Here is a 72,089-nt window from a genome sequence, read left to right on the forward strand (position 1 = left end):
ACTTGTTGTCAAGATTTAATGGTTTTGCAGGTGAGGATCCGCCTAGGCATCTAAAAGAATTTCAGATTATGTGTTCTACATCATTGAGGCCTCAAGGAATTACTGAAGATCATGTTAATCTTAGAGCATTTCCATTCTCACTACAAGGTGCTGCAAAAGATTGGTTATATTATCTTGAGCCAAATTCTATTACAAGTTGGAATAATATGAAGAAAATCTTCTTAGAAAGATTTTTCCCTACTTCAAGAGCTTCTTCAATCAGAAAAGAAATATGTGGTATTAGATAGGTTGACATGGAATCATTGGCTGAATATTGGGAGAGATTCAAGCAGTTAATGTCGAGTTATCTTCACCACCAGATTTCTGAACAATTACTAATACAATACTTTTATGAAGGATTGTTACCAATGGAAAGAAACATTTTAGATGCTGCTAGTGGTGGAGCACTTGTTGATAAGACTCCAGTTGCTGCCAAATCCTTGATTGAAAAGATGTCACTTAACTCCCAACAGTTCACAACAAGGGATAATTTTGTGGTCCAAGCAAAAGGTGTGAATGAGATTCGGGTTTCTTCTTCCAACAAAGCTCTAGAAACCAGAATTGATGAACTTACCTCTTTAGTGAAACAATTGATGTTACCTCTTCCACCACCGCCATATAACCCTCCACAAGTAACCACATTTTCCCTTTTGAACCTTCACTAGAGGAACTTGTCAAGCAAATGGTTGTAAACAATCTCCAATTTCAGCAGCAAACAGATTATAGTATTCAGACTTTGCAAACACAAATTGGACAACTTGCCACTTCAATGAGTGTCATGCAACAAGCTCAAGGATCAAACCAACTACATGCCCAAACAGTAGTTGATCTAAAAGGCTATAATGTGAGTGCAATTTCATTGAGATCCAAAAAAGTTACAGAACCAACCCCAGAAAAAAATAAAAACATTGTTAGTGTAACACCTGAAAATAAACCTGAACCTTCTATTGTTGTTGAGGTTGAAAAAAAGTATGTATCACCAATACCTTTCCCACAAGGAGTACTGAAAAATAAGAAGATTGACGAGGAAAAGCATTTTGTTTTTCAAATAGAGTTGGTTTCTGAAGTTGTCGATGAAGCTTATTCTGATTTGTTTTCAACTGATTTTCCAACTTTATTTGGTTTTGATGATATTTACTCATGTGACGATTGTACTAACACTAACTTTTGTGTTGTTTGTGCTGAGATTGATGTTGCCTTGCAGAGTGACAGTGTAAATGAATTTGTTTATGTAGCTGAAGCTCTTGACATTCTGGTTGCCCCAAACATACCATCCATTGAACAACCACATTCTATAGAGCCTAAACCACTTCCTAAGAATTCATATTATTCATCAAAGCTTCAACTTAAGCAGAAACATAAGAAGGGAATTGGATGGACCTTGGCTGACACTCGTGAAATTAGCCATTCCACATGTATGCATAGGATCTCACTTAAAGATGAAATAAAAGTAGTGAGGCAGCCCTATAATCCTTTGATTCTTGATATTATGAAAAAAGAGATCATTTTCACGCGCCCATTCAACACTTTTACTTATCAAAGATTCTTCTTTGATCCGGGAATACAAGCGAATGCACTAATCAAAATTTCAAGGTCAATGGACACTACCCAAAGCTACTACATGAGAACCCGACTTTGGAAGAAAAGACTGTAGAAGAACTCTCTTTGGGAAAGGCTGCTTATGCAATCACTTATCCGCCTTGACTCCTCGGGTGTGTTCTTTCCTTTCTCTCACCCTTATTTTATATTTATGCTCTTTCATTGAGGACAATGTATGTTTTAAGTGTGGGGGAGGGAACCATTATTTTTGTTTTGTTTTCTTTGTTTTTTCTCTGTTTTGGTTTTAGTTTGCTTTCTTAAAAAAACTGCATGTTTTTTCCTTTGGTTTTTGAGTTACAATTATGAGTATTTTTCTTAGTTCTCTTGACTAAAGTCTTGTGGTGTGATGTGAAAAATTTATTGTGCATTTTTATTATGATAGATAAGACTAAACTCTAAATTGTACATCATTTATGGTAGATCAATTAACCTTGTGAGATTTTGAGCCTTATATGGATAACATATAAAAATTCATCTCTTTCTTTCTTGTGTGATTCACTCATGTCTGTTAGTCTCTAGAACTTGAATTGACTCTTGTTGATGTTGTTGTTTACTTGTGCACACTGATATGATAAAGGCAATTTTATTTTATTTTGTTTTTTAGTCAGTTAGCCAAAAAGCCAACCCTAAAATAATTGCATCCCTTGTTTGAAACCCCCTTGAGTCTATTATCCTTTTTTTAATTTAAAACTCATTACAAGCCGAGAAGTGAAAAACAATGTTATTACCCTATTCAAAGGGTTGAAAGAGTCTTGTTTGGAGTGTGTGGGGTTGAATAATTATGTTTGTAATATTTCAGAAGTTGGCAGAAAAAGAAAAAAAAAATAGAAAAGAAAAAAAAGGAATGAAAAAATAGAAGGATAAGAGGAAGAAAAAATAGAAGGATAAGAGGAAGAAAAAATAGAAGGATAAGAGGAAGGAAAAAAAGGCATTATGTTTGTAATATTTTAATACATGTCAATACATACTCCTTCAAAAAAAAGAATAAAAAGAGGAAAGAGAAGACAAAACAATTGATATAGAGTTGTTCAAATGAATAAATATTTTGTAAATTCAACTCCCGCAGTTTCTTTCAAGTGTCTTTTATCTCTTTGAATTTTAGCCTAGTACCCCTTAGGATTTATCTAACCATTACCTTGGTCACGTTACAACCAAATAAAAGTAATTTTGATCTTTGTGTGCATGTATTTCAACTGTGGATGTTAGAGTCTTTTCAAGCTTATGATAGTACTAATTTTCATGTTGTGCTTTGAGTGTAAACAGTTAATCTAAACACTTGAGAGTTGAGTGAATAATATCCTGTGAGGATCTTACTGTTGTTGATGTACTTTTTCGTAATCTGTTTTTCTAACTTCTTTGAATGTCACAAAAAGTTGCTTACTAACACCATATTCTTGAAGTTTAGACTTAGAATTATGCTTATATCTTGTATCTTGAAAACTTTTGGAAGTTCATGCTATGTTTTCTTTCCTTTTGTTTTGAAATTCTAATTTTGCTCGGAGTGCAAAACTTCAAGTGTGGGGGAATTTGATCAGTGCATTTTGATGCACATTCTTCTATAATTATACTTAGGAATTTCTATAATTTATTCTATTATTTTTACTATTTTAGTGTGTTTTTATATTTAAGTTTATTTTTGGCTTTATTTTATTTTCGTACTTTATTTTCAGCATAAATAGTTATCTGATACCTTGTCACTATTCAGATCATAACTTGGTTTATAGGACACGGATTGACGCATTCTAATATAAGTTGGAAAGCTAAGAGAAAGAACTACAAGTTTCATGTTGAAGTCAAAAGCATATTCGGAATAAAGAATGGTCGAATAATTCGTTAAAGTCACAGACTTAATTAAAATAGTTAGTTTGGGCCGGTTTTTGTAATTTTCAAGTCGGATCCCATAAGGGCCCGAATTTCCCTTTTATTATATTAGATCTTCCATTACTACATGAATCTAATTCTGAATTTTGATGATACAATATTGCTTAGAAGATTCCATGGAGAGTTAATTCTCAAAGAGCTGATTTGTTGTATTCGAATTCCACTTTGAGGTTTTTATTAATTTCAGTTTAATTTCAATCTCTTTTCAATTCTTCCTATAAACTCGTTTGCTTAATTCGATTACTTTTGTTTGCTTAATTCGATTGTTTATTATAGGATAGAGTTGATTAAATTTGATTATTTGTATGATCCTTAACTATAATCACGTTAGCGTAGCTTTTTCGTTATCGTGTTTGATTAAGTCGTGTTTGCTTAATTCGCGTCTGCTTAAATCTGTTTGCTTAATTCGGAAATTAGGAACATACATCACATAATACCAATTTGCACTTGTCAGTGGGTATTGTAATCGAATGGGATTGAATCCGCTAGGGAATTGAAATTATAAGAATCAATGATAAGTCGGAAATCGATACAATAGATTAACTTATTTAACTATTTTGCCTTTACCTTTAATCATCTTCGATTTAAGTTTTGAACCTTAAAAACCCCTTCTTTATATTCGTTTGGTTATAACATTCAAGAGTCCTTGTGATATGAAGCTTTAATAGCCGAACTTGAGATATTCTTTGAATTAGGGGCAGCTAGAGTTAAAATAATGGGTGACTTGGAGTTAGTTATAAAACAGATCATAAAAGAGTACAAATGTGTTAAAGAGAATCTCATCATGTACTTCATAATGGACATTCAATTATTGAGAAGATTCGAGATAGTTAGTATTCGGCACATACCTAAATTGGAAAATTAAGTGGATAACGACTTGGCTCAAATTGCATCTGGGTATAAAATTTCAAAAGAGAAATTGCAAAAAGTAATCGAAGTTAGAGGAAGAGTTGTGTCGACCAGATTAGCCCCATCAGACTTAGAAACAACAAAGTTGGGATATGCCGACAAAGAGAGCTTAAAAATATTGGCAGTAGATAGCCTAACAAATGAGGATTAGAGAAAACCAATAGTGGAGTATTTACAGAATCCGACGGTGTCTACCGAACGGAAAACCAGGTATCGGGCTTTAAGTTATGTTCTTTTGGATACTGAATTATTCAAAAAGACTCTTGAGAGAGTTTTACTCAAATGTCTTAGTGAATCAGAGGCATATATAGCCCTTTCGACTATCCATAGTGGGGCATGTGGGTCACACCAGGTTGGCCATAAGATGAAATGGTTATTATTTCGCCAAGGGATGTATTGGCCTACCATGTTAAAAGACTGCATTGAATTCGCCAAAGGATGCCAAGAGTGTCAGGTACATGCAGGCATACAACATGTCCCTACAAGCGAACTTCATTATACAGTCAAACCTTGGCCTTTTAGAGGTTGGGATTTAGATTTGGTTGGGGAAATTCGACCACCATCATTTAAAAGTCAGAGGTATATTTTGGTTGGCATTGATTACTTTACAAAATAGATCGAAGTTATACCCTTGCCAAATGTAGACCAAGAGGATATGATTGTATTTGTCTAGAAGCATATTATTTATAGATTTGGAATCCCATAGACCGTCACAACAGATCAAGGATCAGTATTTACTGGTCGAAAAATGCAAGAATTTGCTAAGGAAATGAGTTTCAAATTATTAACTTATACGCCATATTATGCTCAGGCTAATGGTCAGGTCGAAGCAGCGAATAAGGTGGTGATTAGTTTGATTAAGAAACATGTGGGGAAGAGGCCCAGAAATTGGCACAAGACTTTAGATCAGGTTTTATGGGCGTGTCGAACCTCCTCCAAGGAAGCCACTAATTCGACCCAATTTCGACTGACCTTTGGTCATGACGCAGTTTTACCAGTCGAGATTTACCTACAATCAACAAGAATTTAGAGGCATCATGAAATTCTATCAGAGTCATATTGAAACATGATGCTAGATGAGTTAGTTGATCTAGATGAGGAGAGACTCAATGCCTTGGAATTATTGAAAAGGCAGAAGAAGAGAGTAGAGAAATCTTACAATAAGAAGGTTAAAGTTCAGGCGTTTTCACCTAAAGACTTGGTTTGGAAAGTGATCCTTCCAATAGATCGAAAGGATATGGCCTTAGGGAAATGGTCCCCTAAATGGGAAGGTCCTTTTCAAATTTTACAAGTATTCTCTAATGGTGCTTATGAGATCGATGAGCTTAATAAAGATAAAAGAATCTTAAGAGTGAATGGAAAACATTTGAAAAAGTATAAGACAGCGCTCCAAGAGATAAAAATAATAAACTAATAATTGCATGTGAATTGGTCGAAGCCAACATGGTAATAAAAATATTACCAACATGGCTTAAATTCATTACAAAGGCCCAAAGGGCTAATAATCAGTACAATTGAAACCAAAAGTCATAAGGAGATAAACAGAAAAGAGACTAAAGCTAAAAGGGAGATGAGTCTTCATATGGATATATTTTTCCTTGTGAAGCTCCAGACATTTCTCACATAGGTATCTTTTTGACCGAATAGTCACGAGCTCTGCCTCTAGTTTTCGCACCTTTTCGACAAACTCTAGACCAAAATCTAGATCCTTAGCCATGGAAGTGTCATCAAACTTTAAAAGCCCACCTTTGCATTTTTTGGCTTCAGAGATCTTGGCATGTAGTTCCTTTATTTGCGTTTCCCAAGAGGAAATGTCACAGTCATGGCTTTCAATCTCCGCCCTGTTTTTCTCTTTGGTCTGCTCCAGTTCCATTACTTTGTTAGTCGATTCAGTAGCCGCATCCCAAGCAGCTGCTTCAGCACCAGCTTTTTTCTCAATTTCCTTGGTGATTTGGGGTAACAGCTTGTGATCAACAATAACTTGTTCGATCATAGTACCCAACTCCAAGATGACGTTGGTAACCTTGGGAGAAGCTTCCAGTAAATTAAACTGGTTAAGGAAAGTTTTCAAGGATAATGGGGTAGAAGGATCAGCCAACAAGAGTAGGAATAGATCACCTTTAAAGATCTTTTCTTTGATCTTCAAGAGTGCCTCATCCATAGGTTTGCTCGAAGGTTGATCCTCAGGCGCTGTAAAGGTGCTAAGACTTCTTTCAGACGAGCTCTCCCTTCTATTCAGCATAGCCTTCAGATACTCAAGGGGTTGGCTTTGCTTCATGGTTGCTAGTTCTTCTAAAGAGAGACCCTCGGCGGTTCCCGTCAAAGTTTTGATGCCTTTAGGAATAACATCAGTTGTTGGAGTAGCAGTAGTTGGGCCCTGAGGTTGTCCTTCATTTTTCTCGTCTTTATCATCATTATTTCCCTCACCATTGTTATCCTCCTCCTCTAGGTCCTCATCATCACCACCACCAGGTACATCATGGAATAGAGGTTGGTATTCTTCTTCTTCTTCCTTCATCTCCTCATTTTGGTCGTCATTACCTCCTGGGGCAACTTTATCTGTAACTTCGACATTAGGCGAGCCATTTTCAGAGTCATTTCCAGCATGGACTTCGTCATCCACCACCATATCATCTTTGTTCACTTCAACTTGGGTTTCTTTACCTGAGTCATTTTCATGATCAGAACCACTGGTATGGGAGTATTGGGTGGTGATTTTTGGTGGCGAAGTTTCACGCTCCTCAGCAATAAGTTGGTTAATTTTTCTCATTGAGATTTTATCCAAACCCCTTGCAGATGTTGGATGGTAGGTGGGTTTGCCATCACTATTAAGAAGGACTCGTACATAAGGAGATTTGGATGTTGTTTATGTGGCAGCGTCTGCACCACCCTGAAAGCCAAAATCGAGAGATAAATTAGTCAAAGTGATAGAAGACAATAAATCGAAAGAACAAAGTAATGTATGATTTTACCTTGTCCCCTTCGACTCCAGGGCTGGGTTGTCGCTTTCAACCTATGTTGTTGCTATCTTCGATAGCTCTTCAGGAGTAGGCTCCATAATGGTAAGAGCAGCATGTCGTTTTGCAACTCTGGCAATTTTTGCCTGAGGCTGGCTCAAGGCTTCAACAATTTTTGGTTGCTTCTTCCTTTTCCTGAGGGTTAGATCTAGAATAGGAGACAAGTCATCTTCGTCTGACTCTATCACGGCGGCGACTCCAACTTCTTTCATTTTGATTTTTTGAGGAGTAGGGGAGGTTTTCGAGCGACCTGAATAAAAACATCGAAGTGTTAGAAATGTCATTATATATAACAAAAAGTAATGGACAAAGTAAATATGTACCTTTATGGTCATGCTACCTCCCTCATCCTTTGCTTCAACCAACTTCTTAGTCGTTGGTTTTTTGGGTGGAACTCTGGTAGCTAAAAGGAAAAACAGGGTAGTTATTACAAGTCAAGAGTAAATGTCCTATTAGAGAGATGTGATTCGAAAGGCCTCCCACTACACACCTTCATATATATCTGATTCGATGCGAACATCTTTAATCCCTATATGAAGATGCCCTTTGAAACTGTCTAAAGTATGCTTGGTCTCAACCACCCGCTGGGCTTTTTTCTATGATTGTTGTTGAAGGAATTTTATAGAATCCCCACAGATGAACCAGTCTGGGAATGGAGGGGCAAGGGCCACTCTGAAATCAGCGTTTGATAGTCGAGGAAATGTAAGAGCGTACATTTTGAAAGCCATTTAGTATCGTTTCTCAGGAGGAACGTACGAAGGGATTTTTAAGTTCTCCATTTTCTTTGAAAAAAATTCCTTCAACGTGATAGCTGCCTCACGGATGATTCGACTAAGATCATCGAGCCTATAGGCAGTTTCAAAGTAGTTTTGGAATGCCTTAATTTCTTTGATATGTGTATGAGTGCCTTTCTTGATTTTTTCCTGCACGGAGAGGAAAGCTTTGCTAAAGTGCTGAGTGAACGAAGAAGCATCATAAAACACTTCAGCATAATATTGTGACCACCACTTCCCAAATTCTGGAGTGCGAAGGAAGCTCAGCTCGAAGCTAATTGGGGTAAGGTGTGTTCTGCCAATGTATCGAGCTATTTGTTTGAGAGTGGTGGTTTCGTTGTGATTTGCGTTATAGAGAAAGAGGGTGCTTTTTCTGTTGAAAATACATTTTTGGAGAACCTAAATCAACCCAAATTGTCGAGCCACGAGATTGGGATGATAAGAAATCAAGGTGACCTGACTCTTTGACGAATTTAACCTAAGGGTTATTAGTTTTGGAGTTAGAAAGGCTTCCCAAATTAAAAGAGACTCTATTTCTTGGTTTTTGGTGGGAGATGGGAAAGGTCTCACGAACCATTATGGACCATATTTTCTGGTTGCGCATGGGGCCATGTTCAACATGAACTCATGACGTTTTGCAAACATCATGACATAGCTCATAAATGTTGGTCGAAGGGGTTTTCCTTCATCGCTTGGGGTTAGTTAAGCCAAGTGGATTCCTTCGACCCTTATATTTTTTACTTTCTCAGCTTCTTCGTTGATGAGGCTCTTGTTAGGAAGACTTGTCTCGAAGGTGGCGTTTAGCCAGAGTTGCAACAGCCAGAACGAACCAGAAAGGAGAAGATTCACTTTTCCTCCCCGATTTTTAAGTTGAGCAACGCCATCACTCAAAGATTCGTAGACGCTATCCAGAATCATTTCGCTCAGGCAAACGTCGTGACCAGAACGAAGTTGGTTCGCCAGAGTGAGATATTTGTTAGCAACCTGTAGTGACTTCGAACAGAAGACACAGTGGGATAACCATAAAGCCAAGAAAGAAATGTGTTCTATGTCGGAGACGGTGTTAGTATCCTTGCCATTGTAATGTGTTATGTGGGTTGAGTAGGCAACCCTAGAAGTGGAGAAGGCTACGGGGTCATCAGATTTTACATATGGGTCATAGGTATTCCCAGTTGGTTTTATCCTTGTGATAGCGACTATGTCGAAGAGAGTAGGTGTTACCATTCCACAAGGGAGGTAGAAGGTATAGTGAGTATTGTCCCAAAAGTACAAGGAAGAAACTAATAAAGTCGAACTGATTCAGTCTTACCTTCGACAACATAATTAGGTCATAAATTCCCATGTCCTTTGGTTTAGCCATCTTAGATAGTTAGTTGGATCTTTGAATGGGAGGGGGGGTGTCGCTCGGAAGACTCTAAAGCCATTGTTCATAAACCTTAAGTCTATAGTTTCATTTGTTAAAGCTTGGAGTTCCTCAGTAGTGGTAGTCCTTTCAGCCCTAAGCTTTTTTGCTTGGCCTATTGGTTTACATCTATGGTAGGTGGGGAAAAAGTCCCTAAGTTTGCTAGAATCGATGTTCAGGTCAAGTAAAGGTCCAAATAAAGCATGATTTTTTTCAAAGACAATGATTGGAATGAGTACCTGAGATTCATAAATTCTTTGCCACTCTTCAGTTTTTGGTTCAGGGATATATTGTTGGTTACCCATCATCATTGGGCCAGGAAGCGTGGTTGTTTGATGGAAACCTTGACAACCTTGGTTGTTTCTTTGGGAACTTTGCTTGAAGTGGCCATTTTTGTTAAAGGTTTGAAGAAAGAAGAAAAAATATGGGTATTTTTAGGGTGTTTTGAAGAAGATGAAGAGTTGAAGTACTTGAAGATTTCATAAAGCGTAAAAAAAGTGGAATTAGTAAGAAATGTGCTTTTTATAGGCTTTTTGGAAGAGAAAACGGTGCAAATCAGCATTAATGGTTCACAAACGAGTGGGACATGTGTCTCTCCAGGATTACATAGTGGGACGGTGGTAACGAAGGCCTGATCCCACGGCCTCCTAGGGTCTAGGAAACATGATGGTTAAAAAGATTTACGCATGAGTTGAAAAGATATGTTGGAAAAAGGTAATGATGGTTCTGACGTCATAGGCCAGTTGGAAAAAGATGAATAGTTTTTGCAACATTGGAGCATTGGTGGCGTCGAAGCTAATGCAAGAATTATTCAAGGCATCGAACCACAGTCTCAAAACATGCCTTTTTCTTCGAGATGTCTAAAATGACATTTTTGGGGGGCAATTTGTTAGCTCCCAATTTCGACGCCTAATGTGGATTAAGGGAATTAATTAAGGAAATAAATTTTCCTGTGAAGAAATTGAATGTTTCGACAAAACTATACATTTTTAAATTCCAATCGAAGATACCTTGATGTAAGAGTAAAGATACTATGTGGACTTAGAAATATTTCTAGCAGTTTAGAGTTGTTTTCGACAGAAGCGTCACTGGTGATAGTTCGACAAAGGATTTGAATTCAAATGAGGGTGGGAATTCTTTGTTCTTATCTAACTGCTAAGGGTATGCGTGGGGCGTAGTGGGAAGTTACATACATGCAGAGCGCCACTTGTCTCAATCTGGTGAATAGGCTGTTAGAAGCGGTTATTTCGATTGGTATAAATAGGAGGTCTTAGTGTTAGGATCGAGTGTGTGTTCAAGTGTGTACAAATTTATCAACTTACCCAAAGTATTCGTGTGTAGAGAAAGTGTAAATTGAGAAAAATGTATGTTTGATATTGCACCATGTTTTTACTTAAAGCAATTTAATCAATCCTTTATGTTTAGAAATTTATCTTCATCTCCATTTACTTTCCAGCACTTTCCTTGCCTTCTTTGAGTTATTTTTCCTTTACATTCTTTAACAAGTTATTTTAAAGTATGAACGTTGTCAAAGTATTTATCATTCATCAGACTTTACCCTAAAAACAATTAGCACATGTCCTATGATCAATCTGATTGATCCTGTAAATAACCAAACTATTTTAATTTGGAAGATCATCGATTTTTTTACCCAATTTTCACGGTAAACACAAACGCGCATGCAGTAAGGTGGATCGACAATATTTCATTGGAGAAGTGGACTAGGACATACGACAACGGTCAACGATGGGGTCACATGGCAACAATTCATGTGGAATCAATGAACTTTATCTTCAAAGGCATTTGAAACCTACCTATAACTGTTTTAGTGCAAGCAACCTATTTCAGGCTAGGGGCGTTGTTTGAGATCAAACGTTCCAAATTGAGTTCAGTGTTACAATTTGGGAAATTGTTCAGTGATGTTTCAATGAAATTCATTAAAGAGGAAGTTGCCAAAGCTAACACACATGTGGTCATGATGTTTGACTGTACTAAAGGTTGGTACAGTGTTGCTGAGTCAATGAATCACAATGAAAGCATGTCGAGGAGACACTATCAAGTGGAACTAGATAGAGGTTGGTGCTACTACGGAAAGTTCCAAGTCTTTCGTATGTCTTGCTCCCATGTTATAGCGGCATATTCAAAGGTTCGATGGGATCCTTCCAACTTACTATCCGATGTTTACAAAGTCATAAACCTTTGCAATGTTTACAAAATTAGATTTTCAGTGGTAGGAAAAGAGGATTATTGACCTGCATATCAAGGGGCATTCTCTGGCACAATGAAATAATGTGAAGAAAGAAAAAGGGCCGCCCAAACAGCACCTGTATTCGAATCGAAATGGATACGGCGAACAAAATGGTTAGATTATCTAATTCATGTCGCCAGCCCGGTCATAATCATACTAACTGTCTCAGTGTTGGAACAAGCACAACAAGATAATTTTAATTGTAACTCTTTTGCTTTATATTAAAAACAACATTCATTTCATATGATAAGTAGAACAAATACAATAATTAACAACAACACAAGAAACTACAACAAATAAAATACCATCGCAAATAAATACAACACATAAACAACATAACTATGCGATTACAACCATCAAAATAATTTTGTGAGAAGTATACATTATCCTGCGAACGTCTCTGTCAGTTTTAATACTGACCCAGAAACGAACCCCTCCATTTTGGTTGAACGTCGTATCAAGTCATTGAATTCTTCTGATCCTTTCACCGTCTGCAACGTCTTCATCTAACCAATGGTTCAACGTCCTGTTAAGATGTTCGAACGTATCTATATTTCAAAGTCGGGTCTTCATCGGAGATTGCACTGTTGAAAAGATTAAATCGACATTTCTCTTGTGAATATAAGGACACAAGTATGAATATGCAGACATTTTAAAGAAAATTGAAGGAGATTGAAGAAAAATGGAAGGAGAGAGTAGGAAGTTACGTGAAAAATTATGGGAGGGAGGTGATGTATTTATAATAGATGAGTGATGGAGCAGTAGTCACATGCATTGACGCACACATAGAACCACTATGCATGCGCCATTGCATGTGGCGTCTTCACATGCAAGCGCCATTGCATGTGACGCTAATGAATACAACTTTTCAATGGACGCGCTCAGGTCATTGGCGCCTATGTTCAATGAAAAATAGATGCGTCAGTCCAACTAACGCATGCTTCGTGAAAGGAGGTTATTTCAGTAAATGTTTTGAAAAAAATATTATTTTAGAATTTTAATTAAAAAAATGATTATTTTAAATAAAAAAATCTTACAATAGTCTAGTACTTAAAATTAGCATTAATTCAAATGGTGGCCAATAATTCTCTTGAATAATTATAGTTCATAAACCTCCCTATTTTTAATGGATAAAATGATGGCGTGATTAGTGTCGATTTATTATAAAAATACATAATTGCATTTATTTCAATCGAATCAATATTTATTAAATCACTATCTCAGTCATAAATCATCATTAACATTTGTTTCCAAAAATATTTTTGCATTCCTTGAAAAAAATTATGAAAAAAGAAATTAAAAAAGTTTTAAAACTCCTATTCAATTAGTTTTCTCTTACTAAAGAAACATCAGTCCTAAAACATAGGGACAAAGTCTCACGTAATTTCTTGGTTTTGTCAAAGTCCCCAACATAGCAACCTTATTATTATTATTGTCTAATAACAGATTTCCAACTCCTACTATTCTGGATCATCAAGACATTTTAATCTCTAACTTGGGAACATTTTTCAATCTTTTCTTACCATCTTCTCTCCGCATCTCACTCAAACACACCCCAAACAAACACTTTCTGTGTCCCTCTATGCAGAGTCTCACTTTCATCAACATCATCAACAAGTTTTGATACATTTTAATTTGTCTCTGAACACAAACTCTTATGGCACTGTTTAAGACACGAAACAGGAGATCATCATCACCATCGTATGTATCAACCTTGGTAACATTAGGATTTATAGCATTATGTATTTTTGGTGTATGGATGCTAAACTCCAACTCTAGGCTTTCATCTCAACCAGACGAAGAAGAGAGCACTGCCACTACCGCCCGAACAGCCGTTGATACATCCGAAACCAGAAACAATGACTTCTCTACCTCGGATGCCAAAAACACTGAAGAAACGGTAGAAACCAGGACCGTTGTCCCCAAAATTGAAGAGCAAAAGGAGACTCCTACTGCTGTTTATGGAGATAATCCCGGTCATCTACCTGAGGATGCCATTAAATCTGATGATAAAAACATAAACAATGATCAAAACAAACAACAAAGTGCTGTTCGTGACTCTCAGATATCGGAGGAAAGCTCGATAATGCAAAAAGAACAAGTGTCTGTAATACAAGAATCTAATTTACAGAATGATGAGAAAGCTTCTGAAGAAAACAAAAAGGAGGAAGAAGAGAATACCAAGCCTCAAGATGTTACAGAATCTAATGACGCAAATGCTGCTGAAAGTCAAGAACAAAGCACGGGACAACAAAGTTTCGACACACAAGGGTCTAAAAACGATGAGGATGAAGCAAATAAAGAACAATTAAGAGAAGACAAAGGCGAGAGTGAAGAGAAACAGAGCTCTCTAAGCTCTAAGGTAGAATCGGAGAAAAATAATGTGAAGCCAAAAGCAAAGAAAGGAAGAAATTCAAAGAAGACATGGTCAACGCAAGTAGATCAATCCCAAATCGAAAAAAAGAGACAGAAAGGCGATGAATCAGGAGGAAGTGAAGAGAAACAGCAAGACTACAAGTGGAGTCTGTGCAATGTTACCGCAGGTGCTGATTATATCCCTTGTTTGGACAATGAAAAAGCCATTAAAATGTTACATTCTACAAAACACTTTGAACATAGAGAAAGACATTGTCCTGAGGACGCACCTACTTGTCTGGTGCCACTTCCTGAAGGTTATAAAACACCCATCAGATGGCCCAACAGCAGAGATAAGGTAATTTTGATTGAAAGGCACATCTAATCAAGATATCGAGAATTTGATTATGTTATCTTTAAAATTGAATACATTGTTATTTCGAATGAAAATAGATATGGTACCACAATGTACCACATGTGATGCTGGCCGAGGTAAAGGGACATCAAAATTGGGTGAAGATGACAGGTGAATACTTGACATTCCCAGGAGGTGGCACCCAATTCATTCATGGAGCTTTACACTACATTGATTTTCTCCAACAGGTAGTTGCGACTCATATGTTATAAACTAACCGATTTGCTAGTACTTAATAAATAGGATTGATACATAGCTCCGAATATTAATTCCTATTTTGCTAATTATTACTTGATGAATGAAGAATGAATGAACAAAAGATTGCAAATGAGGGATTATATATAGGATGAATAACTCCCAATATCCCTTAACAAACCATAACACAAATAAAATTAACTAAACTAAGTTATCACTAACTAATGAATGACAGGAGAAAAAAGGTTATCAACATAATCGTTATCGAAAACTAGTCATAAATTCTAACCATGCAGGCTGAAGCCGGTATTGCATGGGGAAAGCACAGCAGGGTGATTTTGGATGTTGGCTGCGGGGTTGGAAGTTTTGGCGGTTTCCTATTCGAAAGAGACGTCATTGCAATGTCTTTGGCGCCGAAAGACGAACATGAAGCACAAGTTCAATTTGCACTTGAGAGAGGTATTCCTGCCATATCTGCTGTCATGGGTTCTCAAAGGCTGCCATTCCCTAGCGGAGTTTTTGATCTCATTCACTGTGCGCGATGTCGAGTACCTTGGCATGTAGAAGGTTGGTTTCACTAATGCTTATCTTGAGCTTAGATTTTTCATTTGATCTAGTATGGTTAATGACGAATATGAAACTTTGTTTTTAGGTGGCAAGCTGCTTTTGGAATTGAATCGAGTTTTGCGGCCAGGTGGCTATTTTGCTTGGTCTGCTACTCCTGTATACCAAAAGCTTGAAGAAGATGTTCAGATATGGAAGGGTAGGATTACATATCATATCCTATCTCCATATGTTATTCAGAAGATAATAACTAAGCAATTTTTATGTGTTTTCTTCTAGAAATGACTTCACTAACTAAGGACATGTGTTGGGAGCTTGTGACTATCAACAAGGATGAACTGAACCATGTTGGTGCCGCCATTTACCGCAAACCCACATCCAACGAATGTTACGAGCAAAGAGAGAAAAACGAACCTCCGCTATGCAAGGATGATGATGATCCAAATGCTGCCTGGTAAATCTCTACTATTGCTACATTGACAAAAATATAGTTGATTTGATCAGTAGTACTAACAAAATATATTATTATGTTACAGGTATGTACCTCTGCAGGCATGCATGCATAAGGTGCCCACAAACAAGGCCGAGAGAGGAGCCAGATGGCCTGAAGTTTGGCCACAACGGTTGCAAAAAGCTCCGTATTGGCTAAACAACTCACAGGTGGGGATCTATGGAAAACCAGCTTCTAAAGATTTTGTAGAAGACACGGAACGTTGGAAGAACGTGATGGACGAGTTGACCAACATTGGTGTAACTTGGGCTAACGTGAGAAATGCCATGGACATGAGAGCTGCCTATGGAGGGTATTGATTCAACCTGGAGTAAAACTTCTAAACAGGTTTAATTTGATACTATGTGAAAGTTAGTCTTAACTTATAGTAATTTGGGTGCAGATTTGCGGCAGCACTGAAGGAACTTCCAATTTGGGTGTTCAATATAGTGAACATAGATGCTCCTGACACACTGCCAATAATCTATGAGAGGGGTCTTTTTGGGATATACCATGACTGGTGCGAATCATTCAGCACGTATCCACGATCGTATGATCTACTTCATGCAGATAAACTTTTCTCTAAGATAAAAGAGAGGTATGGGTGGAAGGAAGTACATTTTTCACCACCATTATAGAAAAATTCTGCACCATATTGATTCAGTTCTGTTGTTTTGGCTTTCCAGGTGCAAACTTGCTCCTATTATAGCAGAGGTTGATAGAATAGTGAGACCGGGAGGGATGTTGGTTGTTCGCGATGAACGTAGCATCATCAGCGAAGTGGAGACTTTGTTAAAATCTCTACATTGGGAAATAATCTACTCCAAAGAACAAGAAAGCTTGCTCTCTGCAAAGAAAGGAACATGGCGGCCTATTACCATAGCTTCTTCCTGATAATGGATTCAACATCCCTGCTTTAATTTAAGGTTTCTTCTCAGACAAATCTGAGAAGAGACAGTAACATACATTTGGTTTTCAGTTCAGTTTTATTTTTTTTATTGCATACATATCTCAGTTTTCAGTTTTTTTGTCCAGAGATACAGAGATTTAGATCACACACAATAGAGATGTTGGCATAAGGGAACACCTACATGCAGATTTAGATTTTAGTCATCCATTTAACATCTCTTGTTATTCTGTTATAATATATGTTTATATTAAGCACCAGTAAATTCCTAAGTTATTAGATTGTTCAAAACAGAACTATTATATTTGTTGTTTGTAATACAAGACAATTTGATATTGGTTTCTTTGTAGGCCCACATATTTCCCTTTTTTGATGTCATCAAGCCATAATTTGACATTGATTCAATGAAACACAATCCAAGAGAAATATTGTTGAACTCATCTTCAAGATTCATTATAGAAACTGACATCTTTTTAAAATATTTCCAAGATCAAGACTTAGAACATTGAAATTCGCAATTTTATAATTAATAATCACGTGTATTCATGGTCATACTATCCTATAGAGCAAAATAATACTAACATTAAATCTTGTAGATTTATGCAGAGCCACATCAAGCTGTAACTACATGTTTATCACCTAGTAAATACCAAAAAAAAAACATGAAAAAGTATTCTTCCACTAGAAGCTTGAAACCTTCATTATCCATGAAAATGCGAGTTCTTCGTATACAGATAAACTATAGATGCTAGTGCTCCACTCCGGTATAGAATCAACTTGCTTTGAGAAGTTTCTGCAATTCACCACTCTGGACTGCAGCACTGAGATCTTTTTTGCAAAAAGAACAAAACTTTGTAAGAACAGATGGAGAAACCTTAATCCTACGCAATAGCATATAGATAATACACCACAAACCTTCAATTTAGTCCCTTAAGTATCATTTTCTCTTCTAGTTAGCGTTACATGAAAATAATAAATAGTCCCTAAAGTGCAGTATGAATTTTTCCCCTTAATACCTGCTCTTAAGATGCTAAGGGCTAACATAACAAATTTTCATATACTTTAAAGACTAACCAGATAAATCTCCATGTACTTCATAAACTACTTATTAAATTCGTGTTTCGATACTCTCACACAAAATTTCTCTCCTGATCTCTCCATCATCTATATCTCTTAGTTTTCCTCTCTCTTCCACCCTTATGCATGTTGGAGAGAATCCAATTCAAAATGCATTACTTTCATATATAGTTTAAAGACTAAATATATGTTTGGTTTAGCTTTTTGCCAATTTTAGAGGTGCAAAATTGATTTTGGAATGATTTTGAAATATTTGATTTTTCTAAAGTAGAATTGATTCTGCCTCCATAATTGATTCTACTTGAAGTTAAAATTTATAGGCATCGCAACATAACCCGTACCTGCGGGTATCCACCCAAACCCGTCCCGAAATTAACGAGGAAAATCCGCTTTGACTTGATTTGGGTTCGGATTTGGGTTTTCCCCGATTATAAAATATAGGGGCAGGTCGGATAATGGGGACACTAGTACCCACACCGAACCTACCCCCAAACCCGTCCCGTTTATTTGATTATGTACATTATTATTTAGTTGTTATAATTTAAAATATTAAATAATAGACTAATATTTTGATATTTTAATTTATATTTGTTATTTAAAATATTTGAAATGTATGTAAGAAATTTTTTGATATTGTTTTATTTTATTATTTGTAATGTAATTTGATTTAAAAAATATATATATTTCTATTAAAAAAATTGATTTTATTAAATAGATGATGGTGGGGCGGGGATACCCAAACCCAACCCGTTTGGAACGGATTTGGGTTTTAATTCTCCATCCCGATTGGATTTTTGGACGGGGAACGGGAACTGTTTGGGGATTCGAGTTTGGGTTTGGGGCGTGACCGCCCCGCCCCGTTGTTATGCCTAATATTTACATTGAAATTTAGTGTTCAACTCACTTATATATAAATTTATACAAACATAAATCACTTTACTTTAAGACTCACTTTTATCTAAAATCATTTCAATCAAAATCAATTCTTTTTACCACCGCAGAACTACACACACGCTAAGGCTTTGTTTGGATTGACGGATGAAATGAAATAAAATTTCATTGTTTGAATCAGTTAAAAACCGATAGAGCGGAGCAGAGTGATATCTATTCTATTCCATTTCATCACTTACCACCATTTTCTTACCCTCGGATTAAGGCAGAATAAGAAAATGACTTTGTTCTATCTTAAAATTTCGAAACAAACAAATGGAACCTCTAGTCCGCTCCATTCAACTCCACTTATTTTCATTCCACCCGATTGTTTAAAAATATTCCAAACATAGGCTAAGTAGTAAATAGTGTGATACTTTGTTTAGTCTGAAGCAAAAACTAACCATCTGATCCACCAATATGCTTCCCATAGACAAATACTTGTGGAACAGTCCTTCTACCAATCATATCCAAAAGAACACCCTGAATTTCATACCCATCATCTACACAAGCACATAAACAAACAAAAATCAACACCAACAATTAAACACAAGAAAGAAATAGAACACAGTTGTGATTCATGAATACCTCGCAAATCCAGCTCAACCACAAAAGGCTTCTCATTTAGTTCAGCAAAGATACGTTTAGAGCGCAAACAATACCTAGCAAAATAGCGAAAATCTAACTAAACCCTAATTGTTATTGAAACGACATAATGATTGTAATTGGAGTTATAATATATATACGTACGGGCAATATGATTTGGAGAAGATGGTGATTCTGTTGGAGTAGATTGCGTTTTGAACGAAAGCGGAAACTGAATTAGAGGCTTCGATGTGTACTGGTCCATTACCCTTCCCAAACAAAAATGGTGAAAGGGATAAGAACGTTAGAGTGACGATCAAACTCCATCGAAAACTCTTCATTCTTCTCCGTGTCGTGTTTGTATGTGTTGTTTCCTCGGATAGTAATAACTTCTATGGATATTCCCAATTTGGAAGCTACAATTTGCACGTAGAGATTTCGTACAACTCAACGAACCCCGTATTTTTGTCTAGTGTCTACACGGTTTTTCTTTTCTCTCTAAAATGTGTAAACACAATACGGTGAATCTTGACCGAAAATCAATAATTTCGTTTTTACAATGATTTTAGGTCGGGTGGCAAACACACTAATATATCCGGTAAAAGTTTAGTAAAAAACGGGACAGAGTATGGTGGGTATATTTGAGAATTCGGATCTAAAATCTTAATTTGTCTCACCTTAAATGCGGATGAAACATTGGATCTTTTAAATCTAAAAAAGATAAGATTATGTTAATGTCTATATCTATCGAAATTCACGAAAAAAACAGAATAGGATAGGACATGCACATTAGAGGGTGAGGATTTATACCCTTAATTCATCTTACACTAAAGTACAGGTAAAACGTAAAACGGTTATGTCCAATGAACCGGATCCATTTTGTCATCCTTAATTTCAGGTGGCTTTTACGGCAGGATCCTTTCTTTCCCGACATGGGAAAAGTGACAAAATATCTTGATCTATGCAAAGTGACCTAATAGATAGTTTTTTTTTTAAAATATAAAAAATTAGACAAAATAATATATTTGTTTTTATTGTTTATACACTTCCACTTAATCAAAATGAACCGAATAAAGTTGGTATTGTTCATCAAGTCATTTCAAATTAAGTTGAGTCGTTGTTGTTGCCGTCAGTTCTGGGTCTTCGTCTTGTTGTTTTGAAATCGACGATTTTCATGAGTTATGAGAATCGTCGCCATTATGTTTGATTGGAGTTGAATTGTAAGACAAAAAAAATCCAATTTGTTTGACATCTACATATTTTCCGTTCAATTTATCAATAAGGTAATTAACTTTGGAGTTGATTTTGTTTAGCATATGTAATTGGGTTTTAGTTATTTTCAAAGGTGTTGAATATGTTGAAAGGTTTTAGTTATTTTCAAAGGTGTTGAATATGTTGAAATGTTTTAGTTTTTTTACATGAAGTTATTCCGTTCTATTTCGAATTAGGTATCAAGTTTGATTATGTAAACTGATGTTGGTGTTGTTGAATTTTGTTTGTGTTCGAATTTGTTGAAAGGTTTTGGGTTTTATGCATGACATTGAATTGAGATGCTAAAGCAATTTTGTTTAATATTTGTAGGTAATTGGGGAGTTCCATGGATATTGAAGAGATTCTTGACATTTTCAAAGATTCACAACGCACTGTTAATACTAATGTGGCTTATGAGGTAGGTTTGAAGTAACAGTTCATATGCTATAAATAATGTTTGTAACCTTGACGATGTTGTTTACAATCAATTTGTAGGGAAGTAGTTATAGTAATGACAATGCGGACTCGTCATCGTATGAAGAAGATTTAGGTAGAGATGGGCAATAATGGAAAAGGATGCAAATTTGATGTTGAAAATGAAGTTGATTCGACAACTGATTTAGAGAAAATAAACTTCAAAGAGACATGTTGTGAAGAAATGATGAGGTACCACTTTCCTTTACTAGAGGAAACTTTTATGTTATATAACTAGTATGCATGTTTACATGGATTTGTTGGTAGAATGGGTCATGTTGAGTAGGAATGTGTAGTATTCCAAAAAAAGTTCCTTTGCCATTGACAAGGAATGAAAGATGAAAAAATCATAAATTTCGTATATAGAAAAAGAGAACAAAAACCTATTAGTCAGTATGGTTGTGAAATTAAAATGCAGGTTCGTCTTGATGTTAGTTCATATCGATAGTACATTAAATTATTTGACGATGCCCACAATCATTTGTTTGTTATTAACAAGTATGAGAGGATGCTTCCAGCACATAGGAAGACGAGTGAAGACGACAAATACCAAATGAAAACAATAAGAAAATCGGGTATCCCAACCTCATGTATATATGATTTCTTTGCTACACAGATTGGTGGGTATGAGAATATTGGTTATTCTAAAAGAGACATGTACAACGAGAAATTTAAGGGAATCAGGGTTAAGAGTTTTGACACTAATGATGCACTTGATTTCCTTAATGGAATGTGTGATAACGATTATATGATGTATTTGAGACATATTGTGAATGAGAATTGTATGCTTCAACGTCTATTTTGGTGTGATGGTGTTTGTTGTACATATTATTCATTATTTGGTTATCTGTTGGCGCTTGATGCGACATATAGGAAAATAACTTATAATACGCCCTTAGTGATATTTTCTGGAGTAAAACATCACAATCAAAGTATTATATTTGGTAATGTTATTGAAGTGATAAAACTGAAGAAAATTGTGTGTGGCTTTGAAGAATTTCGTTAAAGCAATGGAAGGGAAATGTCTTGTATTTGTAATAACAGATGGAGATTTAGCGATGAAAATGCAATAAGAATAGTTTTTCCAAATGCTCATCACCGTATTTGTGCCTGACATTTGATTCGAAATGCTTCTAGTAACATTAAAAATCCAAGATTTGTTAAGAAGTTTAAGAATTGCATGTTAGGTGATTTTGAGGTTAAAGAGTTTGATGTGGAATGGAATGCATTGGTAAGTGAGTTTGGTTTGAAAGACAACCCTTGGATGTTGGAAATATATGAAAAGCTAAATATGTGGGCAACTACTCACATGCGTGGTAAATTTTTTGTAGGCTTTAGGACAACTTCGAGATACAAAGGTTTACTTCCAAATTTGGAAAATATGTGTTTGTCTTATCTAATTTGGTGGATTTTTACATCAATTTTACCTCTCTTACCCTAATTAGGATTGACTTATGGAGTTGTTATCTTTAAAACTTCCTCATCAATTGTCATCATCGAAACCAACTAACAATTATTCCTGCAAGAACATAGATCCATATAATCCAATAATGTCTTGTTGAGATCAAAGTTCTCCTTTATATTTTTGAGACCGACCTTCCACTTTTCTGCATTCTTCTACCCTAGGTCATACTCTTTAGACATGTCTTTTCCCAAAAGGGCCCCCCTCAACGTACAAGTTTCATTCTTTGAAAGAGTTGTCTCGAGCCCATTTTTCTAGCCATCTCCAAGTCATTGGACGCAATGAGGTGATAAATATGAATCTGGAGCCGTCAAATCCTTGTCTAAGAAGGATGACACCTCTTGATTTCTAAGAGATTTTGTAAAAGCTTCTCCTTGAGAAGAATCTACCTCACCCTCACCCAAGGAAACTCTCTTCTTTAGGTCTATGGAGACGGCCGTCTCGAAGTTAACATGAGTATTCCCTGAGTTAGCCTTATGTTTCTTGGTCCTAATAAAAGACTTTTTGTTCGCCAATGAAGATCTCATAAAAGAGATATGTGTAACCTAAATGATATTTCTCTCATCCAATGGTTTCCTCTTCCTCAGAATATGAGTCAATAAATTAGAAGAGTCATTTTTTTAGTAGTGGCCCCCACCTCGCCTTTTTTTGCCCCTGCATTTTCCATCAACACTTGGGAGTCATCTTATCTGCATAAAATATCAAGGTTTAAAAGAAGAATAAATAAGCAAGAACTAGAGGTGATACAAAAAAGCATTTATGTAAATAAACACGAATCGTCAACTTATCCTCCTTACACTCCATCAACTCTCTAACACTCATATACATATAAAAGTATTTTCGCTCAACTCCTTGAGTACGCCTCATGTAGGCTTCTCACATTTCATGTAGGGCTCCAACAAAACATCATCTTCCCTCCCAGTGGATGATATAAACAAAACTATGCAAAAATATTTTACCACCACCTCACTGTTAAATAAAGAGTCAATGCCACAACTTTGTTGCATAAGACGACTATGCACGTGTATAAAGTCTCCATAAGTGGTATGTGTCTTGGATAAGAAGAGACCAAGAAAACATCATTATGCATAATGTTTATACTATTAGAGCTATTATAACTACTACCATAACTCCCAAATCTCTCTATTTTGACGAATCTCCAATTCACTCTACCATCTTCCCGCCTCGAACTCCCATAATAAAGGGGTTATTATTGGCCTTCGACCAATTAGGGATACCTTCAACCCCTCTCTCAAAAATAAAATCAAACCTAATTTTTCTTTTACTCGTGCAAGTTTTAGCATTATATCAAAGAACAATGACCACCATGAGGAAGTCTCTGACTATGAGCACATCTCTTTCCTCACTCTTTGGTTATCACATTTTATCTTTTATTTCGGTTCTTTGCAAATAGCCAAGAAGTTTATAGTTTTAGCAATTTAGATTCGTGAGGGGCCAACACATTTGTCTTGGCAAGCTAATCTTAGGTTCCCTTTATGAATCTCTAGGACTGACTGTTTTTGTCTTAAAATCTATAACCCATTATAATGATAAGTTTTTGATCTCTGGCCCTATGTGGCTCTTGCAAATCTGGCTTAATGCCACCCCTGGGCCTTTTCTATAAAGATTACCATCCCATATGAATTAACAAGACATGTCTAAGATAGACGGGTTGAAAGCATCAGGCTCACTCTGCTTACCCTAGAAGATACTAGTTGTTTGATTGAAGAAACCTTCAAAGACTATTTCTTTATGTATGCAGGATGTGCTACAATCATTTCCTCCATGGTCTCATTTATCAGTCAAATTTATGGGTCAAATTTGTTTAAGATAGAATTTCCACCTCTTTCCCCCCGAACACCATTGTGAAGCTCTCGAAATTTGGGGGGTCTTTCCTCGAACCCACTTTTCTGTCAACCAAAATTTCAACGGTGAGAGTTGGCTTGGGACTTGTCGATTATCAATCAAACATAGTAGCTAGACAGATTGGCTTTAGCCAAATTTTACTAAAGTATCTTTATAACCATAAAGACGAAATTTGTCTGGCCAACAATGAACTGTCGGAGGAAAACTATCAATCATGTTTAGAATTTCATGCCAAAGAAGTCATTAATCTAACCCCTTTTAAATTTCAAGCTTCTTTTTATGCACACAAAAATTTGAAGACTGGTGGTCATCTTGCCTTCTTGATGTCTTTGTGGATCACTCGACTTTTCTACAACGTTTAACAGACATTTTCCCTCTCTGCAGAATAAACAGAAGAAAACCGATGTACACGCATAAAAGAAATTCAAGTTTCAAAATCACTTTGAAATAGTGTATAACCTATGTCAACTTAGTCGAACTGTCTATGATTCAACCCTTTCTTTATAACTGATGCGTGTTTTTCGCAAGTATACGAACGCGTCAGAGTAATATAAAAGATTATCGAATCCACAGAGACCAAGTGTCAATATATCGTTATCTGTTGTTATGGTGTTTATCAAAGGCAGTCAAAATAGGTGTTTTTGTAGTGTGCAATGAAAAGTAAAGTATTGAAATAGAATATAATTAATAAAGACGGGGTCGAATGTAATTCACGTAATCAATTGATAATCCAAGTACTTGCTAATAGAACTAATTATAGGCAATGTTTCCTACTTTGAAAAGAACTAATTTAATAGGAACTGTCGCTTTCGCGTATTCAGAACCGAGTTGTACTCCCTAATCAAACCCTCCTATTGTCACTTATAAAAAGGCGCGCATTGCATTAGAGTAGTAAACCTATTTTTAAGAAATATAGTATCTTGACTAAGTTGAAAAGTATTATAACCTGGATTTCTTAACCAAAAGAGGTTCTCACGAACCAGACTCTAAACTTATAAACGCGTCCGAAAATAGTTTTAAAATCTCTTTTCTTCTTGATGTTAAAAACTCCTAATGAACTAAACAAAGCGCTTTCGCTGTTTTTGAAATAGTTAAAAAACAATTAAGTTTAAAAAGACGTTGGACGACTTTCGATCTTACCCAACGGAATTGAAGTGCGAGAAAACTTAATTTGAAAGTTAAAATAGCCCTTAAGTGTTTCTACGAACAATTGTACGGATTATCGGTTCAATTATGATCCTTACATTCTAACCTTATAAATTTAGTTAGACATGGTAAAGTAAAAGTGCATTAAAGTAAATAAAAGTAGTGCGAGTGCGGAAAGTAAACAATTTAAAGCGAGTGCGAGAAAATAAATAAAAGTAAAGCGAGTGCGAGGAAATAAATAATTTAAAGCGAGTGCGGGAAATAAATAAAGTAAAAGCGAGTGCGGGAAATAAATAAAGTAAAAGCGAGTGCGGTAAATAAATAAAGTAAAAGCGAGTGCGGGAAATAAATAAAGTAAAAGCGAGTGCGGGAAATAAAGAAAGTAAATGCGAGTAATAAAAACCTGCTCCAATCGGAGGGCTGAGTAAATTGCAATGCGGAAAAGAAAATGGCGGCAGGATTAACTTCCTTCCAAAGTGCTCCAAACTCGATTACAGACTCTATCACAGACTTGATGACACAATTGTGGTAACACTCCAATGCGAAGCGATTACCACTATAAAATACTGAATATATGCCTAAGTGAAACAAAGTTGCTTCTGAGTTTGCCTCTGCTCTAAGTTTGGATGGTTGTAAAACTGAATTCGCGTTTCTATTTATAAGCAAATAAAAAAAGTGGAATTGACTTGGATGCCCTTCAACTTGAAAATAGAGAAAACCGTTTCCTTCTTGTGGCGCCCGCCACAAGGCTATGGCGCCCGCCACAAGCACAAAGTGGGGCGCCTTAGTGGATGTAGTGGGGAAACGTGGGAGTTGAGGAAGTTGGACTTGGACACGTCATGGCTTGGTCTGTGGCGCCCGCCATGGGGTAGGCCATAAGCACAAAATGCTGAATTTTAGGGTTTTTAGCCCTTTTTCACTCCTTTTCTCGATCGGGGCTCCGATTAAAGTAAAACCTCTAAACAAAGAAAAACATAACAATAACACAACAAAATGATAATAAAACAACTAGAATGCATGCGAAATCGGAGTCAAAAATACGTAAATTTTAGTGTGATCAATAACACAAATTTACTATAAAATAATCCTAAATCTGAAATTTCCACCTTATGTAAAACATATGTATGATTTTGCTTTAAAAATTTATTTTTCTAAGTTTCCACCATTACCAACTTGTGAATTTTGAATGGATTTTCAGACGCCATTTCCAAAATGGTATCCTATTTTATCTTTTAAAGTCTTAGAAAATGAATCTAAAAAGCCTCCTGATAGAGTAGTTTCAACCAAGTATTATACACACAATTATAGAGGGCAAATCAAGGTTTATATTGAACATGTTCGAATCTTATCCACCAGTTCAGTAGGTGAGATATATGACTCTTAGGAACCTCTTAACTTTTCTTTATGTTTCACTTTATTTACTTGTGTTGATCTATAGTAGCTATAACTTTTCCCTTAAAAAGGTCGAAGAAGAAGGACATCGACACAATCAACGCTGGTGAGAAGTCTGATCATCCAAAGGAAACAAAACAAGTAAACTTTCTAGACCTTCAACCTTTCTTTGTACCACATGTTTTTCTGTATCTTTTATTTATCCTTGTTCTTATATTCCAGAGTTGAAAAAGAGGGAGTAGTTCCACCACTACCACCCCTGGTAAAAAGAAATCCAAGAAAGATAAAATGTCTTTCACTCTCGACAATGAAGAAACACGGGTCTTACAGACTCTCTAACCCTCCTCTATTTCCACACATCCATTCTTTCTTATATGAATACTTATCAATGCTTTAGTTTAAACCAAGAGCTAAAGAGGAAAATAAAGAGGTCGAGTCCACCAATGAGAGTGATGAGACTTTGGTTTCTATTTGACCCATACCTTCCAAGTATCAAAATAACTTGGTAGAAAAAAGTTATAGCCTAAGATTTTTAAGATGCTAAGAAGAAAAAGACTTTTGTTGAGGCTTCAGGACTTCGACAGACCAAGCAGAAAAAGAAAGCAAAAGACCAAACTTTTGAGGCCAATACCCCAAAGAAATAAAGAAAAGAGCTTGTTATCAATATTGATGACGGGGGAAATGAAGAAGAAGAGATTCCTCAGCTAACTCGAAAGAGGACATATTGAGTAAAGAAAACTCCTCCTACTAAAAGCTCAAAAAGTGCAAAATCAATCCCTAGCTTCAAGGCAACTGAGGTATTTTGAGTTTCTTTTACATCTCCTTTTCGATCTCCATCTCACAATTTTATAATTTGATTTGGTTTTTCTCTTATTTGTAGGAACATCCTATTTTTATCATTTTCCCCTTAACAAATAATGAAGCTCATATAGACTCACCATTACAACAACCATCAACCTAAAATCTAGTCGAGGAAAACACTGCTAAACGATCCAACGAATATGGCAAAAACCAACATCTTGAACAACCATCTGACGACCCAGATAATCAAAACTCTAAACATCAATCAACAATCATCTATTGACTCAGCCAATTTTCGTTTCACACTAGCTAATTCTTCTAGGATGATCTTCGACTGACCCGTGTAAAACTGCTCATGGATAGGCATGGCAACGGGGCGGGTCAGGGACGGTTTTTACCTCCTCCAAACCCAAACCCGAATCCCTAAACAAATACATTCCCCGCCCCAAACCCAAACGGGGATGGAGAATCAAAATCCAAACCCGTCCCAAACGGGTTCAGGTTGGATTCGGGTATCCCCACCCCGCCACTATTCATTTAGTGAAATCAATTTTTTTAATAGAAATATTTATTTTTTTCCAAAATAAAATTACATTACAAATAATAAAATAAAACAATCTAAAAAAATTCCATACATACATTTCAAATATTTTAAATAATAAATTCAAATTAAAATATCAAAACATTAACCACATATTTAATATTCTAAATTATCAAAAATAAATAATAATGTATATAATGAAATAAACGGGGCGGATTCGGGGTGGGTACTAGTGTCCCCACTACCCGATCTGTCCCCATATTTTATAATCGAGGAAAACTCAAACACAAACCCAAACCCAGTTAAAGTGGGTTTTCCCCGTCAACTTCGGAGTGGGTTCGGGTGGGTACCCACGGATACGGGTTATGTTGCCATGCCTACTCATGGAACACCCTGTCACACCCCCATTTTGACCCTGAATCCCCGATTCAATACATACATAATAGTTTTTGCATCTCTGTATAGCATGACATGCATTTCCTACCGTATAATGACTAGAATATTAGTCGAAATAAATTTTCGGATCTACGGGCAATTCGGTTGAATAATTTGTCAAATGTGTGTCAAATCAGTAGAAAAAATATTTCCAAATCGAGTCTACAAACATCAGTTTTATTAGTCTATGTTTCACGTAGTTTAACCTGGTGTGTTCGATTTTATTTTTCGCCCACTTTTTCGGTCACATTTTGATTCGTCTGAGCATTTTAATCAGGCGCTTTCTATTTCAAAATTTGACAAAAACCTGTATGTTTTCGAGAAGTTTATTTCGCACTGATCATTATGGTGCAATCCTTTTAATTATTTGAGCATTTTTGCGTCCAATTTTTATTCATTTTTGGTCTGTTTACTTCCCTTTTTTAGTCATAATAATATGACCCATTATTTAAAGTTAATCATACTTTTAATTTGAATTTTGATTGTGTCATTCTTTTTTAATTAATTTTTGAAGTTTCACTATTTTAATTTAAGTTTGTAAAAAGAAATCAAAAAAATAGCAAGATATTTTTTCCCCTTCTATCATTGGATGACATGTGGCAAATCACATTTGAATTTTAGTTGGCAAATGTAAAAGAGGAGAGTTTTATTTTATTTGTCGATTTTTGGAATTAGTGGAAAGATCACTTGGTACTCTTTTGGTACGTGATGCATGAGGGATAAGGCTCACCAATTGAAAATGTACACACACACGTTATAGGTTTTTTTTAAAAAAAAATCTTAGATTTCTTTCATTGTTCATGATACCTCAATCAACTTTCAAAACCTCTTATTCACTCCTCACACAAACCACACTCTCTTTCTTTTTCTCTCCTTATCACTTCACTACAACAACCGAAAAAACCCCCATCTTCCTTACCTTCCTCTGCTCACTATCTCGACATCACCTTAAAAACCTCCAAACCCCTCAAACCACAACTCACACACTCCTGCAACCTCACCCTGCTTTTCCTTTTTAACTACCCACGTATCACTGCTCACCACTAAAACCTCTCCAAACCTTCATCACACACAACCTCCTCCTCAAACTCCCTCCACCGCTGCCTCCACCTTCCCCTCACCATATTCACATCAACCATAACCACAACCTCCACCACCATCCAAAAATCACCTTTCCTCCATCTCAACATTCCTTCATTTTCTCCTTTCCATCCAAACTAACCTTCATATACCATTTAACCTCTCCACCAAGCACACCAATAACACCCTCACGACGACATCCCCTCCTTCAACCTCAACCTCTCACGTTCTACCCAGAACTACGTAAGTCTTGAGTTCTCTATTGCACCCGGAGATACGTAGGAGCAGAATTCATAGATCTTATCAGACACATTAATAAAAATATCCAAAAACATTTTCTCTTTTCTTTTGTTCCTATTTTCTTTCCCACTTTAATAACTCGAGAAGTCTAACATTTCTAAGCCAACACTAATGCACACAACTAACCTAATGGTTCCCGTTGAGTACAACAAACACGAGGGGCGCTAATACCTTCCCCTTGCATAATCAACTCTAGAACCCTGATTTAGTTGCGACGACCAATATCATTGTCGTTCTTTCTTGGGTTTTATCGATATTTACCTTTTCCTTTCTAGGAATAAATAAAGTTCGATGGAGACTTTGTTCAGTCCATCCCGCGAGCGTGCGATTGCACTTCACAAAGTCGTGTTCTCATTTTTCAAGGTGCGACACACCCTTTCTAATTGATTCAATTACATATAGAATTTGGAGGTAGGATGGTGAACCACGTGTAAGCATTCTTGGTCAAGGAATTAGGAAAGTATTTCATTTTTAAGTTTTCATTATTGGCCAAATTTCCCGCATCTGCTTGATATCGAGCAATGTGCTAGACAATAGACTCATTAGTATTTATTGCAAACTTAGTGAATTTAGGGATTTTCCAACCCCTTGGTAGTTCAGTTTGTATTACATGCTCAAACAAGGCAAAAACAAAGTTTGGTCTATGAAGACCCACATTAAGGCCAGTTTGGGCTAAGACCCGTTCGACCACATTGTCTATGTTATTCTGTCCCCCTAAAATTATTTTGTTGGACTCTCATAACAACTTGGTCTGCATCTGGATTCCTATTGACCAATACTACCTCTGGACTATTTTGACTTATGCCTGCTTCGACTACCCTGGGTATGGGTTGTTTGACTAGCCGAGGCATAACCTTTTGTTACCCTTGGTTATTAGTATATACCTCACTATTTGCAACTCCTGAGTTTTGAATCGCTCTAAGTGCTTGGACTTGAGGGATTGGTTGAATAGGCGCTTGAGGAGCACCAAATAAATCATCATTTGAACCATTTGATGCGCCAATTGTTGGTAACTGTGGTTTGTGTTTTAGATCAAAGGATTAAACACCATACTGATTTGCTACGTAAGCATGTTAATCATATCACAATTACTTTCATCCATTTGTTACCTCACATACAAGATGGAACTAGTGATATGGATGGCATAACTTGAGGGATATATCCTAACATTTTTTGTGTTTGTGCCATTTGACTAAGATTGCTTATAGTAGATCCTGATGCATATGTAGATGTATTAGTTGTAGGCTCGCCATCATTGCAGTTCACTTGCCATAATAATATTTCCTACTACCAGGGGATAATGTAAAACTTGGGAGAAAAGAAGGCTCAAGGTCTCCTATCTGTTGGTATAAGCCCTAGAGGCCAATATTTTTGGTACTTGTATCGAATTATTTAAAGGCATTTTCTTTATTATGGTTGATTAATAAAGTCCTTGGAATAGATAGTCCGTTTAATGTATTAAGTGTGACTTAATCATGAGAACACATTAAACATAAGGACGTTATTCTTAAAGTATCCGTAGTCGAGCTTTAGTGTGAAGTGGGATAACATTAAAGCATTAAGACTATTATGTTTGTAGACTGATGATCACATCTCATGGATCATGGATAAAGAGTTATCAAGTCTTAAACATATGTATGAATATTAGGAGTAATATTTATACCGGATTGACCCGCTATGAGAATACTATATAGAAAGTTATGCAAAGTGTCATAAGTTATTCTCATGGTGATAATAGTGTATACCACTCTTCGACCTGAAACCACTATAGATCCTAGATGTAGAGTTGAGTGCTTTATTGCTGATCCAACGTTGTCCGTAACTGGATAACCATAAAGACAGTTGATGGGTACTCCACGAAGCATGCTGAGGGACATGAGTGTCCTAGATGGAATTTGCCAATCCTGCGTAACAGGATAAATGTCTATGGGCCCAATATTGAACTGGACAAGGGTGACACGGTCTATACCTTGTGTTCAATATAGACATAAGGGCAAAAGGGTAATTATACACATAATTATTATCACAGAAGGTTTTGTCAGATCACATGACATTTTCGTGACTTGGGTAGCAGTGATGTGTTGCTAGATACCGCTCACTATTTATTATGTTAAATACGTGATTTAATATAATTGCCAACGCCGCGAAAACCTATAGGGTCACACACAAAGGACGGATTGATGAGAGATAGAATAATTAAGGAACATCATAAGGTACGGTGTACTTAAGTAGAATACGAAATATGGTAAGGTACCAAGTACTTAAGTGATTTTGGCATATTATGAGATATGGGCCAAAATGCACTTAAGTGGGCTTTTTGGCTTGAAGCCCACACAAGTGGTTCTATAAATAGAACCCCTTGGGTAGAAGCATTGTAACTCACTGAGACAGAAAACACAACTGAAGAGTTGAAATTTCGTATCTCTCTCTCACTCAAAGCCTTCATTCATAACAGCTAGCACTGCGATTGAAGGAATCCGTTCGTGTGGACTGAGTAGAGACGTTGTCATCGTTCAACGTTCGTGATCGCCCCGTGGATCTGTATCAAAGGTTTTGATCATTATCAGAGATCTGCACCAAAGGTTTGAATCGCCACAAGAGGTAACGATTCTATCACTGATCATGCCCATTCGTAAGGATCACTAAATGGAGAAATTTTTAAATTCCGCTGCGCCTTGGATGGCAATTCTCCTACACTATCATAGTTTGTGTGACCCTGAGAGTAGTTGAAATACTGGTTACTTGTGGAGGGGGAACCGCTAATTACGGTACATCGTCAAAACTGACATTTGATTCACAAAAGGAGCACTTACTCCAACAAACGTTGACGTTCCTACACCACCAATCGTAGATTCGGTTGGTTGTTCTTCAGTATCTGGAGAATCATTATGGGGAATGAAAGTGTTTTTGGGACGTACCATTTTAACAAGAGTTCTACCACTCCTCAGACGCATAAACACTCAGACATTGAAAATATTTCATGTAAGAAGAACAAAATAAACAAGCACAAAATAACTTTTCTATAAAAATTTAAATTTCTTGCATTAAAGGATCCCACTGTGTGTGCCAATTTGTTTACCGATGTTTTTAGTAAATAAAATCACAAATTTTAGTTCACTTAAGGGATTAAACTCACCCTAAGGATAATTTGTGCAAGGTAGTTTGATGAAACTCATTTGTGCTTGGGGTGTTTATGTTTGAATATATGGGAAATTGGATAGAAATTCCAATAAGAACAATGCACAATTGTTCGAAGAGATAAAGTAAACAACAAATAAAATAAAATAAAAATAAAATGTTTTGATAAAAGAATTAGAAAAAGGGATGCAAATTTATACATATTTCCTCACAAACTCTTTTTTCTTTGTGACTTGGATACTCGAGTTCCATAGAGAATAATGATAAAATTTGCGAATCTCTATTATATAACTGAAATCGACTTATATACTACATACATTAATAACCGTCGATAACAGTTACTACCCCATGACTGAACATGTTTCCTATTACGTGGACTTATGTCTTATGCGTTTCCACATGTTTTTGGTCTTTGAATTGCCTCTAAACAGTTGTTCACTATTGAAATTGTATTTACAATCTCTAACTACCTACATCGAAGAGTTTTTCTATCAAATCTTATAGTGTAGTGTCAAAACGTCTTTAGATCACCTAATCTTTGGACTCCTGAATATACCAAGTCCCAAGACCTGATAGGCAAGTCGAATTCACCACCTTTATACCATACTTTCATGTCGAAATACTAATTCATTGCAAACATTTATGAGATTCTGAACATATTTTTAAAAGAGAGTAATTTTAATCTTATGGATATGTTGTCTAAGATTCTTCTAAATCAGACTTAATAAGTTTGAATCCTTTGTCAAAAATCATAAACTAACCTTATACTCGTTTCTAAACTTCAAATAATTTTTATTATACTAAAAATATATTATTAAGAGAAAAGAAAATATAATATAAAATATTTTTATATTATTAATTAATTAAAAACATATATTCTACGTAATCATATATTTAATTTTAAAATATTGATATAAAATGACAAAACGTAATAAATCAATATTTTCTTTTTCATTTCTACATCCATAGAAGCACATAAAATTTTTCCTATTTATTTTCATTTATCATAAGCACAGTCACCGACAAATAAAGCAACTAAAGAAGCATCGTAGACTTCCTCACAGAAAAAGACAAGTAAGAAGAAACAGATACTAACCAGAAAAGAAACTTGATCGAAGGAGTCTCGTATCGTATGAGCTGTGATGTGAGAGCACTGAGCACCATAGACAGACCAAAATCCCAAACCAAACCAACATGGCCGAGGTAGCAGTCTCAACAGTTGTAACAAAACTAACCCAGCTGTTACTCTAACCAGCAACTTCATCACTTTCAACACTCGCCACAGCAACACACCAACTCGAGAAACTCAAAAACGAGTTATCATGGATGCAATCTTTCCTTAAAGACGCCGACTCAAAACAACAATCCAACCAACGTCTTCGCACGCGGGTTTCCGAACCCATTTCCACAACAAAATCTTCACGCCTTTTCATCTCTACAAACTCGGCACAAGAATCGACAGAATCCTTCGCAAATCAAAGATATTTCAGATAGACGTGATACATACGGAGTTGTTATCAAAAGCCTTGACCCTAACCCTAACGCTAATGACCGTGACGGTGATAGCGAGAGATTGAGGCTTTGGAGACAACCGTCGCCTTGTTCAGAAGAAGAGTATGTTGTTGAGGTAAAAGAGGATTTTGGTTCAATTCTTACACAGTTGATTACATTAGAGCCAACACGACATGTTGTTTCTATTGTTGGTATGGGTGGTTTGGGGAAGACTACATTGGCTAAAAAACTGTATAATGATAGTAGAATAGCGAATCATTTTGAATGTAAAGCTTGGGTTTATGTTTCTGAAGAGTATAGGGATAAGAGGAAGGAGGTTTTACAAAGGATTCTTAGAGGTGTTGTTGATCCTCCTGCGGGAGATGAGATTGACAAGTTACTTGAACAAGAGTTGGTGAATAAGCTTCATAATGTGTTGGCGGAGAAAAGGTATTTGATTGTTCTTGATGATGTTTGGGGTATGGAAGTTTGGGATGGTCTTAGATACGCTTTTCCTAAGAGGAAATTAGGGAGTAAGATATTGTTGACAACTAGGAACTGGGAGGTTGCTTTACATGCTGATGCACACGGTCATCCTCATCAGTTAAGGCTGTTGAATCATGAAGAGGGTTTCACGTTGCTTCGTAGTAAAGCTTTTCCTGGAGCGAGTGCGATACCGTCTGAGTTTGAGAATCTTGCTAAGGAAATTGTGGTGAAGTGTGAAGGTTTGCCGCTTGCTGTTGTTGTGGTTGGTGGTTTGTTGTCTAGGAAGTTGAAGTCGAGTGGGGAGTGGGCTAGAGAGTTGCGGAATATTAGAGGGGGTTTGCTTGAAGATCAGGAGAAGATAACAAAATTTTTGGCTTTGAGTTACAATGATTTGCCTTCGCCGTTGAAATCTTGTTTTCTCTATTTGGGTCTTTTCCCAAAGGGTATGAAAATTCAGACGAAAAGATTGATCAGATTATGGATTGCTGAAGGTTTTTTACCACAAGAACGTGGCGAAACTGCAGAAGATGTTGCTCAGAGATACTTGAATGAGTTGATTGGCAGGTGTATGATTCAAGTGGGAACGGTGAGTTCGTTGGGAAGAGTTAAAACGATTCGCATCCATGATCTTCTTAGGGATCTTTCGGTCACCAAAGGAAAAGAGGAGTATTTTGGTGATACGGCAGGCTCATCATCATCATCATCATCATCTCAACTAACTAAATCCCGACGGCATTCTATACATTCTTGCCATGAACAGTATGATTTCTTAAAAAACATTGCAGATTATTCACGTTCTCTGTTGTTCTTCAATAGAGAATATAATGCAGATGTAGACAAGAAAGTATGGATTCATTTGAGTTTTATGCAAGAAAAGAAATTGAATGTCATCTACACTGAATTTAAGCTCCTCAGGGTGTTAGAATTAGACGGTGTTCGGTTAGTTAGCTTGCCAAGTACCATAGGGGACCTGATTCAGTTAAGGTATCTGGGATTGAGAAAGACCAATCTCGAAGGAAAACTTCCACTTTCCATTGGAAACTTGCTAAACCTACAAACACTTGATTTAAGGTATTGTTGTTTTCTTAAGAAAATACCAAATGTAATTTGGAAGTTGGTGAACTTGAGACATTTGCTGTTGGATACACCGTTTGATTCTCCAGATAGCGGACATCTACGGCTGGATACATTAACCAATCTACAAAGCCTACCATACATTGAGGCTGGAAACTGGATAGCAGATGGTGGTTTAGCAAATATGACCAATCTTAGGCAGCTCGGGATAAATGGATTATCAGGACCAGTGGTGAATTCTGTTCTTTCTTCCATACAAGGATTACACAATCTTCATTCGCTGTCACTATCACTTCAATCCGAGGAAGATGAATTTCCGATCTTTATGCATCTGTCTCAATGCACACAACTTCAAAAGCTGTCTTTGAATGGAAAGATCAAGAAGCTACCCGATCCACACGAGTTCCCGCCAAATATGTTGAAACTGACTTTACACAATTCCCACCTACAGAAGGAGTCCATTGCCAAACTTGAGAGATTGCCAAAACTTAAAATGCTCCTTTTGGGTAAAGGAGCATACAATTGGGCTGAATTGAGCTTCGGTGCTGAAGGGTTTTCGCAGTTACATGTTTTGCGGCTCATTCTTTTGAAAGAATTGGAGGAATGGAAAGTTGAGGAAAAAGCAATGCCAATGCTTGAGTACATGGTTATTGATCGGTGTGAGAAGCTGCGAAAGATTCCAGAAGGACTGAAGGACATCACTTCTTTGAAGAAACTAAAGATTACAGGCATGCCGGTAGATTTTGAATATAGGCTTCGAACTATAGATTTGCTTGAGTTAAAAAATACTCCAGTAATCGAATCGACAACAGACATTTTAGCAATTGGTAAGTAAGCTAGTTCATCTTAATACAAAATTTGACATGAGAAAGTGTGTTAAAATACATTGTATGTTGTGGTCTTGTGGAGGCAGTGATTTAAGAAACTTACTTTCATTTTTGCATATCATACTGCAGATTGATTTCCAGCGCAGTGTTGGTGGGTGATAGGAGATTTCATCTGAGGAATGGACGCAATTTCATGTTCTGGTACTCCGTTATACAGCACGCAATCTTCATTTTATTTTGACAATGCAGTGTGTGCTCCAAGTAATTGTCAAAGCACCAACCAAACTTCTCTAAGTCAGTTTTTTGACACCCTTTTCTTCTTTTTTCCCACATTCATCTCACAAGAATCCATTTAACACACAAAAGATAAGAACATCAGAATTAACAGAATTTGTGACAAATAGAGGCATAGTTATATCTCACGACATTGAGGAACTTCAAACCTTAGCCTAGGCAACATTAGCTCAGCTCCACGGATTTCATTTCTATTGTTTGTTATTGTTGCATCCTATTATTGTTATGTAAGCTGTACTTTGATATTTGTATATTGTCTTAGCTTATATTCAAACACATAAAGATTGAACACTGTTCACTTCTATTGTATGTTTTAAAATCCCCTTTCCGAGGTCTGTTCTATTGCATGAAGAATAGTTAAAAGTTTCAGCTCCTTGAGTTGGTTATGTTTTTTATTCCCTTTCTGAGGTCTGTTCTATATCTAGGATTTTTTTTTTTACTTTGATACAAACTAAAAATTCCATATTAGGAATAGCTTATTCTTCGGCATCTCAAATTGTATAATTGTAATGTAGACAGTAAACCATGAAAAAAATGCTTAGCACTGATAGAAATAGAGAATTCAGTTAGAATCAGATCAGAATTTTATATTGTATTGTTTGTTCCTAAAATGAGTACATAGCTCTTTTTATATAGAGATAGGAAAGGAGTAACTCACTGTCAGTTCAGCAGAGTTAATTACAGATTTAGTAATTAGAAAATAATACAAACTAAGTATTTTCTAACTATCTGTAACACCCCCCTTAGAAATGGAGTGTGTCTGAAGCAAGTTATGTTAGGCAGAAACTTCAAAGCAGATAAAAGTTTGGTGAGAGCACCAACCCATTGGTCCTGGACAGGCACATGAGCTACAACCAAGCTCTTGTTTAACACAAGAGATAACATTTGAGCCTAGAAACACATAAGCACCTGATGTTGACCTTATGTCATAAGGATCTGATGCACAATCATCATCACAGAATCCTAGAAGAGATAAAGGTTGATGAAGAGAAGCATCTTGAATGAGTAGACCATAGTGCAAAATACCACTAAGATACCTGAGAATTCTTTTTGCTGCTTTCCAATGTTCCTCCAAAGGATTAGATAAAATTGACACACTTTGTTAATCGAAAAGGAGATTTCAGGTCTGCTTAATGTAGCATATTGCAATGCACCAACAACTGAGCGAAACTGGATGGGATCAAGGACTGCATCAGACCAAACTTTGGAAAGTTTGATGCTAGAGACCATTGGTGTGGGCATCCGTTTGGCATAAGACATGTTAACTTTGGTCAGCAAGTCACACACATACTTGGCTTGGGAGAGGAGTAACGAGCAGTTGAGTAAGTGAGTGACTTCAATCCCCAAGAAATAGTCTAAGTTGCTTAATTGTTTAAGAGCAAATTTGTCATTGAGATTTTTTATTAAAGTATCAATAAAAGATACAAAATTTCCAGTTATGATTATATCATCAACATACACCAAAACCATAATGGAAAGGCTGGTGGTGTGAAGTAGAAATAGACTAGGATCACACTTGCTGGCTTGAAAGCCACACTGCAACAATGACCCTTTGAGTTTGTCAAACCAGGACCACCCTTTGAGTTTGTCAAACCAGGACCTGGGAGTCTACTTAAGACCATATATTGGTTCAACCTGCAAACAAAAGCCTTATCTGAAACCTCAAAGCCAGGAGGCTAGTGCATGCAAACTTCTTCCTCAAGGATGCCATTGAGGAAGACAATGTTGACATCAATCTATTGAATATGCCACCTGTTTGTGACTGCAAGTGTCAAGACTGTTCTGACAACGACCGACTTCACAATAGGGGAAAATGTCTCAGTAAAGTCACCGCCAGTCTACTGATGAAACCCCTTGGCAACAAGTCGTGCATTGTACTTGTTGATGGAACCATCGGGGTTTTCATTCACTCTAAAAATCCACTTGCAACCAATGGGCTTTTTAGTAGCATATGGAGACACCAAAGTACCTGATACTCATCTTTCATAACATGAAACCAATGAGGACCAGCCAAGGCTTGACTTACAGAGGTAGCTTCCATGTGGGTGAGTAGAAGGGTAAGATTGAGTCCTGGTTGAATGATACCATTTTTGGCCCTAGTTTGCATAGAGTGGATATTGAGAGGATTGATGGTAGGCTCGGAGATATGAGTATGAGCAGGAAAGAGACTGTTAGAGGAGGGAGTTTCAGGTGAGGAAGAAGGTGTGATAGTGCTGGCTTAAGCTATATCAAAGAAGGCACAAACATGTGAGATGGATGATATAAGTGAGGTGGGCAAGGATGTGTCATGTGAAGCAAAGTTGTTAGAGAGAAAAGGAAGATAAGAGCCAGGTCTAGAGCTAGACATAGGGGCAACAATTTGACTAGTAGCATTTGGAGAGGGAGCAGGGCTGATATGATGAAGAGGAAGAGGTGAGGAAATGTTTACGGGTGAATTTGGTAAACAAAACAAGTTTAATACTTAAAGGATCAAACCCAAAAGTATCCTAGAACATATTTGTGTGAATTGTAGTTTTTGAACATGTTGTCGAAATCGAAGAGCAGTGTTTGAAAGATAATGATTCGAACTTAAGTGAAATCGAAATGTAAAAGCTTTGCAAATAAAGTGACTAGAATCGAAATGCAAAGATTTAAAGGTAAAATGACAAAATAACTTGAATGCAATAATAACTTGAATGTAAAATGCTGAAATTCATAAATGTGGAACGCATACGTACATATTTTTTCACTTGTTTCTCAATACGCAAATACTTTGAGTTTGCTGGATTTTTAGTACAATTGCGGACCTACGGCATAAGCAAATTGTCAATTTATATACTAGTCTAAAAATAACTATCCACAACAGTCAACTAGACACATCGCGCCACGTTTCGTCTCCATGCAATCGTTATCTTCGACAGACTTTTACGTGTCTCTGAATAATCACCCGGTCTTATCCACGACTGACTCATTCGACTGATCAAAATAACCAACCAAAATATTGGAAATTTTACTAAGTCCAGACTTCATAAACCCCCCTCGATCATTGACTATTGTTCGATTGGGACATGTTAAATCCACCTTCGACAAACCAAAGTCACCAATTCAACCTATGGTCTCCATCGACCACGTTCGACTTCACAATTCACCATGGTATGCCTTTGTGTCTTTACTTACCATTAATATCTATGTCGAAAATCCAAGGTAATAGAAAGATACTGCTGGCACGAACCATGTATTGGAAGTAGGAGGGCTAGACTGAGGTGAGGCAGAGTTGGGAAATAACTCTGAATAATGAAACCTAAATTCATGAAACGAGACATCTTTGGAGATGTAGATGTGTCCTTTAAAAGCAAGACACTTGTACCCTTTATAGTAGTGGAATAACCTAAGAAAATGCACTCTTGTGATGTAAATGCAAGTTTAACCTAAAAAAATGCACTCTTGTGATGTAAATGCAAGTTTATGAGCATTGTAGGGTCAAAGAAAGGGAAAACATGCACAACCAAACACTTTAAGGCACAACCAAACACTTTAAGGCAAGTATAATCAGGATTTTTGTACATAAGAATAAAATAGGAAGATTGATTTTGTAGGGTAAGGCTAGGAAGCCTATTGATATTCCAAAGGATATGGACTAAAAGTTAAAGTAACATTTTATCATAAATTTAAAATTTGATATAATTAATATTTTATTATGTTACCGTATTTATAATTGTAAATTTTTTTTATAAAAATTTAATATATTGTACATATTAAAATGTAATAAAGTTCTTTGAAATATTTGTATCAATTATACATAAATATATAATCATAATTGTATAGTAAAAAATATGCAAAATAATACTACCATTTTAACATATATTTAAAATTTAATATCATTTTATACCAAAATAATATATATTTTTTAAAAAAATAACCAATTATTTTAATTTAATTTCTTAAATAACCACAATTTCAATTTATTTATCAAAATAACCATGTTTCATGCATACGTTTAAAGTAGGGGTGGCAAACGGGCATGTCCGCCCCGTTTCGGCCCGTCCCGCAAAAGTCCACAAAAAAACGGGGCGGGGCGATCATAGTTGAGGATGCGGGCCTAAAACTTAGACCCGCCTCGCAAAAAAGTGAGGGCGGGGCAGGGAAAGTCCGCGGGCACTGCACTCTTTAAGCCTAAAAATGTAAAAATTTATGTAAATACACGTGCCCACAAAAGCCCGCGAAAAAAACGGGGCGGGGCGGGGCGGACACATTTGAGGGTGAGAGCCTAATCCTTGGCCCGCCCCGCACAAAAGTGCGGGCAAAACGGGCATGCCCCGCGGGCCGAGCCCGTTTTGCCACCCCTAGTTTAAAGCATGCATCAGTTGGACTGATGCATGCATTTTGTCATTGAGCAGAGGCGCCATCACCATTGGCGCATGCATGCAGTGAAGCCAATGCAATTGACGCATGCTTACTATAAATCATGTGCATGCGCCATTGCATGTGGCGCAAGCTTTATGTTTTTTTAAAATTTAAAATTTTATACTTATAAATAAATAAAATAAATAGGTAAATGAAAGATAATTATTAATACTATGATATAAAGTTAAAATACATAACAATTGAGAAAAAAATCAATGATCCGCCCGATTGAAACACCCACTGTCCCACATCCTGGTGCGTTAGCCAGTCTTCGAGGTCTCCCACGATTTCCTTGAGGTGTTTGAGGTCTTTGAGTATTGACATGATGCAATGGATCATTGAAAGAATGAGACAAACTTCGCATAAAAGAAGAGGTGTCAGAGTCATTAAAAAGTATCACATGGAATTATCAGCTAATTATAGGATTGATCGAACTAATGCAACGAGGTATAAGATTTATTGTCGAAATGAGCTATGCCAGTTCCAGTTGTTAGCATCTTACCGGAAGAAGAGTAACTTTTGGGAGATAGGTTCTATGGGTCCAATTCACACATGCTTAATCACGAATCCAATGCAAGACCATCACAAACTCAACTCTCAGTTAATATGCGATGAAATTTTATCTTTCATTAGCGACAATCCGTCGTTAGAGGTGAGTACAATAATCTCGCATATTGTTACACAATACAACTATACCCCATCATACAGGAAGGGATGAATAACTAGGACTAAGGCAATTGAAAAATTGTTTGGCAATTAGGAGGAGTCATACAAAAAACTTCCAAAATACTTGATGACACTTAAGTATTATGCTCCAAGGACTATTGTCAGTTTGGAAACGTTGTCAGCGTATACCCCAGACGAGACTTGTGTTACTGATAATGGCATATTCCACCGACTCTTGTGGGCATATCAACCATGCATCAAAGATTTTGCTTTATGTAAACCTATTATACAAATTAATGGTACATGGTTGTATGAGAAATATAAAGGGACACTACTGATGGTAGTGACACAAGATGACAACAACAACATTTTTCTAATCGCTTTTGTACTAGTTGAAGGGGAGACTGCTGGGGGATGAAGTTTTTTCCTAAAAAATCTACGATTGCACGTTGCTCCTCAGACTAACTTTTGTTTGATCTCAGACAGTCACCCTTCAATAGTGAGTGCCTATAAAAATATTGATAATATTAGACATACCCCTACCAATAACCGCTTTAGTGCAAACAACCTATTTTAGGTTATGTGTGCTGTTTGAGATCAGACGTTCCAAATGGAGTTCAATGTTACAATCCGAGTAGTTGTTCAGTGATGCTTCAATGAAATTCATTAAAGAGGAAACTGCCAAAGCTAACATACATGTGGTCATGGTGTTCGACCGTACTAAAGGTTGGTACAGTGTTGCTGAGTCAATGAATCACAATGAAGGCATGTCGAGGGGACACTATCGAGTGAAACTAGATAAAGGTTGGTGCGCATGCGGAAAGTTCCAAGCCTTTCGTATGCCCTGCTCCTATGTCATAGCAGCATAGTTCAAAGGTTCAACATGAACTTTCCAACTTACTATCTGACGTTTACAAAGTCATAAACCTTTGCAATGTTTATAAAATTAGCTTTTCGGTGGTAGCAAAAGAGGATTACTGACATGCATATCAAGGGGACATTCTCTGACACAATGAAATAATGCGAAGAAAGAAAAAGGATCACCCGAACAGCACCCGTATTCGAACCGAAATAGATACGACGAACAAAATGGTTAGATTATATAGTTCATGTCGCCAACCCGTTCATAATCGTACTAACTGTCACAGTGTTGGAACAAGCACAACAAGATAATTTTAATTATAACTCTTTTACTTTATATTAAAAACAACATTCATTTCATATGATAAGCAGAACAAAACAATATTCATTTCATATAATAAGCAGAACAAATACAATAATTAAACACCAACACAAGAAATTACAACAAATAAAATAACACCACAAACAAATACAATACATAAACAACATAACTATGCGATTATAACTATCAAAACAATTTTGTGAGAAGTATACATCATCATGTGAACGTCTTTGTCAATTTTAATATTGACACAAAAATGAACTTCTCCATTTTGGTTAAACGTCGTATCAAGCCATTGAATTCTTTTGATCCTTTCACCATCTGCAATGTCTCTATCTAACCAACGATTCAAGGTCATATTAAGATGTTCAAACATATCTACATTCCAAAGTCGGATCTTCATCGGAGGTTGTACTGCTGAAAAGATTAAATCAACATTTCTCTTGTGAATATAAGGACACAAGTATGAATATGCAGGCATTTTAAAGAAAATTGGAGGAGAGAATAAGAAGTTGTGTGAAAAATTATGGGAGGGTGATACTGTATTTATAGATGACTGATGGAGCAGTAGCCACATGCATTGACGCATACATAAAATGCACTATGCACGCGCCATTGCATGTGGCGCCTACACATGCATACACCATTGCATGTGTCGTCTTCACAAGCATGCGCCATTGCATGTGGCGCCAATGAATACCATTTTCATTAAATGCGCCCATGCAACTGGCGCCTAGGTTAGATATTTTTTGAAAAGTGATTATTTTGATAAATATTTTGAAAAAATGGTTATTTTAAAATTTTAATTGAAAAAAGTGTTTATTTTAAATAAAATTAAAATAACAATAATAATAATATCATTAATTATATTTTAATGTGTGTTAGTATTTGTCATTGTAGTTAATATATTATATTTTAAAAAAAGGAACATCAAGTAAACAATCATATATTTAAAAAACAAATTAACTATTTAATCTTAGTTTATAAATTTTAGTTAAATTTATTAATTTAACTAAATTAATAATTAAATATTAAAATTATAATTTTATATATTATTTTAATATTTTATTATGTCATGAAATTTTTTATTTAAAATATGTAATGTGAACTTTTATAAGAAAAACATAAGCTAAAAGGGGTAGTAAAATATTTACACTTTCAATATTTTTATAAAAATTTTAGAGAGATGAAAAAAAATAATTTAAAAGATAAAAAACATATTAAAAGGAATCAGATGATAGAGTCGTTTCGAGTGTATCTTGACCGTTTGGTAGCAGAGGATATACACTTTAACAACTATCCGATCACCGTGAGACGCGAGCATTTGACGATATAATGTTATAATCGGGATGGTTGACTTGTGGTTTACATCTGACATTTTCTCATCTGTCTGAGCGCGTCATGCGGCAGTTCAGCTACGTGCAAACTATACATGCAGCCGTGGAGATATGGATGTCATGTTTGATTATTATCTTAGTCATCTGGTACCGGATGAGATATGAAGTACCATAGCGGAGAGCGACTGGAGCTATGTAGACAAGTACATCAGGTGGTTCTTTAGGGTGTCACATACATATATGGTGCAGGCTGCTCCAGGAGATCCACCAAGGTCAACTCATCAGGAGATACTAGAGGAGGAGTAAGCTAGGTTAGATCATGGGCATGATGTGTTACCTAGATATCATCGTATTATGGAGATTGCACAGGAATAAATTGACAGAGGTATCTTTCCTGATGGTTCTGAGGTGAGGGATGTGATAAATGTCATTATGACGGAGGCACGAGAGGTAGTGATGTACCAGAGACAGCGTCGAAGAAAGGGGCAAAGGAGGCCGATGAGCCTAGAGAGCTTTAGTCCATCATACAAAATAGTTAATAGTATTTGTAGTTTGAATTTATGTTTGGTTGTTTTTTTATCTTTATATATTTCGACTTCATTGTATATCAGTTGTATGGTTTAATGTTCATCACATAACTGTTGGGATTGATTGAAAATATACATGCTGAAGAAGTCCCACATCGCTTAATTTTATGAATGAAGAGAGAGTCCAAGGCTATATATAGGATACAAGTTCTTTGAAGTCCCACATCGCTTAGTTTTGTGAAGGAAGAGAGAGTCAAAAGCTATATATATGATTCAAGTTCTTCATTTCAAGATGCACCAGTCAAAATCACTGTCTGAGTTAGTTGAGGGTATATTATGTGTTGTAACAATTTTCACATAGTGTTATTCTTTGGTTGTCTATTGACAATGACTGTGGTTTTTTCTTCGGTTTTGAAGTTTTCACGTTATGTTCTTGTGTTGTGATTGTGTTCCTCTTTTTTATCTATGTTATGTTTGTTTTTCCCCAACAATAACAAGGGTCTTAACATTTATAAATCGTCATTTTCATATAAGTAACCGTAAAACTAACTTAACTTGCATTATTTTGACTGGTTACAGAGATGCATCTTTGTAAATCCTAAACGGAGATGCATCTCCAAATCAATAAATGTTTAAAATGAGTCTTTCAGAAGGGGATGTATGAAGTATGTTTTGAAATATTTCGAAGATGTATCTTCGAATCAGTTCTAACGTTTTGACTTAAGACAAGATGCGTTCAAAGATGCATCTTCAAAATTTGAGGGACATTTTGCATTTTCATAGGGTGTTTTTCCACCCCATAGGACGGAATAAGAAATTTCTCTTTTTTCAATCAAATGCAACAATGAAGGAAGTGTTAACTAGTACAAAGCTCGATTGGGGTAGCCAAAGAGCTTACCCAATCATACATGATGAACTACGAGGAAAAATTAACACATGTCGCAAAACTTAACTTAGTTCGGGTTCTTCTCCCATTGGTCGTAAACTTAGATTGGTCTATACACCTATAGGATATCAAAAATAAGTTCTTGAACAGTCAGCTCGAAGAAGATGTATGTATGAGAATTCCTCCTGGCTAGACTCATCGGAAAATTTCGGCAAGGTATGTAATCTTAAGAAGTCACTTTATGGTCTTAAGCAGTCCCCTCAGACTTGGTTTGAAAGACTTACTCGTAGTTAAACTTCATGGATTCACCCAATGTCAAACCGATGATACTATGTTTGTAAAATACTCAAAAGAAGGAAGGATGGTTATCATTGTCTATATAAATGACATTATCATAGCTGGTGATGATCACAATGGGATTGGAGAACTAAAGTAGTTCCTACTAAGGAATTTGAGGTTAAAGATCTTGGTCACTTAAAGTACTTCCTTTGGATGGAAGTGGCGCAATCTAAACATGGAATCTACATATGAGAAAGAAAATATGAATTGGATTTTCTTCAAGAATCATGGATGTTGAGATGTAGACCAACTGACACTCCATGGAATCCAATGTTGAAATTGGATGTGAAGAAGAATGTCCACTAATAAATAAAGATATTGAACATTGATTGGAAAACTTATTTCCCTAACATTGGTTTTTCTATTAGTATGGTAAGCCCTTACATGAATAACTGTTGATGGTATTCTAGAGGTGGTATATGATAAATTATATTGTTGCCGAATTTAAAGTAAGAAAAAATATATTTTTTGAATACTCTTATATTATTGAATCCACCACACACTCACTTTTATACATGCTTAAAGGAAACTGACATAGAAGACAAAAAGTTGGTAATCAAGATGAAGACTCTTTGGTTCTCTCAATCTTAATGATACAACTCTACCAGAAATCTAAATAAAGACAATTATTATAATGTGATGGTTATAATTCTCTCATAATACATACTAAAGATAGTGGTGGTTACAACACATTAATTTTAACACTCCCCCTTGATGTGTTTCTCTTTAACTCTCATTGCTTCTCTAAGTTGCTGAAATTTTCCTCTAGGTAGTGCTTTAGTAAAAATGTCTGCAAGTTGCTCTTGTGAACTGCAGAAAGCTAACTGCACATTTCCTTCTTCAATCACACTTCGAATGAAGTGATACTTTATGTTAATGTGTCTGGTCCGACTATGAAAAACATGATTCTTTGCCATGGAAATAACTGATTTGTTGTCACAATGAAGCTGTAGACTTCCCTCTTGTTTCTCTCTAATATCTTCTAATATTCTTCTCAACCAAAGTGATTGTTGTGTAGTCAAACCAATTGCTAAATACTCAGCTTCAGCTGAAGATTGTGCCACAATATCTTGCTTCTTTAAGCACCAAGAGATCACACCTGAACCAAGGTTGAATACATAACCTGAAGTGCTTTTCATATCATCAAAATTTTTGACCCAATCACTATCACAATAGCCTTTAACTTCAAGTTTAGAATTCTTCTCAAATCTAATTCCATGCTCCATGGTTCCCATGACATACCTTAGAACTCTTTTTGCTGCCCCGAGATGTAAATGACTTGGTTTACTCATGAATCTTGAGAGTAAACTAGCAATAAACATTAAATCGAGCCTTGAAGCTATAAGATAAAACAAACTTCCAACCAAACTTCTATACATGCTGGCATCTACTAATCTTCCACCATCTTCCTTTAATTTTTCATTCACCACTAAAGGAATATCAATAGGTTTGCAGCCATACATGTCAAACTTTTTCAAAATATTTTTGACATATCTCTTTTGACAAATAAAAACTCCATATTCATCTTGGTAAACCTCAATACCAAGAAAATGATGCAACAAGCCAAGATCACTCATCTCATATTTTTTCATCATTTCTATTTTAAAATTTTCAATCATTTTCTTGTTGTTACCCGTATACACCACATCATCAACATAAAGGGAAACAAGAAGGATATCATCTTTACCTTGATGCTTCACATACAAGGTAGGCTCACTTTGACTTCTTTGAAATTCTTGCTGAATGAAGTAGTTATCAATTTCACTATACCACGCTCTAGGGGCTTGTTTCAACCCATAGAGAGCTTTCTTCAACTTGTAAACTTTTTCCTCCTGGCCTTTAGTCACAAATCCTTGAGGTTGCTGCACATACACCTTTTGTTTTAATTCTCCATTCAAGAAAGCTGACTTCACATCAAGTTGGTATAAATTCCAACCTTTTTGAGCTGCTAACGCAATGATTGTTCTCACGGTGTCTAAACGTGCAACCGGAGCAAAAGTCTCACTATAGTCAATTCCAGGCTGTTGTGCATAACCTTTGACTACTAACCTAGCCTTGGCTCTTTGGATTGAACCATCTGTATTATGTTTCAATTTGTACACCCACTTTACTCCAATAGCTTCTTTGTCATTTGGCTTTTCAACTAGCTGCCATGTTTTATTCTTTTTAATTGCATTTATTTCTTTTTGCATCGCACTCCTCCAAACATCTTCTTTGATTGCTTCATCAAAATTTTTTGGTTCCACAACACAATAGTTTCACCTTGCATAAATATCACTCAAGTCCTTCAATTTTATTGGAGTTGAGCTCGGAGATGATGAACTTGAAATAGGTGAACTTGGAGAGGATGAAAAACTTGGTGTACATGGGGTTGGTTGCTCATTTTCAGTTGCTGGATTTTGTTGTAATAAAATTGTAGGGATTGTTTTCTCCTTCATTTTGTCTTCTTCCCAATTCCAAGAAGCCTGCTCATCAAATACAACATCCCGACTAATGATCACCTTGTTTGTCTTTAAATTGTAAAGTCTATAGCCCTTTGACATAGAACTATAGCCAATAAATACACATCTTTCACTTGTTTCTTCCAACTTTGTCCTCTTTTGTTTAGGAATTTGAGCATAGCAAACACACCCAAAAACTTTAAGGTGGTTAACTGAAGGTATTCTTCCACTCCAAGCTTCAAATGGAGTCTTATTCCATACAGCCTTTGTTGGACATCTATTCAGCAAATACACAACAATATTAACAGCCTCAGGCCAAAAGGTTTTAGGCAAACCTTTCTCAAGTAGCATATACTTCGCCATCTCCATCACAGTTTGGTTCTTTCTTTCAGATACACCGTTTTGCTGAGGTGTATAGCCAACAGTGAGCTGTCTTTCAACACCTTCATTTTCACAAAATTTGTGAAATTCATTCGAGGTGCACTCCTTCCCCCTGTCACTTCTCAACATTTTTATAAACCTACCACTTTGTTTCTCAACAAAAGCTTTAAACTTCTTAAAAATTACAAAAACATCAGATTTTTGTCTCATAAAATATACCCATGTCATGCGGGTAAAATCATCAATAAACAAGATAAAATACATGTTTTTTCCATGAGACAAAATATTCATAGGACCACACACATCTATGTGTACAAGTTCCAACCCTTGTTTGGCTCTCCATACTCCTTCCTTTGAAAATGGTTGGCGGTGGTGTTTGCCAAGCATACATCCTTCACACACACCAGATTTTTCTTTAATTATTGGCAACCCATACACCATCTTCTTTTGATAAAGCAACTTGAGACTATTGTAGTTCAAGTGCCCAAGTCTCTTGTGCCATAAACAAGAGTCATTTTCTTCTCTAGCCATCATGCTGAATTTATTTCATAATTAAGAGAAAGTAGAAAGCTTCTATTACTGGTCATTTTAACAACAACAACATTTCTTCTCTTTGAATAAAAAATTATGCACTCACGATTCTCAAAATTTAGAGAATAGCCATGCTCCAAAAGCTGTCCAATGCTTAGCAAGTTCTCATCCAACTCTGGCACATAAAGAGTGTCATGAATGACTTTGCTTCCTTGCTTTGTTGTAACTCCAATGCAGCCTTTTCCTTTTACTTCAACATGTTCTCCATTTTCAAATTTAACTTTTGAGACAAATGAAGAATCAATGTTTATAAAAGCCTCTTTCTTTTCGGTCATATGGTTGCTACAACCGCTATCCAAACACCACACATTTTTATCTTCTTGAGATGCTTTTTGACAAGCAAAGAACAAATTACCTTAATCATTTTCTCCTTCTGCAAATGAAGCATGTTGTTGATTGACAAAACGATAATCCTTTTGAATATGCCTGAATCTCTTGCAATTGTGACATTATGGTTTGCCCTTGTTCCAGCAATCATTCTCGTTGTGAGTGTTACTCTTACAGATTTTGCACCATTTATTTGATGCTCCTTCATGCCATCTTCCGCCATTCGCGCCCCTTCCTCTTCCTCGTGAGTTTCTTCCTCTGCCCATGCCTCTTCCAAATCTGCCACCTCTAGAAGACTCACCTCTATTTTGTATTGGGGACTTATTTTCACCATTGTTGGGCTGAATATTGAGTTTAGATTGAAAGGCACTCTCAACTGATTTTTCAGAGTGTCGTAACAACCTTTGTTCGTAGGACCTCAAAGACCCCATCAACCCTTGAACATACATAGTTGATAGGTCCTTAGTTTTTTCTATAACAACCACCATAGGATCAAATTTTTCTGTCAAACTAATCAGAATTTTATCAACAATTCTGCGATCATCTATTGTATCTCCATGTGACTTCATTTGATTCACCAATTCAGAGAGTCTATTAAAGTATTCATTCAAACTCTCATTCTCTTTCATTCTTTCCTTTTCATAGTCTCTCTTAAGAGATTGAAGCTTCACAGTTCTCACCTTTGAGTCTCCTTCAAACTCTTGTTGTAGAATATTCCATGCTTTCTTTGATGTTTTTGCTCTCATAATCCTTGGGAAAATGGATATGGAGACCGCTCTTTGGATCATCCCGAGAACTCCAACATCTGTGATCTTCTTTTTCTTCTTCAATTCTTCAAGTCGTTGGCTTGATTCTTCATACCTGTTTTGGACGAACTCCAAGACATCCAAAGAGGTGAATAGATTCTCCATTTTAACAGCCCAAAAATCATAATTTTCTCCTTCAAACAAAGGAACTTTAACATTGCTATAAACTGTAGAAGAGTTGCTTGTGGAAGCCATTTTTTTTCTGCTGCAGCTGCAAGGATCTGCAGCTCTGATACCACACTGTTGGTGGTATTCTAGATGTGGTATATGATAAATTATATTGTTGCAGAATTTAGAGTAAGAAAAAATATATTTTTTGAATACTCTTATATTATTGAATCCACCACACACTCACTTTTATATAGACTTAAAGGAAACTGACATAAGAGACAAAAAATTGGTAATCAAAATGAGGACTCTTTGGTTCTCTCAATCTTAATGATACAACTCTACCATAAATCTAAATAAAGACAATTATTATAATGTGATGGTTATAATTCTTTCATAATACATACTAAAGATAGTGGTGGTTACAACCCATTAATTTTAACGATAACCATTGGCAAATGTTGTTGTACATGATTTATCTTGCTGCCTCACATTTTTATACACAATTTTTGCAACCCACCAAACCTTAATTACTTTTACAACCAAAATAAATGTGGAAAATGCATTGTCTTTTACAACATTCTAAATATAAGATGGTGTCAAGTACCATTGGTTTTCCAATATCACTTTAGGAAATTAATTTCATTAAAACTTCAAGACCATCATTTCCAACAACTACAAACTTCAACAAGTTATTCTTATAACATCTTATTACATAGAATTCCTTCAAACACACGCAACAATGCTCCAAAAAGCCCAAAAGTGACTCTGCCAATGGCTTCACAAATAAATAAAAACATGGTTAAAGAAATAAAAGATCAACAAAATGCAAATTAAATTTTCAAATATCCAACGCGACAACGATAGTACTTCATCATGTGTTAATCTTTCTGCAGTGCTTCCTGATTTCACCCCTTGAACCTGTTAAAGGAGTAATGTTTCCCAGCTTAACCATAGACTTAGCAAATTGATCAAAGAAAATATCATTTCTTGCTGCATAAGTCTTCACTAAATTGGCAGATACTTGATTCTTTGTCAACAGAACTTCATCAGAACTTAACAGACCCTTGTTGGCCAATAAGTTCTTGTAGTAGTTGTTGTCAAATTTTACCGGGGTGATAAAGTCTAGGACAAATAGATTTTGGTCTCCACCAGATCTCGGGCACCGAGCGCGCAATTGAGCTGCATAGTTTTGGTCAAGAGTGAAATCTGACTTGCCATTCCCAGTTTGGTTGTAGAGTCTTTGTCTAAAGCTAGTGCATCTTGAATCACCTATAGTGTGACTACCTATAACATAACAAGAAATTGTTTATACAGTTAGACAATTGTGATCGCCGCAACACGAAATAGATTAGTACTAAGATTTTACCAGATAGAGCAACTAGATCAACAATGTTAAGACCCTTAAGCTTGAACTTAGTTAAGATGGTTTGGAATGTATTGTTAGGAGCAGGAATGTTGTTATTTGAGCCACTGATGCTTGCACCAAGAGAATCCCTTCTTCCCAAAGGTACATCCCAGTTTGGTCCACCAGTCTGCAATGATTGAATATTAGATTGATATTTAGCTTTTGATGGTTAAAGATAAGGGTAGTAGAGTTCAAAACTAGAGGAAATATTTACAAGAACAGTTGAATCTCTAGCTGCTAGAGTCAAAATATCAGCACAAGAGACTGTATGAGGACACTCTTTCTCTAATGCAGATTTAATTTCTTCAATGACTTCAAATCCTCTAGCTGAGTTACGGTTCGGATTCGACCTCTTTTCGCTGATGATTGTTCCGCTGCTGTCTAGCAACACCGATGCATCACAACCCTGCAACATCAATTTTTTGTCATGACACTATAAATTTTCTATATGTTTTCACAAAACAAGTCTGTAATTGCAATTGTGGCCGCAACGTTAAGGTTTTCGTTGTGTCTGCGACCACGACCGCAATTTTAAACATTGTTTACTAGATCACTAAGTAGAATTGGCCTGTTAAATGCAGAGAGACCTTGACAAAACAGTCATGAAAATGCAGTCTCAGCAACGAAGCAGCCATGCGAGGTTCTTTAGCGACAGCCTTGGAAACTACAGACTTAACAATCTCCTCAACTCTCGGACACGAACCGTCGTAAAATTGAGGGTAGAGGAAATCTCCTACTTTAGTTTTACAGTGACAGAAAGGAGCAAAGACTAGAAGAGAAAAAAGCAAGAAAAAGTTTATAGAATTGACCATTATTTCTCTTTCGGGATTACTTCAAGGAACAAAAGTTATTATGAAAGAGTAGTTAAAGAAGTGCTTTCAACTGGATTGAATGAACACCATTATGGAAATGATAGTATTTATAGATAAGAATATCAATGTGACAGAAAACCAAAAGCAAAAAAGAATGAAAGAGAGGGAAAAAAGTTGGAGTTGGTAACAAACTAGCTTTGAAATCTGTATAAAAAGATGATGATAAGAGTTGTTAGCTCTTACCATGTCATGTAAAAATCATCTCTATAATTGTAGGGAATTAGCTTAAGTGTCTAAGTCAAAATTCTAAATGTAGTGAAACATGCTTTTAGTTTTGTTTAAAGCAAAAGTACTGATATAGTAAAAGTCTTATTAACAATTGGTCCAAGTTTCCCACACATTAGTTTAGTATATGAAAATCTCTAAAGCATTTTTATCGTATTCTTGCTTGCATTGTAAGACAACTAACCCTTGGTCTTTTTATTTGTTTAATTAACGTCTGAATCAATTCCTTTCTTTTGTTATTTCTTAAATGTCATATTACTTTTGCTTTATCATTGGATAAAACAATGGTTAAGCCTAACTAATCACACTATTGATATGCACTTTTTTTTGATAAATACTAAACACCAGTTGTTTTTTCAATCAACCAAGCTAAACACAGATATTAGATATGACACTGACACATCTAAATCTGTAATAATTTAAAATGTAAAATATTTGAATGTAAGAACTTTGTGTGTCCGGAAACATGACAAATGTCAGATATCGAATACATCTTGATCTAAAGTGTCGGTGTTGCATGGTCAACTATGATAGTATCAAAATATCAGGGCAGTTATTATGCAGTTCTTTGTTCTCTATGTCTTATTAGAGGGTGATCTACAAAGTCATGTTAGACTCACCTGCTCAATTTATTTGATGGTAGTGCATGGATGTTTTTACTTGAGGAACAGGTATGAATGGATACCTACTATACTAGGTGTCTTCTCTTGGATTATTTAGAGCATTATATTCATAAGTTTACTTTTATTTTTGAGTATATAGTATTATATTACTACTAGTATATGCTTAGCTTTGATTCAAGGGAAAACGACAGCCCTTGATTATAGTTAATTGGGATACTAAAGAATAAGTGAGGCAATTAGCTGGAATCATTTATTTTATTTCTTTACTTTTTGGCATTTTTTAGAGATAAATTATGAATACAGGAACGTGGGAATTAACTTTAAAGATCACCGATGATTACTGCATATAACTCAATGTAACATTTTTAAAATCAACACCTATAAAGTAAAGTTGCATGCCTAGTCTTGTTTTAGACAAGTGAATGCTTAGTCTTTATTTTTATTTTTATTTAACTACCAGTACTCAGTCTATTAGTTCGATTAATCTGATTCGAGAGTCAGTTCTGATATCAAATGATTTCAGTTTTCTCTCGATAGTAATTGCAGAAATCAAATTGTGATTCTTCCTACTAAATTCAACGTCAATCATCATTGAACAAATTAATTAGAATATTATAATAGTGCTCTTATAAGGTGTTTTTATTTTTAGAGAAATGTTCATTCTTCTTTTCTTATATGTTCATAAAAGATAGGAAATTTCGAAAATGCCCCTTACCGAAATTAGCAAGGAAAAATCTTATATTGGTGTGATCCTTTATTAAAATGTGTAATTGTATGAATAGATTGATATGAGCATGATTAAAGTGAGAACATTACTTGAATGAGCTAATTCAAGTGTGTATCTTTTTTCTAGCATGAAAAGACGTAGAATTCTTTGTGTCAAATCATAATTTTTTTTTTATAATTTCAGTAGAAGGAAACTCAAATCTAAATATTTTAGTGTTTTGTGTATTAATTAATTTTAATTGTTTCAATTTTTCATTTAATTGTTTCAATGATGGATAGTGATGAAGAAGTTACTAGACAAACACATCATATATTTGTTAAAAGAGAGCATGATGTAAAACTAGTATGTAATAGAGATTGAAGTTCACATTCACAACCATAGACAAAAGAGTTGCAAACTCAGATTCTACTAATACTATTATTAATGAACTATATTTTTTCAGAACGTGTTTATTTCTACACATGTGTTTGTGTTTGGTAAAAATTTACGGTAGTGTTTAGTAAATGAAGTTCAAGAACTATTTATGTTAAAGTATTAAGTAAGGTATTTTGTGATTTTACAAGTGAAACTCATTATCAAAATATTCGAAATTTTGTTGAATAATTTAATACAACACAAATGGATGTGGAAAACCTCTTTGACAATGTGTGAATCAACAAACAATTTTTAGCTATTCATGTACTTATTTTCATCCAAAATTTTCATCATATATTGCATTTCAGATATTGGACTTCTAACATACTGTTTGAGTATGTGTCGATCATTATAAATATGGTTGATAGTAGTTACATTGTGATTGTTTCGTTTCTACAATGTCATGAAAGTATTTCTTGGAAGGACCATATTATTTGTCATCTCCATAACATATTTGAGTTGTGTAGTCTGAACATGCATTAGATGCATGTCTGGATTCTACAATCTAAATGAACCCCCTAAACACAACCACGCCACTAAAGAATAACATGCTAGACCTCGACACCAAGAACCACCATAAATAGAAAAAATTTCTCCAAAGGAAACATCAGAAAATATGTTTCCCTAAGAACTAGGTTGAAAACATTCAAGCTAATATTGGATCAAGTAGAGAATATGGTGTTGGACGAGAATATGCTAAATGTAACGGTCTAGAAGGGAGGTGAATAGACCTTCCAAAAAATGACCGATTTGAAATTTTTTGTTTAACTTGAAAATATATCAGAGTTTAAAACGGTTTGGTGAGGGAAACACAATACATATCAAATTGATTATGCTTATCGGAAAGTATATACACAACACTTTAATCGGTATGAAAAGATAAAAATTGGATCAAATAGATAACAAAAAAAATCAATCGATATATTGAATTATGAATGTCTTACATGAGAAGTGTACGCGTACAATGTCAATACAATGTTGTAGTTTTATATTTGTGAGTGTCCTAAACTGGGGCACACTCACCAAAGAGCGTAGTGCTTAGGCGATGACTTAAGGACTCACCTTGGACACCAATAACATGTGTAAGCTCGTTAGCCAAGGGAGATGTAGTCCATCATTACTCCAAAAAGATAGGTGGTCAGTAGTTTCCCTTGATCAGGAGGGAGAAATTGTCACCACTCAGGGTTACCCAAACTCTAGGCCCAAAAGGCCTATATAAACACTTCACCCCAAGTGAAGAAAAAAGACAGATCTTAACTACTACAAATCACACCCCACATATGCTTACACACAAGTAGCCAACGCATATACAAGGTATCTCACCTCACATGAGCAGATCCTAAAAACCACTGTAAAACACCATCTTACAGGGCTTCTCGCCGCCGTGGGCAAGCCCTAACCACCAAACATCGTAATATACATACTAAGGCCTTTGAGTCCCCCTGCCCTTGCAGGTGGAATACACATACCTTTACTTTTTGACAAGTATAGTAGCTCCCCAATAAAACTAACATGCATCTTTATCATTATCACCCTGCCATATGTTACCTTTCACTCCTACACCTAGCCATTTTAAGTTAAGGCTAATATGAGGGCTCCATCCCTTACGCCTGAAGATACTAGCAGTAGCGGTGATGTTGACACCCTGGAAGAGATATATGTTGCCATGGACGAGTTATGTCGCCATAACCAGACACTAAAGGATGACGTCCATAACATCAGATAGCGCCAACAGGAGTCCAATCCCCGAAGGAGATGGAACTGTTGGACCCTTAGCCACTCTCAAATGAGATATGAGGGGTGTCTATCCCCAACGACTTTAAACCTCCCTCCTTGGCCAAGTTTGATGGGTGCAGCGATCTCTACAAGCATCTCGCCTCCATTAATACCCATATGGCCATCATAGGAGCACCTGATTCCCTAAAGTGAAAGTTGCTATCAGGCACTTTTGGGGATGCCTCCCATTGATGATATATAGGTTTACCACGTGCCTCCATCAACATCTATTAGGAAATGATAAATAATATAGTAACTAGTTCACCACCTGCCACCATAGGAAAATGTTCACCACAAGCCTGTTTAACATGCGCTAACGTCCATCAGAGTCACTGAGGGACTGCCTCACCCACTTTAAAGAGGCCACCATTTGGGTCGTCCCACCAAACCAAAAAATATTTATGAGGGAGTTCTAAAATGGACTCAATGCAGGACACTTCAACAAGTCCCTTGTCCAAACGCCGACGCTTTCATTGGCATACATGGTCACGAGAGAAGAGTGATACATATAGGGAGAGGAGAGCAACGCTGAAAATAAGGAGTTGATGTCAAGGAGTGCATTTCCAATGCCGAAGGCTCACATCACCAGAGGAGAGAAATTACATCTCACCCATAAAGGACAAGACTGCGTTCAAAAGGGTATGTAAGGCGATAAAGAACTTCACGCCCCTGAATACTCTCCGCGAGCATATCTGGCATGAGGTTCTCTACCTGCAGAAAATCCCTAAACCATCTTATCCTAAGGTGGATGTGATAGGTTCTGAACCAGGAAGGTGCACATTCCATAGAGTCAAGGGAAACCACACAGAAGATTCCTACTAGATCAAAATGGAAATTGAGAGACTAATACAAGAGGAAAACCTCAAGAAATATGTGAAGGGAGAATCCTACCATTTGAAAGACAAGTCTAACTCGCAAGAGAGAGATAACACTGGAACCCCCAGGCCAACAAAGCCAAATAAGCGCCTATGGGAGAAGGTAGTAAATCTGCGTGCCACACACTCAACACCATAGCAGAAGGATTCATCGAGGGAAAGGAAACTACCTTTGCCCGAGGTTATTGATGCCTCCTCTTTGTACAATATGATTATACGACGACCAAATTTTAATCAGATCAACGCCTCCTTGTCAAATATGTATTTATGCACGAAATACTCACTCCCCAATGGGCGAGTGAGATTAGTACAAAGAGATCAAGAGACCGCCAAGAAGTGTTACACAATAATCCTCAAGATGAATAGGATCCGCACTCCTGAAGGGAAATTCAGGAGTATGAGCTTAGGAATAATGCCACCATGAGAAATATACAAAGGAGATAGGGCTTCTTCTCCAACCTATAAGGAAATTAAAGGTTGCAGGTCTAGAAGGGATGACCACTAGAGACATCGACATATCAGTCATTTATTTTTCTTCATTAATGATTGGTTACTTTATTGATAATTTTTATAGGCGAGTATTGCATCTCTACTGATTGTAAAGTTAATTTATTCTGTGAGGTGCACTCTTTTTATTAAGGACTTTTGTATTGGGGGGAAAAGGTGTTTAATAAGGCACATTGCTTTTATTATTTTAGAGAATTTGTACTTTTTTATATTCCTTTCGTTGCAATAAACCTAAAATATCAAGAGAAGGTATCCCATAGAGGCGATCAAATAGCTGGATCTTCAAATGGGATCCTAGCCGCCCATAGAGAAGATCATTTTGCTGGACCCTTAAGATTGGATCCTTGCCTCCTGAAGAGGTGATTAAACAGTTGGATCCTCAAGGGGGTCCTTTTTGCCCATATAGGTGATCAAATATCTGGATCCTCAAGTGGGATCCTTGCCGCCCATAGAGGCGGTCATTTTGCTGGATCCTCAAGTGGGATCCTTGCCGCCCATTGAGGCAATAAAAATCATTGGATGCTTAAAAAGGGATCCTTGTCGCCCATAGAGGTGATCAAACAGCTGGATCCTCAAGTGGGATCCTTTCTGCCCATAAATGCGATAAAAATTATTAGATCCTTAAGAGGGAATCCTTGTCACCCATAAAGACTATCAAATAGCTGGATCCTTAAGTTGAGATCCTTATCGCCCATTGAGGTGATACAAGTTATTGGATCCTTAAGTTAGGATCCTTACTACCCATTGAGGCGATAAAACCGTTGGATCCTTAAGATGAGATGCATGTCGTCCATAAGGGCGATAACACCGATGAATCCTCAAATGGGATCCTTGTCGCCCATTGAGGTGATAAAAATGATTGGATCCTTATGTAGGTATCCTTGTAGCTCGTAGAGGCGATCAAACAGTTGGATCCTCAAGTGGGATCATTGTCGCCGATAGAGGTGATAAAAATCGTTAGATACTTAAGTGGGGATTCTTTCTACCCATAGAGGTGATTAAACAACTTGATCCTTAAGTTAGGATCATTGCCTCCATTGAGGCGATAAAAATTATTGGATCCTTGTCGCTTATTGAGGCGATAAAATTGTTGAATCCTTAAGATGATATCCTTATCGGCTATATAGGTCATTAAATATCTAGATCTTCAAGTGGGATCCTTTTCAACCATAGAAGCAATCAGTCATATTGGATCCTCAAGTGGGATCCTTGTCGTCCCTAGAGATGACCATAACGTCAAATTCCTAAAATGGGATCCTTGTGAGGTCCCATTGTGAGCAATAAAAGTATTTTCAAGGGGGAGATAATGATGAACGCCATCAATTAAATGTTAAAGGGTTAAAATTATAGATAATTACAAAAGATAACCAGAAGAGCACTTAACACAAAAGGTGCCCTCAAAGGGTGCCACTGTTTATTACAATTTCCAAAATGCTACAGAGGGGAATACAAATACAGCAAAAAAGTATAAACAAGAGGAAATATTCCTTGTCTACCAACTGTCCTTCCCGAACTACCTGAAAGGGATCCATCAGACTTAAATCTAGATCACGATAAAGGAAAATAGTATGCCTTCTTGCCTTCTCAAAATGTTGGACGAAAGTCACCACCACTTCATCCTTGAGTTACAAGACCTTCTCCTCCAGGTTATCTAAGGTGCTTCGAGCCCTCTTAAATGATTGCTTTAGACGTTCCACATCTTCAAACTAGGCGAGAGCCTCAGTGGCTGTTTCCCTAGTAAGCACCTTCGCGACATCCTATTTCTCCCTCATCAATTTTATTGACATCCCACCTTTGTGAATGTTCTTATTCACATAGATCACCTTGTAATGAAGTCATCGGATGGTACGAGAATACTACTCCTTCTGCACTTTCTCCACTAAGAGGCACCTTAAAAGTTGGACTTCTAGCAAATTAGATAGTTGGGTGGAAGACATGTCAATGAGTGATTGATAGTCATCGGGAAAAATCTCAAGAAAGGAGAATTGGCGATTGAAAAACTCAACCGCCTTAAAATCATGATTATTCAACAAAGAGGTCTTATGAGGATCAAATTCACCTCTTGCCATCTCCTCCCCTGGTACTGCCTCACGACTTTTCGATGGCCTAGAGGGCCCCTCCTCCCTTTGTAAAACCTTGGGAGGGTGATCCTGATAACATGAAATTATATCACATTTTAGGACTTAATTCAATTAAATTATATTATTATTTACTTTAATTTATTTCATTTTATCAGATATTACGCGGTATTTCCTTTCTATTTATCTCAGGTGGTCTATTTGAAGCAAAAGTAAAAAAAGGAAGAAAAGGAGGTGCAAAAAGAAGTCTTTGGAAACAAATAGCAAAAGCCAAGCCCAGCCCAAAGAAGGCACAGGCGTTATGCCTGTGACGAGCGTCACGCTGTATACACTTCTGTGACGAGCGTCACACATGGTGTGACGGACGTCACACCATTCCCCTACATTTTTGCCTTCAGAGACGTTGAGTCCTATTTGCACGCTGAATCCTATTTCCACGCCTATACCTTCGTTACGTGAAGACCCCTTGACGCGGACTATTTCTGAAGACCGTTACGGAAAGTGCCAATATAAATACCAGCTTTGCAAACCCTTCCTCGGTTCCACGCTCCCCAGACAGTTTTCCAGTTTTTGTTTTTCTTTGCATTTTTCTTTTTCCAGCAGCTTAAGCATATTCCTTATAGTACTCCTTTTATAATTTTTAGATTGTTTCTTTTGCAATTCTATTTTCTTTTATAGCACTTAATTAATTTTTCGCACAATAGTTTCTACACCGGAAACTATTATGTACCTTTTACCGGATCTAACCTTACGTTAGAATCTAGTTTTTTATTCCTTCGCTTTATTTTTCCGCCTGATTGAAGAACTCAAGAACAAATCCAACCGGTCTGTGGTGGAGTGTTCAAGACTGCTATTTAATTATTCAGGTTCTATATTTATTTGTTGAATTTATATATGCTTATTTTTACTATTAATTTATACTTCTTGCCTGCGATGAATCTGTTTATGCATGATATTTATTTAAGTCTGTTTAGCATGTCTGGCTAATTTATTTAGGTATCGGTATGTAAAGTAAGCGGAATGAAGGAATCAAAACTAAGTTGGTTTAATTAAGTTTAAAATTAAAATCACTCTTTTTACGGTCTCAATTTACAGGTTTAATAACAAAGTTTTTGTACGAAAGTAAAAGACATAAAGAAGTTAAAATCAATAGAGCGAGAGTTTGAGGTTTTGACTGGACAGTGTAAATTGGACATTCATTCTAGATCAGGGCGAGAGAAATTTTTAGAGTTAATTAAATTCTAACCTTTTTCAAAAAGTATTTTTAAAGATTGAATGTGAGGACGAGAGTTAAGCATTTGAATTTAATTATATAACCTGAGTCAACAGAGCGAGAGTTTGAGATAAGGGTGTTTAAACGATTAGTGTTTTCTTAAAAAGAGTTTCTACGGATTCTATTGTTTTCAAAAAGTGGTTTTTGACTTAACTATAAGTGACAACTACGTTAATATAAAATCATAGTTTATTCAACAGAGCGAGAGTTTGAGATAAAACTTTTAACCAATAGCGTCAACTGAAAAGATTTACTTTAAAACCAAGAAACCAATAAAGAATTGATTCCCGAATTACGACGAATTACATACCGATATCCGCTTATTAGATATTAATTTTAGATCTTATTTTAGTTTTAGCTTTTCCCCCCAAAAATCAAAGTATTACCTGCCTTAGCTTTACGAAGTAACCTTAGATAACGGTATATCGATTCATAAGTCCCTGTGGGATCGATATCTTTTAAAACTACGCGATAGAACTGTGCACTTGCAGTTTGTACCCCAATTCGACTCATAAAGTCGAGCGATCAAGTTTTTGGCGCCGTTGCCGGGGACTTTTATTTAGTCGATATCGTAACTCTTCTGTTACGCTGTAGAGACTAAGGCTTTTCTTTCTCTTTTCTTTCTTTCGTTGATTTGTATGCCACGCACTCGCTCACAAGGCGAGCCGTTCTACTTACGAATCAACGATATCGAACTATATCTCCGAGTCTTACGACGAATTCGGGAATATCGTGCTGCAAACAATCTACCTCCTGTAGAACTTCCTGATTTCAAAAATATTTTCCCTTCGATACCCGAGATGGCAGAACCAGCTCGTGCTCTTAGAGATTACGCCGCTCCATCGCAAGATGAACCACATTCAAGTATTGCTCCACCCGCAATCGAAGCAAACAACTTTGAACTCAAACCTTCACTGTTGCAGGCAGTGCAACAGAACCAATTCTCTGGAAATCCTACCGAGGATCCTAACCTTCATTTATCTGTATTTGTTCAATACGCTGATACTGTTAAAGCTAATGGTGTCACTTCAGAGGCAATTCGACTTCGTCTTTTTCCTTTCTCGTTAAGAGATAGCGCTAGAAGATGGCTTCAATCTCTTCCTTCCAACTCAGTCACCACATGGAACGAGTTGAAGAAATTTTTTCTTGCTCGATATTTTCCGCCAAGCAAAACAGCTATGTTAAGAGCCCAAATAAATGGATTTAAACAGAAAGATAACGAGTCTCTTTTCGAAGCATGGGAAAGATACAAAGACATGATGAGACTTTGTCCACACCATGGTTTAGAAGACTGGTTAGTAATTCATACATTCTATATTGGTCTCCTGTACAACACGAGGTTAACAATAGATGCCGCCGCAGGTGGTGCACTAATGAACAAACCTTATGCTGACGCTTACCAACTTATCGAAAGCATGGCTCAAAACCACTATCAGTGGGGAACCGAACGAACAATGGTGGAAAAACCTCAAACGAAAACTGGCATGTACGAGATAAATAACCTTGATCATGTTAATGCAAAAGTGGATGCTCTGGTCCAGAAAATTGAAAGTTTAAATGTATCACCTCCAGCCACCGTGGTAGCCATAACTCAGAATTGCGAAGTCTGTGGAATCCAAGGTCACACTCCTACAGATTGTCAACTCCTAACAGGAATCCAAGCGGAGCAAGTAAACTATGCTCAAGGAAGCCCCTACTCGCACACCTATAACTCAAATTGGAAGAATCATCCCAATTTTTCATATAAGAGTAATAATGCTCTATACGCACCTGGACAATCTCCAAATCAAGCCCCAGCTATACCTCAGGGATATCAGAAGCCGACCCCATCTACATCTAACAATAACGCCCCTAGGAAATCCAACTTGGAAATCATGATGGAAAACTTTATAGCTTCTCAACAGCAAACCAATAAAGATTTCTTAAACCAGAATGTACACACTGGCGAACAAATTAAACAACTAGCAAGTAAAGTAGATGCCCTGGCTACTCATAACAAAATGCTGGAAACGCAAATATCACAAGTAGCTCAACAACAAGCGCCTACTGCTGCCCCAACTGGTACATTTCCTGGCCAACCCCAACCTAACCCAAGAAGCCACGCTCATGCAATTATACTGAGAAGTGGAACGGAAGTGGAAGGACTGTCTGACCCAAGGATAGAAAACCAAAACTCTAAAAAGTCAACTGAGGAAGAAAGTGAACCTAAGGAAAAGGAAGAGAGTAATAAGGAAACCTTAGAAAAGAAGGAACCTTATGTACCTCCACCACCTTATAAACCACCTATCCCTTACCCTCAAAGGCTTATTAAAACCAAAGATGCGGGCCAATTTAAAAAATTTGTCGACCTACTAAAACAATTAAACGTCACAATTCCGTTTACAGAAGCTATTACGCAGATGCCCTCATATGCCAAGTTTTTAAAAGAAATTCTTTCTAATAAAAGGAAACTTAAAGATAGCGAAACCCTTACACTCACCGCTGAATGTAGCGCTATAATCCAGAATATGCCTCCTAAACTTAAAGACCCAGGTAGTTTCTCTATACCCTGTCACATAGGAAAATTTGTCATTGACAAAGCCTTATGCGATTTAGGAGCCGGTATTAGTGTTATGCCTTTATCCATATGCAAGAGACTTGAAATGGGAGAATTAAGACCAACTAAAATGTCTGTGCAACTAGCAGATCGTTCCGTAAAATATCCTGTAGGAATTCTTGAAAACGTTCCAGTGCGCATAGGTTAATTCTACATTCCAACTGATTTTATAATTATGGATATTAGAGAAGATGAAGTTACACCCATTATACTGGGAAGACCGTTCTTAGCAACTGCCGGTGCAATCATAGACGTAAAACGAGGACGACTCACTTTCGAAGTAGGAGAAGAGAAAATTGAGTTCATTCTTTCCCAATTTTTGAAAGCACCTGCAATAGAAGATACATGTTACTTCATGGATATCATCGATGAATGCATAAAAGAAACAGAGTTAGAAAAAGACAAATCATCTGACTACCTTGTAGAAGACAAACTTAACCAATGTTTAGTAATAACACCGGACCCTACGCAATGCCTTAAGAAACCAACCTTAGACCTGAAAACACTTCCCAAGAATCTGAGATATGAATTCCTAGACTTAGAGCTCGAACGACCAGTGATAGTTAATGCTGACCTAGGAAGACTCGAAACAGAAAAACTCCTGCATATCTTAAGAAAATATCCAACCGCACTAGGTTACAACATCACCGATCTTAAAGGAATAAGTCCTTCTATTTGTATGCACCGCATCATGCTAGAAGAAGACTGTAAAACTTCTAGGGAACACCAGAGGAGACTAAACCCGATCCTGAGTGAGGTAGTGAAGAAGGAAATAACCAATTTATTAGAGGCAGGTATCATATATCCTATATCTGATAGCAAATGGGTTAGTCCTGTACACGTAGTACCAAAGAAAGGAGGTATAACAGTCATTGAAAATGAAAAAGGAGAAACTATAACCAAACGAATCGAATCGGGATGGAGAATGTGCATTGACTATAGGAAACTAAACAAAGCAACCCGAAAAGATCATTTCCCTTTACCATTCATTGACCAGATGTTAGAACGATTAGCAAAACATTCACATTTCTGCTATCTAGACGGTTACTCAGGTTTCTTTCAAATACCAATTCATCCTGATGACCAAGAAAAGACAACGTTCACGTGCCCTTTTGGTACCTTCGCTTATAGACGAATGTCGTTTGGCTTGTGTAATGCTCCTGCAACTTTCCAAAGATGCATGATGCCCATATTCGCCGATTTTCTAGAAAACATCATGGAAGTATTTATGGATGACTTTTCCGTATGCGGACAAAGCTTTGAAGAATGTCTTGAAAATCTAGAGAAAGTTTTAGAGTGATGTGTAAAAGTAAACCTAGTACTTAATTGGGAAAAATGCCACTTTATGGTACAAGAAGGAATTGTTTTAGGACACATCATCTCGAACAGAGGAATTGAAGTAGACAAAGCCAAAATAGAGGTAATCGAAAACCTTCGACCTCCGAAAACTGTGAGAGAAGTACGAAGCTTCTTAGGACATGCCGGTTTTTACCGACGATTCATTAAAGACTTCTCTAAAATAACTAAATCGTTGACCGGATTATTGATGAAAGATGCTGAATTCATATTCGACAATAAATGTTTAGAAGCATTTCAAACGCTTAAACAAGCACTGATCTCCGCACCCATAATGCAGACACCAGATTGGAATGAACCATTCGAAATAATGTGTGATGCCAGTGATTACGCTGTAGGTGCTGTTTTAGGACAACGAAAGGATAAAAAGCTTCATGTTATATATTACGCAAGTAGAACTCTAGATGAAGCACAAATGAATTACGCCACAACCGAGAAAGAACTTCTAGCAGTAGTGTTTGCGCTAGATAAATTTCGTTCTTACTTGGTCGGAGCCAAAATTATCATCTACACTGACCACGCTGCTATCAAATACCTCTTAACAAAAAAGGATGCTAAACCTAGACTCCTAAGGTGGATCCTGTTGCTACAAGAGTTCAATTTGGAAATCAAAGACAAGAAAGGAACTGAAAACGTAGTAGCAGATCACCTCTCTAGACTTGAGAACCTTGAACCGGAAAGAACATCAATTAACGATGATTTCTCGTACGATAAGCTTATAGCTACTTTAGAAGAAAATAACGCTGAAAAATAGGTAGAAACTACCTTAGCCATATCTGTTACACCGTGGTACGCTGACCTCGTCAATTATTTAGCTGCCGGAATAGTTCCACCTACCTTATCCTACCAACAGAAGAAACGATTCTTCTATGACATAAAACATTATTACTGGGATGACCCCTTACTTTTTAAAAGAGGCCCCGATGGTATTTTCCGTCGGTGTATACCCGAAGAAGAGGTAGAAAATATAATCCAACACTGTCACTCCGCTCCTTATGGTGGACACGCAAGTACATCCAAGACCTGCTCTAAAATCCTACAAGCCGGTTTTTATTGGCCAAGTATATGGAAGGATGTACATGCAGCTATTAAGAAATGTGACAGATGTCAACGCACAGGGAACATATCTAGACGTGACGAGATGCCACAAAAGGGCGTTTTGGAAGTAGAGATTTTCGACGTGTGGGGAATAGACTTCATGGGACCTTTTCCATCCTCTTTCGATAACAAATACATACTCGTGGAAGTTGACTACGTATCAAAATGGATTGAAGCTATAGCTTCCCCAACTAACGACACACGAGTAGTAACTAGACTCTTTAAGAATATAATATTTCCAAGGTTTGGTGTCCCAAGAATAGTAGTCAGTGATGGTGGATCGCATTTCATATCCAAAGTACTCGAAAAACTACTGCTTAAGTATGGCATAAGACATAGAGTAGCGACACCTTACCACCCTCAAACCAGTGGGCAAGTGGAAGTATCTAACAGAGAAATCAAACAGATACTAGAGAAAACAGTCGCCACTTCAAGGAAAGACTGGTCGTTGAAATTACCAGAAGCTTTATGGGCTTACCGAACTGCTTACAAAACGCCCATAGGGACGACCCCATTTAAGCTAATTTATGGAAAATCATGTCACCTCCCGGTAGAATTAGAACATAAAGCCTATTGGGCTATTAAAAATCTAAATTTAAACTATAAAGCCGCCGGTGAAAAGAGAATCCTTGATATAAGCGAATTAGAGGAACTCAGAAGAGACGCTTACGAAAATGCCAGAATCTACAAAGAAAGAACAAAACAATGGCATGACAAGCGCATATCAAGGAAAATCTTCAAACAAGGCGATACAGTCCTTTTATTTAACTCCAGACTAAAGTTATTTCCGGGAAAACTACGATCTAGATGGTCAGGTCCTTTTCAAATCACCAATGTTTTTCCCAGTGGAGCAGTAGAAATTAAAGGAAAATCTATGGAACCATTTACCGTAAACGGGCAACGTCTAAAACATTATCACTATGCAGAAAACAATGAAGATTCGCAAGTCTTGCACTTAGACGAAATGCCTCCAAAAATTATAGATTATAATTGATTGTTTTTTTATGTCGAGCTTGCGACATTAAACAAAGCGCTTAGTGGGAGACAACCCACAAATATTTTATTATTTCCTTATTCTATTATTATTTTTCTATTTCTTCCTTAATTATTCTTGTAATTTTTGTTTAGTATTCATTCTTAATTTATTTTAATTTATTAAAAAAATTTCTCTTCTTTCGGCATTTGGCCAACTCCTGACTAAAACTCTTGTTTTTCTTTTCTCTAGCTAACACTAACCTGATGGGACAAATTGATCGTATGGGTATCAAATTCAGAGGAACAGCTCAGAAACAAAAGTTTGAGGAACTAGCCACGAGAGAGATGCTACCTAGCCTGTATGCTGATGACTGGGCAATGACTGCCCTTGGACTAAGACAAAGTGTCCTGTATTTGCTGAATCAGATAGGGTGGGAAACCGCTCCTATCCGTAGACAATTTGTCACTTACCGGAGACTGACTCTAGAATTCCTTAGTTCTCTGATCTACCTACCCAGCCATGGAAAAGGAATAAGCAGAGGTTTTATCCAGTTCAGAATGTTTAACATGGAGTACCAATTCAATACTCAAGATTTTACCAACCTTTTAGGCTTCCCTACATCCTTTGACACATTCACAGTGAGCCAAGAGGAACTTTTCGAATATAGAGAACTTGAACACTTTTGGGGTAACTTGACTGGAAATGACGATCCCGAGGAACATGAGTTTCTCTCTGGAAACATACATAACCCGGCCTTCCGTTATTTCCATAAGATCCTGACCCACACCTTATTTGGGAAGAAGCCAAACAGTACCACAGTTTCACGTGATGAACTCTTCATCATATTTTGTGCTTCCCAGAACCGTCCAGTAAACGGTGCCACTTTTATGTTAGCAAATTTGGACCACCTTATCCAAGATGAGCGAGCACCAATTCGAATAGGCGGTTTGATAACTATGATAGGTAATGCTATTGGATTACGTCAGCCTATGCTTGACTTAAGCCCTTTTTGTGGCATTACTACTATGAGTATACCCTTCCTCTTCAACACTTTGTTTATAGCAAACCTAGGGTCTGATGAGTTTGAGCTTATTATTGATAACCAAGTTCTTTGCCTATTCACCATGCCCGATCCTAGGACTAGTGTTCATAACCGCAACAACTGGCTCTACAATCTGAACGAAACCCCCTCTCCTGTTAGATCCACTGAATCCATCCAGGACTATGAGATTTGTGATGACTATGAGATTTATGATGACCAGATTTTTTATGCTGAATCAGATCCTCAGACACCATCTGGTTATTATGATATTGATCCTCCTCCTCAACCTGCTCAGACCGAAGAATCGGCAATACCCGACCTTAGACATCATATGTCCGGAACTGATTATAACACTGCCATGGAAGCTCTGATGTCAGAACAAGACGCCCTCAGAGAAGAATTCACTAGCTTGAGGCACGAATTTCTGGGATACATGAACAGTATGACAAACCAGTTTCACGAGTTACTATACCGTGTTAACTCCTTTGCTCCTCCGGCCAGAGATCGTGCAGATGGATAGAATTTATTTTTCTTAATTATTTAGTCTTAAGTTAGATTATTTATTTAATGTTATTTCAAATTATGTTCGTATTTGTTTCTCTTTCGCATTTTTGTTTTTCTCCATTGTTACATTATGATTATTTTATTGAAGCTATTTATTCATTTTATTATGTAATATCTATTATGCTCTCTACTGTTGCTGCCTACATGACTTATTAAAGAACAATATATTTATGCATCATTATGCAAAGTAGAATGGCATGCAAGAAAATTAAATAGCAAAATAAAATAATCTGAAGCAAAACAAAACAAATAATAAAAAAATAAATTACCAAGTTATTCTGAAGAACGCTAGCTGAAGCCATGCCAAAAAGATTGTGTGACGAGCGTCACACAATCTATGACGGACGGCATGCCAAGTACCTGTTACGACCGTCACGCCTCTGTGACGAGCGTAACACCTTTCTGACTAGGTGAACGTTACAGTGCCGTTGGAGACGAACGTTACACCCTTTCACTTTTTACCTTCCCCATTTATTCCCATTAACCCACATTTATTCACCTTTCAACCACCTCTTTTCCAACTTTCAAATTCTTTTCCTATAAATACCCATCAAAACCCTCCTCCATTCACCACAAACCACTCTCTAATATCAAATACATTTCTTTCCTTTATTACTCCTTTCAATTCATTCATCAGTATGGCGGGAAATCAGAATTTCGGAAATATCATCTTCCGATCCGGAGATGAAAACTATCAAAGGTAGCAATTCGAGCGCTTTCAACAGCGAGGCGTCGTCTCTACCAGGTATCCTGATTCAACTTGTTTACAACAATTAGGATTACTTCAAGGTATCGAGTGGATGCTCCGCCTTGCCGATCTAACCTTTCTATGCACGCATAATCAACCCACCTACCCATCCCTAACCTTAGAATTCTTAAGTTCATACGCGTACAACACTCCAGCCGGTGAGGACGAATTCTTAACCGGTACCGCAACCTTCCGTATGTTCAACACCGAGTACTCCTTAACCCAAAACCAATTGAGTACCATGCTACAATTCCCCACAGAAGGTCAAGTCTATCCCAGAATCCCTCCAAACCTAAACTGGAGCACAGTTGCTGCTTTCGACCTCTTTAGGAAAATATCCGGAGTAGATGCCAACAACTGGGAAGAGCTCCTTGTTTCCCATATACATAACCCAACTATACGGTACTTTATCCGTATCCTACAAAACACCGTTTTTGGAAGACCGAACAACAGCAAGGTCAACACAAAGGAACTCTTCTTCCTCGAATGCGTCTTCGAACCGCAGGCTAAGGTAAATGCCGCCTCCTTCCTATTTCATCATATTCGCACCTTATGTGCTAGAGGCCGTCAACCTTTCGTAATTGGTGGATTAATAACCACCATAGCACTTGGCTTAAACCTAGGAGACCGACTCCAAACTTTAGAATCTTCACCTCCCCTATTTATGGATATAGGCTACTGTCGGTCCAGCCGCCTAATAAAGAACCGAGTAGGCAGAAAATATTACCTTATGGTGAATAACCAGGTCGTCCCAAGTGTTGTTCTCCCCAACATTTCCTTAACCGATGTCACCAATCCCAACCGCCACCTCTATGACCTGAATGCTCCCGAAGCTACCGAGCCTTCGCATACAAACCCGTCTGCAGACGAGTTCGAAGAAATGGAGCAAGGTGATAACGCTCCTGAATAACAATCAGTCCCGCTCAACCCTTCCGATACTGCAGCTGGCCCATCCTCCCGACGTCGTCGACGAAGAAGGCCTGCAACCAACGACGACATCATGGATGCTATTGATGGTATGCAAGCACAGAATCTCGAAATGATGCAAATGATGCGCCAAATGCAACAACAGCAGGAAGAGAGGAATACCATAACCGATCAGCGGTTCACTGAGTTGTTTAGCAGGTTCGACAACTTAGACTTACGTCAGCGATCACCAGGCCCAAGAACAAGAGGCGGAAGGCAACCTTAACTTTTCTTTTTCCTTTCTTTTTTGTATTTCATTTCTTTTCCTTCAAACATTGAGGACAATGTTTTATTCAAGTATGGGGGGAAAACCATGTTCTTTCTATCCTCCATTTTCCTTTTCAAGTATGTATTTTTCTTTTCATTGTTATTTCCCTTTCATTGTTATTTCCCTTATAAAAAAAAATTAAAAAAAATAAATATTATTATAATATAGATTTATTTTAAGTTAAGTCCCTAGCGTGAAAACTTTCTATTATCTATTCCCTCAATTTTCATGAGCCATAACAAAAATTTAACACACCCAATAAGTATAAAGGTCGCTTA

At 36.7% G+C, this 72,089-nt stretch overlaps 5 protein-coding genes and 1 non-coding gene across 6 annotated transcripts; 3 read left to right on the plus strand and 3 right to left on the minus strand.

Moving 5' to 3' along the window:
• The first annotated feature begins 5,494 nt into the window (after positions 1-5,494).
• Positions 5,495-5,842, plus strand: LOC127123645 (uncharacterized). Its single transcript, XM_051053847.1, has one exon. It carries the CDS (start codon positions 5,495-5,497, stop codon positions 5,840-5,842), a length of 348 nt encoding a protein of 115 aa, XP_050909804.1.
• Positions 5,843-13,254: 7,412 nt separating this feature from the next.
• On the plus strand, positions 13,255-17,149 carry LOC127120203 (probable methyltransferase PMT27). The gene is made up of 8 exons (XM_051050610.1): positions 13,255-14,581; positions 14,677-14,826; positions 15,130-15,400; positions 15,486-15,596; positions 15,677-15,851; positions 15,934-16,200; positions 16,291-16,485; positions 16,574-17,149. Exons 1-8 carry the CDS (start codon positions 13,526-13,528, stop codon positions 16,779-16,781), a joined length of 2,433 nt encoding a protein of 810 aa, XP_050906567.1. The 5' UTR covers positions 13,255-13,525; the 3' UTR covers positions 16,782-17,149.
• A 142-nt stretch (positions 17,150-17,291) lies between these two features.
• On the minus strand, positions 17,292-19,943 carry LOC127120204 (glutaredoxin-C3). Its single transcript, XM_051050612.1, has 4 exons — positions 19,552-19,943; positions 19,390-19,463; positions 19,206-19,304; positions 17,292-17,622 (listed from the first exon to the last, which is right to left on the minus strand). Exons 1-4 carry the CDS (start codon positions 19,725-19,727, stop codon positions 17,567-17,569), a joined length of 405 nt encoding a protein of 134 aa, XP_050906569.1. The 5' UTR covers positions 19,728-19,943; the 3' UTR covers positions 17,292-17,566.
• Positions 19,944-20,983: 1,040 nt separating this feature from the next.
• Positions 20,984-37,813, plus strand: LOC127123646 (putative inactive disease susceptibility protein LOV1). Its single transcript, XM_051053848.1, has 7 exons — positions 20,984-21,055; positions 21,133-21,197; positions 21,478-21,529; positions 21,728-21,893; positions 22,299-22,427; positions 34,505-37,150; positions 37,280-37,813. Exons 1-7 carry the CDS (start codon positions 20,984-20,986, stop codon positions 37,282-37,284), a joined length of 3,135 nt encoding a protein of 1,044 aa, XP_050909805.1. The 3' UTR covers positions 37,285-37,813.
• Positions 37,814-52,046: 14,233 nt separating this feature from the next.
• Positions 52,047-53,820, minus strand: LOC127120205 (peroxidase 72). Its single transcript, XM_051050613.1, has 4 exons — positions 53,415-53,820; positions 53,042-53,233; positions 52,789-52,954; positions 52,047-52,706 (listed from the first exon to the last, which is right to left on the minus strand). Exons 1-4 carry the CDS (start codon positions 53,637-53,639, stop codon positions 52,294-52,296), a joined length of 996 nt encoding a protein of 331 aa, XP_050906570.1. The 5' UTR covers positions 53,640-53,820; the 3' UTR covers positions 52,047-52,293.
• A 9,555-nt stretch (positions 53,821-63,375) lies between these two features.
• Positions 63,376-63,482, minus strand: LOC127124014 (small nucleolar RNA R71). Its single transcript, XR_007803659.1, has one exon. It is a non-coding gene; the product is annotated as a small nucleolar RNA R71 (small nucleolar RNA).
• Between the last annotated feature and the right edge of the window lie 8,607 nt (positions 63,483-72,089).

This window comes from Lathyrus oleraceus, chromosome 2 (genome assembly GCF_024323335.1).
Source record: "Lathyrus oleraceus cultivar Zhongwan6 chromosome 2, CAAS_Psat_ZW6_1.0, whole genome shotgun sequence".
NCBI lineage: Eukaryota > Viridiplantae > Streptophyta > Magnoliopsida > Fabales > Fabaceae > Lathyrus > Lathyrus oleraceus.

Bases quoted from the DNA above. Each gene is read 5' to 3' on its own strand.
- LOC127123645 (XM_051053847.1), top strand. From the start codon at position 5,495: ATGATGCTAGATGAGTTAGTTGATCTAGATGAGGAGAGACTCAATGCC.
- LOC127120203 (XM_051050610.1), top strand. From the start codon at position 13,526: ATGGCACTGTTTAAGACACGAAACAGGAGATCATCATCACCATCGTAT. The intron at 15,401-15,485 runs GTTGGTTTCACT...CTTTGTTTTTAG, and splicing joins AGTACCTTGGCATGTAGAAG to GTGGCAAGCTGCTTTTGGAA. The intron at 16,201-16,290 runs GTATTGATTCAA...ATTTGGGTGCAG, and splicing joins ATGAGAGCTGCCTATGGAGG to ATTTGCGGCAGCACTGAAGG.
- LOC127120204 (XM_051050612.1), bottom strand. From the start codon at position 19,727: ATGAAGAGTTTTCGATGGAGTTTGATCGTCACTCTAACGTTCTTATCC. The intron at 19,464-19,551 runs GTACGTATATAT...CTATTTTGCTAG, and splicing joins TTCTCCAAATCATATTGCCC to GTATTGTTTGCGCTCTAAAC. The intron at 17,623-19,205 runs GTTAGTTTTTGC...TTTGCAAAAAAG, and splicing joins GCATATTGGTGGATCAGATG to ATCTCAGTGCTGCAGTCCAG.
- LOC127123646 (XM_051053848.1), top strand. From the start codon at position 20,984: ATGGATATTGAAGAGATTCTTGACATTTTCAAAGATTCACAACGCACT. The intron at 21,198-21,477 runs GCAATAATGGAA...TTTCGTATATAG, and splicing joins GAAGATTTAGGTAGAGATGG to AAAAAGAGAACAAAAACCTA. The intron at 21,530-21,727 runs GTTCGTCTTGAT...TTTGCTACACAG, and splicing joins GTTGTGAAATTAAAATGCAG to ATTGGTGGGTATGAGAATAT.
- LOC127120205 (XM_051050613.1), bottom strand. From the start codon at position 53,639: ATGGTCAATTCTATAAACTTTTTCTTGCTTTTTTCTCTTCTAGTCTTT. The intron at 53,234-53,414 runs GTCTCTCTGCAT...TTGATGTTGCAG, and splicing joins TTCATGACTGTTTTGTCAAG to GGTTGTGATGCATCGGTGTT. The intron at 52,955-53,041 runs GTAAATATTTCC...CAATCATTGCAG, and splicing joins CTAGAGATTCAACTGTTCTT to ACTGGTGGACCAAACTGGGA.